The sequence below is a fragment of the Arvicanthis niloticus genome, chromosome 14 (assembly GCF_011762505.2).
Source record: "Arvicanthis niloticus isolate mArvNil1 chromosome 14, mArvNil1.pat.X, whole genome shotgun sequence".
NCBI lineage: Eukaryota > Metazoa > Chordata > Mammalia > Rodentia > Muridae > Arvicanthis > Arvicanthis niloticus.
The window spans coordinates 74,496,035-74,568,123 of NC_047671.1; the positions used below are offsets into that span (position 1 = coordinate 74,496,035).

At 44.7% G+C, this 72,089-nt stretch overlaps 1 long non-coding RNA gene across 1 annotated transcript; it reads right to left on the reverse strand.

Annotated features, from left to right (window-relative positions):
- Nucleotides 1-39,024: 39,024 nt before the first annotated feature.
- Nucleotides 39,025-40,297, reverse strand: LOC143434417 (uncharacterized). Its single transcript, XR_013103891.1, has 3 exons — nucleotides 40,073-40,297; nucleotides 39,637-39,707; nucleotides 39,025-39,105 (listed from the first exon to the last, which is right to left on the reverse strand). It is a non-coding gene; the product is annotated as an uncharacterized LOC143434417 (long non-coding RNA).
- Nucleotides 40,298-72,089: the final 31,792 nt, after the last annotated feature.

The window sequence follows — 72,089 nt, forward strand, 5'->3', positions numbered from 1 at the left end:
ACCAATAATCAAGTTACAATCATAGACTCACAGAGAGTAAGTATAGAGTGAGGACATAGTGCAGTGGGATTAAACCTTTGGAGTCACATATTAGATATCCTGCATATCAGATATTCACCTTATGATTTATAATGATAGCAAAATTATAGTTATGAAGAAGCAATGAAAATAATTTTTGTTTTTTGAGACAAGATTTCTCTGTGTAACCCTGTCTGTCCTGGAACTCACTCTGTAGAGCAGGCTGGCCTCGAACTCAGAAATCTGCCTGCCTCTGCCTCCCAAGTGCTGGGATTAAAGGCGTGCGCCACCACTGCCCAAAGATTTGTTTATTTATTTTTTTTATTTATATGAGTACACTGCAGGTGTCTTCAGACACATACTAGAAGAGTGCAACGAATCATATTACAGATGAAAAATAATTTTATGCTTAGGGTCACCACAACATGAGGAACTGTATTAAAAGGTCAAAGCACTAGGATGATTGAGAACCACTGGACTAAAGAAAGAGTACAGATAAATCTCATTAGAAAAGGGAAACAGAATAGATAATTATGGGTTAGGAGGAGCTGAAATAGAAGAGTCAGCTTGGGAAGGGCTGGGGGTAGGAGAGGGCAGTACAGGAAGAGACAGCTAAAGGTAAGAGGTATTTGAGGGGTTGTATGGAATCCTAAAACAGTAGAAACTTCCTAAAATATACACATATGTGAAGGCAAACTAAATGAAATTGCCAAATAGTAGGGGAGACAAAGTCCTAACTTGCTATCTCTTGTCACCAAATGAAGCATCCAGTTATAGGACTGGGTTACAATTACTTGAGTTATTAGCCACAAGGATCCCATGGGAATTCCCAACAACCCAGGCTGCTGCCTAGACAATAAGTCACTCTCTACAAACTGACAGCAAATTCTCATTGCTAAAGACAATATCCACACAACTCAATGAACATGGAGAGGTTAAGCTGGCACCTACCCTAGAGCCTTCAGGCCTATGTCCCACTCTCTTACAGAAAGGCGTTCTGCATGCTACCAAAAGAGAAAAGTCAACACCACACCAGTCCCAGCCCCTTGGTTTACCACAGCATCCTGCCTGCAAGATCTGCTAGGGCAATGGTGACACATACTTATGGAAGTAACCAACCAATAACTGATTTGACTTAAGGCCAACTCCATGAGATGAAACCCATACTTGGGTGAAGAACCAGACACTAGATAGCCCAGGGACTTAGAGTAAAATAAAATACTATGGGAAAAAAACAAATAAATAAAACAACCCTCCCCCAAAAAACATAGTGATAAAATTACTCTAATGACAGTCTGCTCTATTTAGATCAGTTCCTTGCTCAGCCATCATTAGAGAAGCTTGTCCTGCAGCAGATGGAAACAAATGTAGATCCACAGCCAGGCACTACACAGAGTGGGGGAGACCCTGAAACACTAGGGGGGAATGTCTCCACCAAATCCCTCCACTCAGAGCTCAGGGAGCCCTCAGAAGAAGAGACAGAAAGAGTGTAAGAGCCAGAGGAGATGGAGGACACCAAGTAACCAAAGCCCCCTGAATCCATGCAAGCAAAGCTCGTATGAACTCGGAGACTGAGGCACATGGACAGACAGGGCCACACAGGTCTGCACCAGGCTCTCTGCATTCATGGCTTCTGGGTAGGGGTTTTATGTGAACTAGAGAACCTCTGATTCCTGTGCCTGCTCGTGGGTTCTTTTCCTGCAGTTGGTTTGTCTTGCACAACTTCCATGTGATCGTTTTTACTTTATAATATTTTATCTTGTTATATTTTATTATTATCTCTTAGAATCCTGTTCTCTTCTAATGAGAGACAGAAAGGGAGTGCATAAGATGGGAGGGGAGGTGGGGAGGAACTGGGAGGAGTAAAGGGAGGGGGAATTGTGATCAGAGTATATGTGAGAAAAGAATCAATTTCTCAATAAAAGGAAAAATATAAAATAAAATAATATAAACATATATAAAATAAACACACACATCTAAAATACTATATATATATACATACACATATGTGCATATGTGTTTATATGCATATATATATATATGCTTTGTCTTTGAATATATGTGTGGTCCATAAGCTAACACTGAAACAAAAAAAAAAAAGATTTTTAAGAAAAAAATATATATATTGGTTTTTTGAGACAGGGTTTACTGGCTGGCCTGTAACTCATTAAACCAGGCTAGCCTGGAACTTCCCATGCTGGCCTTAAATGCATCTATTACCACCACACCATGCTATAAAATATTAATATTTTATAATATATATATGTATATATATATATTATTTTTGAGCTGGGTCAGCAAGAAGGCATGCACATGCTTCCAAGTGGGCCTACCTGATTTGTATCTCCAGGACTATAGTAGGAGAAAACCTACTTCCACAAGTTGTCTCTGATGTCCATACCTGTGCTGTACACAAGTACTCACACCCACACCCATCCATATATACACATACACAAACATCCTCACACACATGGAAGATAAATACAATGTGATAAACAGTTAAAAATTCAGGACCTCCAAGTTCTCCTTTGTAATCATTTTCCCCTCAACCTCCCCAAAGCCAGAAACAATCAATGCTACAATTTTTTTTCCTCCAAATAGCTCAGAAATCTGATGGGTAGTGTCTGGTTCAGGGCCATCTATGTCCTCTCTGAGTGTATGATTTTGGTGATGGGAGTGAAAATATTACTGTTGTCTTTGGGGGTCTCTAAACCTTCAAGACTCACCCTCCCCCCCCCTCAGGTTCTCCAGATACAGCCATTGTCGCTCCTACGGAGAAGCCCTGGTGCCCTACATTTCACCAGATCCCTTTTGCCAACTCATGCTGAACAACCTTCACCCACTAAGGTCACTCCCACTGGTCCCCTGGACAAAACCAAACAAGTGAACTATATTCTGCTGTTGACAGTAGCCTTCTCAGAATGTAGTCAAGGAGTTTGACGTGTTCATGCAGGCTGTCACTAATCTGACATGCTAGAGCCCAAGAAGTCTTTCAGATTTGAAAAAAAAATTGTGTAGATAGATAGATAGAAGATGGATAGATAGATAGATGAGCTATCTTGGGAATGGAACTCAAATCTAAACACAAAATTTTTGTCTCCTATATGCTTTAGACACACAGTGTGAGGATACTTTTCTGCAATATTTTTACTGCCCCTAGCCATGCCCAGTGGCACATATCTGTAATCGTAGCTACTCAAGAGACTGAGGCAGGAGGATCAAAAGCTCGAGGCCAGCCAGGACAATTTAGCAAGCCCTTGTCTCAAAACAAAACATGGAATAAGATCTGGGGATGAAGTTCAACAATCTTGCCCTTATACAAAGGCCTAAATAAATTCAATTACTGGCATTGAAGAAAGGTGTTGATTGGGCTAGCGTCGTCGCTGTGACTGATCGCACAAAATCTGGTGCAGACTTTCCCACTGCAGTACTCGATCAGCACTCAAGAAGGATCAGCGTCTTCTTACAACTAAAAAGTAATATTTCCTGACTCAAACTGGTCTCACTCACTATGTAACAGACGATGATCTTGGGCTCCTGATCCTCCTGCCTCTACTTCTCAAGGGCTGGTACTACAAATGTGCACCAGCATGCACATTTATGAAGTGTTTATGAAGTACTAAGGTTTATGAAGTACTAAGGATGGAACCCAGGGCGTCCTGCATGTCAGGGAAGTACTCTCCTGGGTTCTATCCCCTGCTTCAAGTGCAGTGACTTGGATCCATTTCAACCTGAAGACACATCACATGTACACTATAATCAGCCCACTATAGAATATACATCTATAATCTGTTATCTTTACTTAATATCTATCAGCTTTACCTATTTGTTAACTTGCAGAACACATTCAATGGTGACTGAGTGAGTGGACTCATGATTGAAGCCAAAGGAAATTCTCAGTCCATATTGATGTAAATTGACAAGCCATATACCAGCTACAGTTCCAAGAGGTTTTGTTTCCTATCTGCACAACTCTGCAAGTTACATGCTTTTATGAATTCCACTTTACAGAGGATGCAAAGAAACTATGGAAATTGTCTAGGGCCAGTCTCGGTGAGAGACAGCAATCTAAACACAGTGCCTGGTACAGGAGCCCAGACTCTGCCACACTCTCTTTTACTTGTTTTCCTTTAATTTTTCAGACAGGGTTTCACCAAGATGCCAAGATTGGTCTTCAGCTGGCAATCCTCCTGCCTCAGCTTCCTGAGCAGCTGAGATTACAGCTCTCTGGCATGCCTAAATTTAAATTTATATTTTGCTCAGTGCTAGAGATTGAATTCAAGGCCACACATGTACAAAGCAAGCATGCTGAGACATACATGTTCCTCAGCCCTCATCACATAGTTTATGGCTGAGATTCCTCGTCTTGCTACTGTTTTAAGACAAAGCCTCACTTGGCTGGCTGATGTGTAGGTTGATATTATAGACCAGGCTGGCCTCCATTCACAGAAATCTACCTGTCTCTGTCTCCCAAGTGCTGTGATTCAAGGCCTGTGTCACCATACCCAGCCACCTAAGAATTTCAAAGGCCTGCTATAGATTCTCCTATCCCATTAGCAACTAAAGCCAATTCAGAAGTCTTAGTCAAACTATTGGTTAACTCTGGGCATTTTTCACCACTTATGGTAGTAAAAGCCTTTAGTCTCCACCCTCTTAGGCAAAGGCAGGCACGCCTTTGAATTCAAGGCCAATCTGGGCTACACAGTAAATTCCAGGCCAGCAAAGACGACACAGTAAAACTATCACACACACAAAAAAAGAGTAGTCTGGATAGTCTGGGCCTTGTGTGCACAGTGGTAAAGGGGAGAGCCTGTGGAGACCAGGCTTCCACACCAGGACTAGAACACAATCCTCACAGGAACTCTGCTTCAGGATGATTTTACCCTAAGCAGTTTTCTACAAGTACTCTGAATAATTCCAGCACTTGGGAGACTGAGGCAGACTACAAGTGAGAGGTGTTAGCAAGATCCTATAGAAAGAAAAAACTTAATAAAAATAGACAGACAGACAGATAGACAGACAGACAAAACCCTCGCTGGGGAGATGTTATAATAAGTAAAGGTGCCTGCCATTAGGCCAATGGGACCACCAAGTAGGAGAGAGCTGAGTGTCAAAATCTGTCCTATCCTGGAGAAAACCAAATACTACTGCTTTACAAAAGGAACATAGCAGTACAATGATACCCAAAGACATTCTGCTATACTCACAGATCAGTGCCTTGCTCAGCCATCATCAGAGAAGTTTCCTCTCGCATCAGATTGGAACAAATACAGAGACCACGGCCGGACAATATACACAGAGAGAGAGCTTGGAACACTCAGCCCTAAGTAGAAAGTCTTCATCAATCCATCCCTTCATGGCGTGGGGAGGAGCCCGCCAAGGAGGAGGAGCAGGAGGGGGAAACAGGGGAAGGGGAGGGGAGGGAAGAGAAGGGGAGGGGAGGGAGAGAGGGAGGGGGAGGGAGGGAAGGAGGAGGAAAGACTGTGAGAGTCAGAAGGGATGGGACAATAAAAAACAGTCTTCTAAACACAGCAAGAACAACACACATGAAATCAGAGACTGAGGCAGCATGTGCAGGGACTGCATGGGCCTACACAAGATGGGGTCCTAAAGCTGAAAGAAGACTGGACACATGCCCTCACCCCCAACTCAGAAGCTATCTCCAATAGATAACTACTTGCAAAAGAAAAATTAGTTTTCTCCAGGGGAAATCTCACTGGGGCAACAAACTATTCTTCAGGGTAGGCTGCATGCCCAGCAGCATGAAAAGAGGCTCAAGGATGTCTTTAGAGGCCCCCTGTCTCAGAACGTTGTTTTCCTTTCTCTCTTTTTAACCTACAAGTCCTTTGCATCTGTATTATGACTTCCAGTTTTGTGTTTGTTTTTTGTTTGTTGGTTTGTTGTTGTTTGAGACAGGTTCTCTGTAGAGCAGGCTAGCCTTGAACTTAGAGATCTGGCTGCCTCTGCATCTGCAAGTGCTTTAATTAAAGGCCTGTGACACAGTGCCAAGCCAAAATTAAAACAAACAAACAAACAAAAAAACTATTTTCAACAAAAGAAAACAGAAAGAAAGAAAGAAAGAAAGAAAGAAAGAAAGAAAGAAAGAAAGAAAGAAAGAAAGTTATCCTATTGTCTCCCACTCAGGTGCTATGTATACACACTCCTTGTCTTAGGGTCTCTTTTGCTGAGATGAAACACCATGACCAAAAAGGAAGTTGGGGAGGAAAGGGTTTTATTCTGCCTATACTTCCAGATCATGATTCATCATTGGAGGAAGTCAGGACAGGAACTCAAAGAGGACAGGAACCTGGAGGCAGGAGCTGATGCAGAAGGTCATGGAGGGATATTGCTTATTGATTTACTTCTCATGGCTTGCTCAGCCTGCTTTCTTATAGAACCCAGGACCAGGGATAGCACCATCCACAAGGGATTGGTCCTTCCCATTGATCACTAATTGAGAGAATGCCTTACAGCTGGATCTCATAGCATTTCCTCAGCTGGGACTCCTTTCTCTGTAATGACTCCAGTGTATGTCAGTTGACACAGAACCAGTCAGTACACTCCTAAGTTAATTAATTAACTTATATGCACAGTGTTACACATTTATACATACATATATACTGTGCTATACCTTTGACTGGCAAGTTGACTGGATTTGAAATCACTATGGAAACACACCTCTGCACACATCTGCAAGGGTGCTTCCAAAAAGGTTAGGAAGTAGCCAAGCTGCCTTCATCCGTCTGCTTCCTGAATTAGTAAGCATCAGGAGCTACCTCGGGGCACCTCTCCCTCCTGCCACCATGCCTCTCCTCCCTCCTGCCACCATGCCTCTCCTGCTGTAGTGGGTGGTAAACAGGTATTTTGTCATGGAGATGAGAAAAGAAACTATACACTTGTGAATAGTTTACCACTGCTGCCCATGGTAGCTGCATTCTGTCAACTTCCTGAAAACCAGGTTAGCATGAGCTCAGTTTAGAGGAAATAGAAAATTATGTTTGCTTTATTACCTAACCAAGGTTTTAATCTTTTATTGGTATTTAGACAGGAACTCAGGTAGCCTCAGTTGCTGGCTGCCACTGGCCTAGAACTTGCTTAAACTCCTGATCCTTTTCTTCTTCCTCCTCCTCCTCCTCTTCCTTCTCCTCCTCTTCCTCCCATCTTCCTCCTCCTCTTTTTTACATAAGGTCTTACCTAGTTCAGAGAGACATGAAACTCACTATATAGCCAAGGGACAAGTTTGCTTCCTGATCCTCCTGCCTCAGCTTCCCAAGTACAGGGATTATAACCATGTCTCACCATACCTAGAAAAGTTAAGTTTCTTTATAAGTCTCAAACCACAACATTTTTTCCGGTCTTGTTTTACATTTATTTCTCCCAAGTGTTGTAAGGCCCACGATAGTGTTATTGCACTAAGGAGCACCAGACAGCAAGAATCACTAAGACACAGGCACAGGCATATGGCACTGTGGATCCTGGAAAGGACACTGATTTCAGTGTGAAAGTGGAACCCAGAGGCAGCCAGCCTCCACTGTAAAAGTGCATGTCAGCAACTCAACCCTTTTACTGCTCTGCAAATGCCTGGGTGACTGGGAAAGTATTGGGTATGATAGATGTGGGCATGTAGAGAGTTTGCAAATGTGGAATTCACAAATTAGAGGGACCTTAAACAGCACAGTCTCTTTGCCATCTTGAATAATGTTAGCTGAAGTATTGGGTTTGCATTCCATAGTGCAACACTAAACCCTCTGATTTAAGAGCAGGAAAACGGTTTGTTTTCCTTCCAATAGGCTATCTTTACAACAACAAATGTGCCCATAATTATAGACATGAAAATGTTTCCCCAGGTACCAAAGGCAGGAGTGTCTGCCACCCTTGCCATAAACCAAGCTCTTTGCTCTTATCTCAGTGTTTCCCCCCAGTGATCCAGTGAGTTCTGTGAGTTTCATTCTGTTATTATCCAGAGCATCTGAGAAAAAAAAAAAAAATCTGGAGACTACCGAAATTTGGCCAGACGATAGTCAAACTAGTCTTCCAGCGCAAGTCCCAGCCTGGCCAACTCCACAGATAATCCTTTACCATCCTGCCTCTGTTTTATGACTAAAGAGGCAGATGTGGGAGCCCCAAACCTGTCGAGAGTCAATTTACATGCAGGGCAAGTCTCAAAAAGCCACCCTAAATCACCATCGGTGTGTTCATTGGCTCCCACATCTGTGAGATCTGAAAGGCACCCAACATGTCTCATCATCTTTGGGTTCCTAGTGACATGGTATCAGCACACAGATTTCCCTTCCTGCTTGTGGGATAAGTTGATGACTATAGTCATGAGGAAGGTTTTAGATAAGATTCCAAGCTAAAAACAGGAATTCCAGGTTCGGTCATAATACATGACTCAACGCTAGGGACAATGATCTTCATGTACAGCTTCATATATAGATTTTATGATTTATACTTGTTAAGGGCTGGGCTGGAAAGTTGGTTAAGAATAGTTGTTGCTCTTCCAAAGGACATAAATTCAGTTTCCAGCATCCACTTGAGGCAACTTACAATCACCCATAACCCTAGCTCCAGGGGATCTGACACCCTCTTCTGGCATCCATAAACAAAATTAAAGTTTAAAAAAAAGATTTATTACACATCAATAGCACCTCTAAGCCAAGCATAGTAGCTTGTTTGTCACCCAGCACTCAGATGGTGGAGGCAGGCAGACCACTGAGAGTACAATACCAGTGTGGCCTACAGAATGTGCTCCAGGGCCAGCCAGGACTGTATCCCATGTATTTGAAGTATCATCCATTCCTCTGCTAGACATAGAACACAGCCATCTTTTAGCTTCTTAATTTTAAGGAATCTGTCTCAAGAGCAACTTCCTAGCATCCTTAAGCTATATGCACATCCATATAAAATGTGCAATTAAAATCTGAAGCTGTGTTAGGGTTGTTTTCTCTGCAACGTTGTTCATGGAAGGAAACAGCATATGAATATGTGTTCTCCAAAATGATGAATTTATAGGACTAGAGATAATGGATGGTTGAGCTGCTGAGGGGCAGTCAGTTCCCAGCACCCACAGCAGGCATTCATAAACATTTGTAACTCTAGCTTCAGAGGATCTGATGTCTCTGGCCTCTGAAAGTAGCCACGCTTAAGTACACGTGTGCTCACACACAATTAAAAATGAAATCAATCTTAAAAAAAAAATGAGGCCAACTTAGAAATTTCCTAGTTGGGGGGGGGAGAAATTTCACTTTGTCATGGATATAACGTAAAAAAAATGAAATAACGGGACTTCCAAACAAGGCTGAGGTCACACCACAAGAGGAAAAGAGAACGAGGCAGCAAAGGTTGCCCTGAAGAGTTCGTCAAACACAATGTCAACTTTCTTTCGTTTTTGCTGAAGTCAGCTAAGGGCCATTATTGCTTATGTTCCTGTTGTTTTGTTCAGGGTGGTACAGATTTCTCCGTCTGGGAGAAGAGTTCCATGTGAGAACCAGTGACCAGTTAAGGAAAGCCATTCATCATGTGCAGCCACGATCTTCCTTTCCTGGAAGTCCCCCAAATACATGGGAAATAGGGCAGGACCTGCAGAGGAAGCTGGGCTCACACACACTCTTAAACAGAAAGAAACAGGAGCGCATCACAAAATACTGTGGAAACCTAGGCTAGGGCCATGTGCTTTTAATCCAGCACATTGGAGGTGGAGCAGGAGAATCAAAAGTTTGACCTCATCTTTAGCACAATTGAGGTCAGTCTAGAATATATGAGACCCTGTCTCAAAAAAAATGGAAAAAGAGAGAGACAGAGAGACAGATAGACAGACAGACACACACACAAAGAGAGAGAGACAGAGAGAAAGAGAAAGAAAACAAAACAAAGGTGAAGTGAGAGCTGGGGCACTGGGCAGGGTGGCTCACACCTTTAACCCCAGCAGTTGGGAGGCAGAGACAGGCAGATCTCTCTGAGTTCAAGGCCAGCCTGGTCTACATAGTGAGTTACAGGAAATCAGGGCTACATAGAAGCTACTGTTCCAAAACCAAAGGAGTGGGAAAAGAACTCTGTTGGCTTCTTTGGAATCATGATGCACAGAGAAAGCTCTAGGCAAAGCTATGATACAAGACAGCCTGTCTTTGGCTCCCAGCCACCATACTCTACGCTGTGTGGTGACTCGCATCAGATCTTCCTGCTTCCCTGCCCTCCCACCCATCACACACCATGCCGTAGCTGAACCTGAGAGAAGCTGCTTGCTTCTGGGAGGCAGTGGGATGCGGCTTCATTGAACAACACTTACTGGTGACCCATGGGATTTCAGGCTTTGGCAGTCGACTGACAGAGTTTTGGGAGAAAGGCCCTTGTGATATCCAGATTCCTCAAGAGTAAACAAGAGCTGTCATGCTTTTACAGAAACCAGGTTGTGATAAATGATGACTGCCTGCCCCTCCATCTCTGCGACTTGTCTCCCTCCCAATTTGATGGATTATTTCTTCTCCTTCTCCTACTCTTCTTCTTCTTCCTCCTCCTTCTTCTTCCCCCAGAGTCCAGTTAGTGTAGACTATGTACAAATGGATAGATCGCTGGTCTTTTAATGTATAATTTAAAATTTGAACCGAAAGAATTATGAAGTATAGTGGACATTTTTGGTTTCTTTAAAAACACAGAAATAGCCGGGCAATGGTGGCGCACACCTTTAATCCCAGCACTTGGGAGGCAGAGGCAGGCGGATTTCTGAGTTCGAGGCCAGTCTTGTCTACAGAGTGAGTTCCAGGACAGCCAGGACTACACAGAAAAACCCTGTCTCAAACAAAACAAAACAAAACAAAACAAAAAACAAACAAAAACAAAACAAACAAACAAAAAAAACAACCCCCCCCAAAAAAAAACCCCACAGAAATGTTATTTGAATATGTTTTTGTTTTAATCCTAGGTGTGGGATATGGGGCTGCTTCAGACTGTCCACAGAAGCTATGATTTGTCTCATGTACCAGCAGGGGCGTGATATTGCCAGCTGAAAATAGTTTACAGTTGGAATTCTGGAGACTCTTCAGAGGGGATATAAATGCTAGAGCCCCAAGAGAGGTGGCGGCTGCTATTTCTGTTGCTTGTTGGAGAGACCCTGGCCACGAACATCAAATTGCCTCAAGGAACTCAGTGCTCCTAATCAGCGCAGAGTCTGAAGAGACCCAGCCTCCTCCCTCTGTCTTCCTCTCTTTCCTACCTAGTGTTGGGGGCTGGAAGGGGAAGAAGGGTGGTAGAAAAAAGACCCTGTAAAGTAGCAGAAGTCAAGTTACACCAAACAGTTATTTCACTGTTCAAAGCATCTAAAACCAGACATAACCAGACTCATATCTCTTTTCTTAGAAAAAGTCCCTGTGTCATGGCTACAGAGAGAGTTGGAGGCCAGTCTGGACTGAGACCCTGTCTCCAAACAAATAAAAAAGTCCCTGCTTGGTTTAACTCATGTTTGGAGAAGAAAGGCATTACTGTTTGCTTTTGCTATTTGATTCACTCAGATTTCCATAAAATTGACAAACCAGGAAAAACTGAAATTTTAGCAACAAAGTAGACCATGTATACATATTTAGTGACAATGTAAGAATTAAATGCTAGACGTTTCAATATGATTAAGATGATCACAATAAATCCTCAGCTGCTATCAAAATAAGCATGATGCATCTTGCTGAAGGGCCAACAGTCTCTGCATCCGAGGCTATTCAAGGATGTCGCTCCGCTTCATCAGTTTCCCTTTACTTCATACAGTGAACTAGAAGCCAAGAGTCACAAAGTGTACCATCATGAGAACTAATGTTTGGACCTCATTTCCCATGAAAAAGTCAGGTGTCTTGCATGGCTTGACACCTTGACCTGACTGTGTTGTCAACAGAATGAAGAAAGAACAGATACTGAAGAAATGGCAGAGCTGTGCACAGATAAGCTACGGTACAGTGGGTTGTGTGAACTCGGACGGAGCTGTAAAATTATTACACAAAGGGGATGAGTCTCTGTAGATATCTGTAGGGGAGCAATTTTTAAAAGGAAGCTGCAGCTGCTAGTTTTTGCACACACTGGACACTTGCACACTTGACAAAGCCACAGGAAGGCTTTGCCATCCTTAGGAACTTTCCAGATAGAGGCACTTTGCCAAGGGGCTGAGACTTTGGGTCCTTGGCATGGCCATACCCAAGTCAACAACACAATCCTCTAAGGACTTCACTGTACACCTTCACTCAGTCTGCTTCCCTCCCTACATCCCCTAAACACCTAGAACACCTCTGCACTGTGTTCTCAGTGGCAGCCAATGGTTGTCCACACTCGCCTGGAGTATGGATTAAGTGGTTTGTACCTTCAGTGAGCAGTGTGCAAAGGATGCTCGACTCTGCTCAGTAGCAGTGCGCACTGAGGGAGCAAGGCAGGGATCTGGGAGTCTCGTCACTATGCATCACATTCCTTCTAGAAACTCTGGTCTAAGGTCCAGATAAACAACTTAAGAGCCTCAAATTTCCCATAAGCATGTGTTATTAGATGTGAGGCATCTTCGGATTTAACATTTTGTTTTATTATTGTAAAAAGGATTTATTTTATTGTGTGGTGGTGGTGGGGGATGTGTGCATATGCAGGGAGGTGGGCGTGTGAGCCTGTGCCGAGGCTGAGAGAGGGCAGCTGATCCTTGGAGGTGCTCGTCTCTGCCTCCAGTTTTCAGTGCTGAGATGGCTTCTAGTCTTCCGTCACCACATTCATCATAAAAGTATGTTTTGAAGAATATTTAATGACTTTGGAGCAGAAGCAGGTGGAGCTCTGTGAGTTTGAAGCCAGCCTGGTCTCCATACCCTGTCTCAAAAACAACAACAATCAATCAGTAAGAGAGAACGTAAGAATCAGAAATGTTCACGTTAGAACAAGTTCATTTCTGTAGCTAGGGGGATATGGAGAGCTTTATTTTACCTTCTTTTGTTTTTTGTTTCACACACACACACACACACACACACACACACACACATGCACGCACTTGAGCAGTTCTGAAGATTGAACATAGGACCGTCTGCTCCATAAGCAAACACCTGACACTTCGTTTTGTTAATTTTTAATTATTCGTCTGGGGCAGGAGGACAGGTGTCTGTGTCCTTGGTGTGGTGCCCTCAGAGACCAAAGGTGCCTAGATGCCCTGCAACTGCATTTGTAAGTATTGTGAGCTGCCCAGTGTTAGTGCTGGGAACTGATCTCTTCTGGAAGAACATTTTTCTAACCCATGGTTTAATTTTTTTTTGAGACAGAGTCCCACTATGTTACCCAAACTGGCCTCCAGATCCTGATCCTACTGCCCTGGCCTCCCCAGTGCTAGCCACCATACATGCTCTATTTTCTCACATCCACCTGGAACGGCATCCATTCTTTATACTTTCACTCAGTCTCCTCCTCCTCTTCTTCTTCCTCCTCCTTTTTACATAAGGTCTTACCTAGTTCAGAGAGACATGAAACTCACTATATAGCCAAGGGACAAGTTTGCTTCCTGATCCTCCTGCCTCAGCTTCCCAAGTACAGGGATTATAACCATGTATCACCATACCTAGAAAAGTTAAGTTTCTTTATAAGTCTCAAACCACAACATTTTTTCCGGTCTTGTTTTACATTTATTTCTCCCAAGTGTTGTAAGGCCCACGATAGTGTTATTGCACTAAGGAGCACCAGACAGCAAGAATCACTAAGACACAGGCACTGGCGTATGACACTGTGGATCCTGGAAAGGACACTGATTTCAGTGTGAAAGTGGAACCCAGAGGCAGCCAGCCTCCACTGTAAAAGTGCATGTCAGCAACTCAACCCTTTTACTGCTCTGCAAATGCCTGGATGACTGGGAAAGTATTGGGTATGATAAATGTGGGCTCTATTTTCTTTTTGTTTATGTGCTGGGCAGGGGTTATTTGTTTTGTTTGAGAGTCGGGAAGTGTTAGCCATTGAACTGAGAGCCTCACACATGCTGGGCCAGCACTGAGTCACACCTCAGGCCCAGAGATTCCACTTTACAAGTCTCTGTTATGAGCATGTTTTACATTTGAGCTGAGAAAAACAATCCCAGGAATCCAGGAAAGCCTGAGGTGGGCCCCTGTCTTGAGGGGGAAGTCAGTCAGACTACTGAGGGGTCAGCAGGTTATTCAGCAAATATTTATCCAGTATCTACTCTGCATCAAGCAGGGGCTGCAGGCAAATGCTGGCACTGATGACTCTAAAACAGCCACCAGTGGACTGTCACACAGAGGCAAGGTTCCACCTGACTTACCCTATGGTGTGCATGAGTGTAAGACCAAAGCTGGGCATGATCTCAGTACCAGAAAATGGAAGCAGGAAGATGGGGATTCAAGGCCAGCCTATGCTGTATAGTAAATTTGAAGCCAACCTAGGCTATCAGAAACTCTGCCCCCTCCCACTCCTGCTCCCCTTCCCCCTCCCCTGCCCCTGTCCCCGCCCCCAATTGCTACCACCACAAAAACAAAAGAGGGGAAAAAAGACTTGCCTGTGATAGAAATGACTATTGTAAATTATGTCTGCAGGAAGTGTCTTCTGTGGGCAGGTTTGAGGTAGAGAATTTGCTTATCATGAACAAGAACCTGGTTTCCAATTCTTGTACTGAGAAAATAAATAATAAAATATAAACAAGAATCTTTTCACACATCGAATGATCTCTGTGTGTCTTTAGAGAGGTTCCAGACAGGAGCTGAACATTTCTCAACACTATTCACCAGATCGTCACCTCTGAGCCAGATGGAGGGCTCTACAACCTGGGTTTGTTTTGAGACAGGATTGCAGGTAGCTCAGGCTGGCCTTGACCTTGCCAAGAATGACAATGAGCTTTTGAGCCCCTGCCTCTAGCTCCTTAGCACTTGATACAGGTGTGCACCATCACTCTTGGGTTCTATGTGGTGCAGGGGATCAACCCCAGAGTCTCAGGCAAGCTAGGCGAGCACCAACTCAGCTGCTCACAGGCTTGAAGTAACAATAACTATTCCCACATCCCTCTACCGTGATGTTCTGAGGACAAATTATGTTTTAAAATATTACCAAGGGTGAGCACACATTAGAGCATGTCCAGGGCTGGAAGGTTGACACAGAAGGGTCATGATTGGATGCCAGTCTGTGTTGCTTAGCAAAATATTGTCTCAAAAAAACAAAACAAAACAAAATCTGCTCAAGGGTTGACTGAGGGCTCAATGGTTTAAGAGGATGCACTGCTGTGTCAGAGGGTCAGAGCTGTGATCACAGCACCCACAGAGGATGCACTGCTGTGTCAGAGGGTCAGAGCTGTGATCACAGCACCCACAGAGGATGCACTGCTGTGTCAGAGGGTCAGAGCTGTGATCACAGCACCCACAGAGGATGCACTGCTGTATCAGAGGGTCAGAGCTGTGATCACAGCACCCACATGCGTGGCTCACAAACATTGTAACTCCAGCTCCATGGCATCTGATAGCTGCTTCTAGCTTTTGTGAGCACTCACCTCTGCATGCTCCCCTCCCCCTGGGGGGGAGAGAGAGAGAGAGAGAGAGAGAGAGAGAGAGAGAGAGAGAGAGAGAGAGAGAGAATACTTTTTTGCTTGTTTTGGGGTTTGTTTGTTTGTTTGTTTGTTTTTTGAGACAGGGTTTCTCTGTGTAGCCCTGGCTGTCCTGGAACTCTGTAGACCAGGCTGGCCTCGAACTCAGAGATCCACCTCTATCTCCCAAGTGCTGAGATTAAAGATATGTGCCCCCACAGCCCAGGTGAAATAAAGCTTTTAAATTGCATCTGGATTCTTTGGCAGAAAAGATCCAGAATTTCTGCGGAAGGCTTAAAGCATCAGGAGTCAGCGTCGGTGTGTGGAGGCAGATGATCTACCACCTTTGTCTGGGCATCACACCTTCAGAGGTGTTTTGGTAAGAGGGACAGCAGAATAAATGTAGATTAACAGTCTTTTCTTGTGCTTATCCTATGGATCATTGAAGGCTGCCTAGGCTGGCACAAACCACAAAGCCTGTGTAACATATAGTATAGCTGATAAGCAGAATAATGAAATCACCTTCTGGAAAACAGACCAGTAATAATGATTCAGAGAAGACTCACTGATGGTAGCTTAAGTCACAGGCATTGCCATGTGCATCTGTGGTTCCAGCTACGAGCAAGGCTGAGAAAGAAAGAACCTTGAGCCAGAATCTGGAGACCAGTCTAGGCAACAGGAATCCTGGGCAACAGGATGCTCCTGTGTCTAACAAAAAATTCTGCCTCGACTTCTCAAATGCTGGAATTCCTAGTGTGTTCTATATGCTTGGATTGAAAGACATACAAGGTAGATAGAGTTAGTCAGTGTATTAAAGTGGAGATTATTTGCAGAAGGGTGACTCTATTGTGTGCCTCTGGGCAACAATGGCCTGAGGAGGGCCCCATGTCTCTCTGGCAGCAAGAAGGACCTAGGAGAGAATGTGAGACAATAGATGACCATTCCATAAAACAATTGGCCAGGACTTTGCGAGTGTCAGTGTTGTAAATGTCAGAGATTGTCCTAGATGAAAGACCAAGGAGACAGACAGTATGAACAGTGGTTCCCTGCATTCAAGTCTGGAGCCACCTGAATATAGAATAATTGGAAAAAGTCAAATTGAGTTTGAGATTTGACAAGATCATGCATGTGTGCCCCTGCATGTGTATGTGTGTGACTTATTTATTTATTTGAGATTGGGTTTTACTATGTGGCCTGTGCAGGCTCTACTTTAAACTACTGGTTCTCCAGCCTCAGCCTCCTGACTGCTGGCTTTTGTTTTTTTATGGTTTGTTTTTGTTTGGTTTGTTTACTTTTAGACAGGGTCGCATGGTGTAGCCTAGGCTGATGTGAAACATGAGGTCTTTGGCTTAGGCTCCTAAGTGCTGGAATTATGGATGTATACACACCACCTTGCTTGACAGGAGTAATATATCAAAATTTAATTTCCCAGTTTTGATCACTATACTCAGATACTGTCCTATTAGCATTGAAATAAATGCTATTTATCATATTTGTGTGTGTATGTGTGTGTGTGTATGTGTGTGTGTGTACATGTGTGTGTGTGTGTGTACATGTGTGTGTGTCAGAGAGGGGGGAAGAGAACCTATACAAGGTAAGTAAATGGACACAGCTTCTTCTTCTTCTTCTTCTTCTTCTTCTTCTTCTTCTTCTTCTTCTTCTTCTTCTTCTTCTTAAATTTATTTTTATTTTATGTTCATTGGAGCTTTGCTTGTATAAGGGTACTGGATTCCCCTGGAACTGGAGTTATAGACAGATGAGAGTTGTCATGTGGGTACTGGGAATTGAACCTGTGTCCTCTGGAAGAGCAAACTACTTAAAACTACTGAGGCATCTCTCCAGCCCCTGGACAGAGTTTTCTTAAAATTATCTTTTTTGTGTGTATAATTTTGTTGTTGTTGTTTTGGTTTTTCGAGACAGGGTTTCTCTGTGTAGCCCTGGCTGTCCTAGAACTTACTCTGTAGAACAGGCTGGCCTCGAACTCAGAAATCCGCCTGCTTCTGCCTCCCAAGTGCTGGGATTAAAGAGTATGCCGCCATGCCCGACTGATTTTTTGTTTTGTTTTTGTTTTTTTGACCAGAGGAAATCATGGTGATTTCCAAAGCTCCTGTTAAGAGCAACAGAGGGACAGAAGATAATCAGAACAGTGATTTCATCTTCCTTCATCATTCACCACATGTGAGTATAGAATCAATTCTAGAAGGTTCCTTAAAGACAGTTCTGATCAGAAAGAAGCCAGTACGACTTTCTCATTGCTGTGAGACAGGGTCTCACTATGTAGAAGGAAGTAGTCTTGAACTCACGGAGACTCTCGTGAGTGCGGGGATTAGAGATGTCAGTCACCATAGACCAACAACCTACTTGCCAAGAACACACTCCACCACGAGCCACACTCAGCCCTATCTGCAGGTCGATTGCCTAAGATTGATTGTCTCAGATGGTCCCTAAAGACTTGTCGCTTTCCACTGACCCTCAGCACCAAGAGTGTCATGCATGACATCCACGGGTCTTGTGTATATTATAATATTGGACGCTGTTTGGGAAAGAAGACCTTCATCATTTTTCCGCCTATTTCCCCCACAGAGTCTAAGGCTTTAGTCTCAGACACGGATTGAGTATTGAGATGGCCTAAACTCAAGATCTGTGCTGTGTTTTAAAGTGTGTCCAAGAAGTTCTGAGACTACTAAACATAGCTAAAAATCATTCAAGTTTATTGTACTGTTTGTTTATGCTAATCATCCATTCATGCATTGTTTGTTTTGGGCTTTTGAGATAGGCCTCATTGTGTAACCCAGGCTAACCTCAAGTTTGTAATTCTTTAGCCTCATGCCCACCCCACCCCCAGGGCTAGGATTACTGAAATTCTGATCTACCACGCCCCAAAAGATCATTCAAATTTAAATGTTCATACTCCACTCCCAACTGATGGCCCAAACCAAACAAAACCCAAGGACTGAACCCTTTAATTCACATTCCTGCTAGGAATCCTCACCGCTGGCAGACTATTCTCTGAAACAAGTAACAGGAATATCATTTTTCTTTAATTTGTACATAAAAGAGCAGTGCCAGCCTGTTCAAGGAACTGCAAAGTCAGAGTTAGGGAAGAAAGATATCTGGGGAGGAGCTGTCTGTCTTGTCTAGTCTGCATGTCTTAAGGAGGGGTAAACCTCTGTCACTCAGGAGCCCAGCAGCAGGTTAGGAGATTTTCTAGAACCAATCCCAGGATTCAAAAGCTAAGTCCCTCTCTGAGGGTGTGATCATGGCAGCTAACCAATAAACTCACTCTGCTCTGCTGTGCCTTCCTAGTTTAGGATGTGCGGCTGAAGTGAAATGCCTCGCCCCCAACTTTATTTGCACATTAGTGAGGTAGGGAAAAGTTACTTTACCGAGGTCTGTCCAGAAAGAGTGAGGGTTCACCCACACCCCTGCCTGGTCTCTGCCACCCTCCACAGTGAGACTAGCTAGCTTTATCTGAAGGACCGAGGGTAGAGCGACCATAGCTGTGACCCAGGAGTGCTGAGGTGTAGTCAAGGTCTCAGTCCTCTCTCTTCTAACTACATTTGCTTTAACATCTCCACGTAAACTTTAGGAAAGTAACCAAAAAGGACAAACAGCTGTGATGGCCGCAACCTTAAACATGTCGCATGTCCTCCGGAATATAAGTCCTATAATCTCTTCAGAAGAAGGGCTGGTTCAGTTGCTTGCCTTGTTTAAACATGCTGTAGGCCTTTTCTATTGGAAGGGGAAATGGATTCTGATTTCTATTTCTTTCCCCCTTCCCTCCCTCCCTCCCTTCCTCCCTCCCTCCTTCCTTTCCTCTCTCCATCCCTCCTTCCCTTCCCCCCTCCCTCCCTCCTTCCCTTCTCCCGTCCCTCCTCCTTCCCTTCTTCCCTCCCTCCTTCCTTTTCTCTTTGGAGACAGGGTTTCTCTATGTAGCTCTGACTGTATAGAACTCACTATGTAGACCAGGTTGGCCTCCAATGTACAGAGATCCATCCACCCCTTCTACCTTGTAAGTACTGTGACAGACGGTGTGTACCACCGTGCCCTGATTTCTTAATTTTATTTTTACTTTTGAGACAGGACCACACTATATGGCTCTGAGTGATCTCTAGTTGACAGCAGTTCTCCTGCCTCAGCCTCCAGGAAGCTGGGGTAAATCACAGGCATGAGCCACGGTAACCTACTTGAGTCTTACATTCTCTATCCTATCTTCCTAACATTTGGACTTCCTGTTCTTGAAGGACCTTAGGCAGAGCTGTTACTAATGTCACCCAAGATCCTCTAGAGCCAACATTCCTTACTGTCACTGTGGCTTAGCCTGTGCGGTCACATGCTCCTGCTGAACAACTGTGAGGCCCTAGAAAGAGTAGGAAACTGTACCAGGTCCTTCTGAATCATTTTCTTGTAAGTTGCCATTCTCCAGATTTAACAGGCCTGGTCAGATCTTCAGACATTCACCTGTTCTGTTAGCTTTGTTCAAAATCCACTTTCTTGGTGCCCTGAGGTAGATATTCTCTGTTGTCCAGACAGAAAGTGACTCACGTCCTCTGCTTGCTCCCACAGAACTGTCTGTAATAAAAGTGTCAGGCTATATTAATTTTTTTTGTTTGTTTGTTTGTTTTTGTTTTTTCGAGACAGGGTTTCTCTGTGTAGCCCTGGCTGTCCTGGAACTCACTCTGTAGACCAGGCTGGCCTCGAACTCAGAAATCCACCTGCCTCTGCCTCCCAAGTGCTGGGATTAAAGGTGTGCGCCACCAATGCCCGGCGTCAGGCTATATTATTATAGGTTTGTTTTTGTGGAGTTTGTTGGTGGTGGTTTGATGGTCTTTGCTTTCCCATAAGCCACGAGTAGTTTAAGCCCAGGAACTAGGACTCGCTCGGCCTTTTCTGTACCTTCAAAGGTGATCTTGGTGTTCAGAGGAGTGAGGACTAAAGACATGTACATTGAGGACCAGTGAGGTGGCTGAACAGGTAAAGGCCCAGCCTCTGAGCCTGACAGTCTGAGCTCAGTCCCCTTAATTCAGATGGTAGAAAGAGAAAACGGACTCCCATACATGTGCTGTGTCACATGTGTGTGCCCTCCTAACAAACACACGGTGGGAAAGAAAAATTAAACAAGTTGGTGACAGAGCCCAGTACTAACATGCTTGAGAGTGTTTGTTTTGGACTTGTTGGTGTTGTGTGGGTGCGGGGGGATCCCGAGGACATTCGAAGATATATCGATATATATATATCTTCACACACACATATAAAATTATCAACAAATAAACACAGTATTTACTTATCTATTTATTTATACCATTAAGGCATCTCCATACCCCAGTCTTTTGATTGTTTCTATTGTTAGTAATAATAATCACAAGAAAGTATTGGTGAGCCAGGTGTGATGGTGAACACCTTAAATCACAGTTCTTACGAGGCAGAGGTAAGCAGTTCTTTCAGAGCTGCAGGTTAACCTGGTCTACATGGCTCCAGCCATGCCAATAAGGAGAGACCTTGTCTCACACACGAAAAAAGCTGACACATGCCTGTAATCTAAGCCCTCTGAAGGATGAAAGGCTGAGGCAGGAGAATTGCCACAAATTGGAGGGTAGCCTGGGCTACATAAGAAGTCCTAGGTAAACCTGCAGAGTAGAATTCTTTATAAAAAAATAGCCAAAATAATTCACATGTACATCTACTTTCAAGTTTCTTCTGGGAGGAATTCAGTGACCTGATTTTGAGCAGAAAGCTGGAAGAGAAGGAGGTGCCACCGGGTCCCCTGGCAGTGACACTTACTGATGACCTCCCTTGTGTCCCTTCATGCTCAGGCACTAGGCAAAGCGTCTCATCAGTGTTCTTCAAAATACAATTGTTTGGTTCAGACACAGTTCTTTCCCTACACTCCTCTATAACTCCAGAACCATATCCTCGACCCAGAGAAGCAGGAAAATGTAACAGTACAGGGGGAGGTTTAGAAAGGGCTGGGAAACTGAGGACTAGGAGAATCCTGCTCTGCTTTGTTTTGCCCTCGAAACATTCAGAGTTCTAAGTTTTTTTGTTTTTTTGTTTTTTTTTTTTTTCTCTCCCTACTCTGAGGCTAAAGAGTTTCTACCCTGGGTGTCAGGACACTTCAGAATAATAAAAGCAATAATAACATAGCTAGTACTTATTTGTTTTAGATGATTTTTTTTTTTTTGAGACAGGGTTTCTCTGTGTAGCCCTGGCTGTCCTGGAACTCACTCTGTAGACCAAGCTGGCCTCGAACTCAGAAATCCGCCTGCCTCTGCCTCCCAAGTGCTGGGATTAAAGGCTGCGCCACCACTGCCTGGCCTAAGGATTTTCTTATTTAGTATTTTTCAACTGTCTAGAGATTCCAAAGTTTCAACAATGGTAACTGAAGCCAAGTCCTGGGGCATTGGAGGTAGAGTTCGGCCTCTGCTTTTGTCTGTTTCTCGATTCCTTCCTTCCTTCCTTCCTTCCTTCCTTTCTCCCTTCCTTCCTTCTTCCCTCCCTCCCTCCCTCCTTCCCTCCTTCCCTCTCTCTCTCTTTTTCTTTTTATCTTTATTTCTTTTTTTGGGTGGGTGGCGTCCTAGACAGGGTTTATCTATGTAGCCCTGGCTGTTGTTGTTCTGGAATTCCCTCTTTAGACCAGGCTAGCCTCGAAATCACAGAGATCTGCTTCCCAAGTGCTGGGATTAAAGCCTTTTTCTTTGTTCTGTTAGGTTTTTTTTTTTTTTTTTTAAAGGCTGGGTCTAGCCCAGGCTGGCTTTGAACTCCTTGCCTCCGCATCCCAAATGCTGAGATTAGATTGTGACATCAGGCCCATCTTAATCTACTTCTAAGTCTCCAAGTTTAAAAGACTAAAGCAAGCCAGCTGAAAGTGTGCACACCTAGTATCCCAACACACTAGAGTCTAAGGCAGGAGGATTACCATCCTGCCATGGAGTGAATTCAAGGCCAGCCCAGGCTATTTAGTAAGATCCTATCTCAGAAAAAAAGATGAAAGAAGCCTGGGGACAGAACTTGGTTAAGGAGTACATAGCATGTTTAAGACCCTGTGTTGTTTCCCCAGTTCTACACACACACACACACACACACACACACACACATATACACTCATGGGAAGAGAAGAAGGCAGGGAGAGAGGGAGGGGGCAGGAGAGGAGAGGGAAGCAAGGCTGGGGTCCAGTTCTGTGGTAGAGAAGTGTATTAAGTACCAGCACAAAGATTTAATTTCCCCAACCCAAAGATATGAAGGTGTCTTTAAATGTGTTTTGTTTGTTTTCTTTTTCTGAGGTGCAGAAGATGAGACCTGTGTATGCTAGAGTCTGCATCCTTAAGCTTCCTCATCCCTAATAGTATTCAGCCTCTTCACTGGGTAGCTCTGTCTGACCTGGGACTCTATGTAGACCAGGCTGGTGTAGAAACAATAGAGATGTGCCTGCCTCTCCCGCTGTATGCTGGGATTAATATTAAAGGTCAGAGGACTGTCCTCTTGAAGCACCTGGACAGTGTCTACTTGGAGGTGTTAGTCATCCTCCTGTTAACAACATCAGGTTCCAGGACATTGCTGAGTCTCTGGCCCTTTTCAGCTACTGGGCATCTAGAAGCTGCCACAGACACTGTCCAAATTCAACAGTGAAAATTACACACAGGCCTTTTGTTCTCATTACAGCGTAAGGCAGAGGCAGGCTGAACTTTATGAGTTCAAGGCCAGCCTGAGGTACACAGTCCCACTGTGTAAAATAAATAGATACTCTGTTCCTGCATCTGAACCTGCATTTGTCTCTGCCCCTACTCAGAGCTTCAACTCTGCCCTGGCCTCTGCACTTTCCCTCACCCCATTCCTCTCCTTTTCTCTACCCTGACCAAGCCCTTCCTTCCTAGTAAATATGTACAAAGCACAGACTTCCTAGGGTCCAAACTCACGTGGACTTAGGGCCTCTGTTACTCGTTATACAGTAGAAAGCCCCCTCTAACATGTTTTGTCTTTTAACTTAAAACCAAGACCAGTATCTCAGCCATACTTAGTGGCCTTTTCTCTAATCCCAGCACTCCAAAGGCTGAGGAAGATGAGCCACTGGAAATTCAAGGCCAGCCTGCTTTACATAACAAGTTCTAGGCCAGCCTGAGCTATCAGTGTCATTCATCCCCACATCCACATCCACATCCCTCCTTCTCCCATTCCCCTCCCCATCCCACCAAAAATGGGGGGGGGGCAAGGAGGAAGGGGAGGAGAATTGAAATGAACAATATCTTTGTAACTTGTTGAAAGGTCAAATCTTGTCAGAAATCCCACTGTGCACTAGAGGACAAGGTGTATCCTATGCTCCTAAAGACTTTAACTGAGACTTTCCCAACGGATTGACTTAAACTAATGTGAACTCAGGCAGCAACCACCCCGGGCAGTCTGTCCAGTCTGGTTTCTTCTACAGCATTACCACAGGAACAGCTACAAGCTACATCTACTTAGAGAACAGCAACAGCTATGGTCTTGGTATGACTGAAACACACCGAAGCCTACCCCAGAGAGAGTGTCCTGTGCACGTCTTCTCTCTGTGCATCTCATGTATTCTCATGTATTTATTCTCTCCGTGTCTATCATGCATTCCTGTGTATTTATCATGTATTCCTGAGTATTTATTCTCTCTGTGTCTATCATGTATTCCCATGTATTTATCATATATTCCTGTGTATTTATTCTTTCTGTGTTTATCATGTATTCCTGTGCACTTATCCTGCCCCAGGCAGCTAAAGACCCACTGCAAGGGAGCAGCTCAAAAAGCAGAGATGTGATCTGGGGCTGAATCCCTGCCTCCCTTTTATGGAGCAGCAGTAAAGGAAATGACCTGAAAAGCAGCAGCAACAGAGTCTGCACCAGGACTCTGGCTTTCTCAGGACCTAGGTCCTCTAATGCTCTTTGTTATGTTTTCTGGAGAAAAGCAAATCTTCACAAACATTAAACTCTAAAACCATGCATGCATGCATGCATGCAGCTGTAATCCCAGCACTTGGGAGGCTAGAGCAGGAGGATCCCATTGGTTTGAGGCCAGCCTGGCTACATAATGAGAGTTTATCTCAAAACAAACAAAATTAAAATGATAAAAGGGGGATTAGGCTGAAGAGTTGGTTCAGTGGTTAAGAGTGGAAAGGACCTGGGTTCAATTCCCAGCATCCATATGGAGGCTTCCTACCTTCTCAGGCACCAAAATGCAGGTGGTTCACCAACATGCAACCCAAACACTCACACACAATAAATAAATAAGTATATAAGTACATAAATAAATACACAAACATATAAACAAACACATAAATAAGCAATCCAAAAGGTCACATGCCTTTAATCTCAGCACTCAGGAGGCACAGGCAGGGGGAAATTTTTGTAAGTTTGAGGCCAGCCTGGTCTACAGAGTGAATGAACTCCAACAAGCCAAGGTTACAGAAAGAAACCCTGTCCCAAAACCAAAGAAAGAAAGAAAAAAAAGAAATTAAGAAAGAGGAGGGAGCAAAGGAGGGAGGGAGAGGGGAGAGGGGAGAGGGGGAGAGGGGAGAGGGGAGAGGGGAGAGGGGAGAGGGGAGGAGAGGGGAGAGGGGAGGAGAGGGGAGAGGGGAGGAGAGGGGAGAGGGGAGGAGAGGGGAGGAGAGGGGAGAGGGGAGAGGGGAGAGGGGAGAGGGGAGAGGGGAGAGGGGAGAGGGGAGAGGGGAGAGGGGAGAGGGGAGAGGGGAGAGGGGAGAGGGGAGAGGGGAGGAGGGGGAGAGGGGAGAGGGGAGAGGGGAGGAGGGGGAAAGGGGAGAGGGGAGAGGGGAGAGGGGAGAGGGGAGGAGGGGGAGAGGGGAGAGGGGAGAGGGGAGAGGGGAGAGGGGAGAGGGGAGAGGGGAGGAGAAGGGAGAGGGGAGAGGGGAGAGGGGAGAGGGGGAGAGGGGAGAGGGGAGAGGGGAGAGGGGAGAGAGGGGAGAGGGGAGAGGGGAGAGGGGAGAGGGGAGAGGGGAGAGGGGAGAGGGGAGAGGGGAGAGGGGAGAGGGGAGAGGGGAGAGGGGAGAGGGGAGAGGGGAGAGGGGAGAGGGGAGAGGGGAGAGGGGAGAGGGGAGAGGGGAGAGGGGAGAGGGGAGAGGGGAGAGGGGAGGAGGGGGAGAGGGGAGGAGGGGGAGAGGGGAGAGGGGAGAGGGGAGAGGGGAGGAGGGGGAGAGGGGAGAGGGGAGAGGGGAGAGGGGAGAGGGGAGAGGGGAGAGGGGAGGAGGGGAGAGGGGAGAGGGGAGAGGGGAGAGGGGAGAGGGGAGAGGGGAGAGGGGAGGAGAGGGAGAGGGGAGGAGAGGGGAGAGGGGAGGAGAGGGGAGGAGAGGGGAGAGGGGAGAGGGGAGAGGGGAGAGGGGAGAGGGGAGGAGAGGGGAGAGGGGAGAGGGGAGAGGGGAGGAGAGGGGAGAGGGGAGAGGGGAGAGGGGAGAGGGAAAGGGGAGAGGGGGAAAGAGAGGAGGAGAGGGAGAGGGGAGAGGAGAGAAGGGAGAGAGGGGAGAGGGGAGAGGGGAGAGGGGAGAGGGAGAGGGAAATGGAGGAGAGGGGAGAGAGAGGGGAGAGAGGAGAGAGAGGAGAGAGAGGGGAGAGAGGGGAGAGAGGGGAGAGAGGAGAGAGGGAGAGGGCAGAGGGGAGGAGGGGAGAGGGGAGAGGGGAGAGGGGAGAGGGGAGAGGGGAGAGGGGAGAGGGGAGAGGGGAGAGGGGAGAGGGGAGAGGGGAGGAGGGGGAGAGGGGAGAGGGGAGAGGGGAGGAGGGGAGAGGGGAGAGGGGAGAGGGGAGAGGGGAGAGGGGAGAGGGGAGAGGGGAGAGGGAGAGGGGAGAGGGGAGAGGGGAGAGGGGAGAGGGGAGAGGGGAGAGGGGAGAGGGGAGAGGGGAGAGGGGAGGAGAGGGGAGAGGGGAGGAGAGGGGAGAGGGGAGAGGGGAGAGGGGAGAGGGGAGAGGGAGAGGGGAGGAGAGGGGAGGAGAGGGGAGAGGGGAGAGGGGAGAGGGGAGAGGGGAGAGGGGAGGAGAGGGGAGGAGAGGGGAGAGGGGAGAGGGGAGAGGGGAGAGGGGAGAGGGGAGAGGGGAGAGGGGAGAGGGGAGAGGGGAGAGGGGAGAGGGGAGAGGGAGAGGGAGAGGGAGAGGGGAGAGGGGAGAGGGGAGAGGGGAGAGGGGAGAGGGGAGAGGGGAGAGGGGAGAGGGGAGAGGGGAGAGGGGAGAGGGGAGAGGGGAAGAGGGGAGGAGGGGAGAGGGGAGAGGGGAGAGGGGAGAGGGGAGAGGGGAGAGGGGAGGAGAAGGGAGAGGGGAGAGGGGAGAGGGGAGAGGGGAGAGGGGAGAGGGGAGAGGGGAGAGGGGAGAGGGGAGAGGGGAGAGGGGAGAGGGGAGAGGGGAGAGGGGAGAGGGGAGAGGGGAGAGGGGAGAGGGGAGAGGGGAGAGGGGAGAGGGGAGAGGGGAGAGGGAGAGGGGAGAGGGGAGAGGGGAGAGGGGAGAGGGGAGAGGGGAGAGGGGAGAGGGGAGAGGGGAGAGGGGAGAGGGAGAGGGAGGAGGGGAGAGGGGAGGAGGGGGAGAGGGGAGAGGGGAGAGGGGAGAGGGGAGAGGGGAGGAGAGGGGAGAGGGGAGAGGGGAGGAGAGGGGAGGAGAAGGGAGAGGGGAGAGGGGAGAGGGGAGAGGGGAGGGGAGGGGAGAGGGGAGAGGGGAGAGGTGAGAGGGGAGAGGGGAGAGGGGAGAGGGGAGGAGAGGGGAGAGGGGAGAGGGGAGGAGAGGGGAGAGGGGAGGAGAAGGGAGAGGGGAGAGGGGAGGAGAGGGGAGAGGGGAGAGGGGAGAGGGGAGGGGAGGGGAGAGGGGAGAGGGGAGAGGGGAGAGGGGAGAGGGGGGAGGAGAAGGGAGAGGGGAGAGGGGAGAGGGGAGAGGGGAGAGGGGAGAAGGGAGAAGGGAGAGGGGGGGAGAGGGGAGGAGGGAGAGAGGGGAGAGGGGGGGAGAGGGGAGGAGAAGGGAGAGGGGAGAGGGGAGGAGAGGGGAGAGCATTTGCTGCTCTTTCAAAAATTTTTGGGGTTTAGATCCCCACACTTAGGGGTGGTTCACATCTGACTGTAACTTCAGCTTCAGGGGATCTGATGCCCATTTTGGCTTCTGAGGTTGTACACACACACACACACACACACACACACCCGTAAAACATAAAACAAGTCCCCCAGCTCTCTGCTCATCCATCCTAAAGTCTCCTTCTCAGCCTGGTGCGGTGGTGCTGGAACTTCCTCACTGAGAACAGCATGGTCCTCCCCACTGTAGTAATCAAGGCTTCCATCTGCTGTTAATTGTCCTTGTGCTAAGCAGCAGGGGAGAGGGGAGAGGGGGGAGAGGGGAGAGGGGAGAGGGGAGAGGGGAGAGGGGAGTGGATGCCATCACACTTCAGCCAAGAAGGAGAATTGTACAAAAGAAGTTACTGCTTCCCTTCCCCTGATTCTTTCTACGGATGTGACAGAGAGCAACTGTACAGCAAGGACAGGGATGGGTTTAAGATGCCATCTCCAGGACTCTGGTTAAGAGTTCCCCAGCTCCCGGGGCTTCATGGTATGGACCTCTAATCCCCGAATGTATGTCTTTTCTCTTCTCCTTCTCCTTCTCCGTCTCCTTCTCCTTCTCCTTCTCCTTCTCCTTCTCCTTCTCCTTCTCCTTCTCCTTCTCCTTCTCCTTCTCCTTCTCCTTCTTCTTCTTCTTCTTCTGCCTGGCTAATGTAATTTAAATTTTGAGACAGGATCTGATTCTATAGCCTAGGAACTCATTATATAGCCCAAGGTGGCTTTAAATTCTCCGCAATCCTCCCACCTCAGCCTCCTGAGTGCTGGGATAACAGTCATACACACCATTCCTGGCAGCAAATCATACATTAGTGGAAACACCTGTTAAGGACACCACGGCCGAGAGCATCAGAAGCCACTGGCCTTTCACAGAAAAGCCTGGATTGATGCTCCTTTGATGCTGCTGGCTGTGGCTCCTCTACCCTCACCAGCATTCTGTGCCCGGAGTATGGCGCCCAAAAGCCAGCTGCTTTCCTCTCAACTCTTTTGACTGTCTAGGGATTTCCATGCGTGGCCTCAGTCCAATGGACTCACACACTTATATTATTGTTTATTCTTCATGATCTCTAACTTCTGAGGAAGGGTATGTATGTGGGCATGTGTGAGAGAGTGCACACATGCTCCTACATGCATGACTGCCTGCGCGTGTGCCTGTGTGTGAAAGCTAAGTTAGTTGAGGAAGTTGAATTTCTAGACAGAGCTAAAACAGCTTGTATTTCAGCACCACTGGGGTAGTGGGCAAGGCCACTTTTATTCCCAAGACTCAGTAGTAGGTCGCCTTCAAGTCTTCTTCCCTGGATAACTAGCATAAAGTGGGCAAGCTTCTTCCCGTAGGACCACAAACCCGAAGCTAAGGCCTGATATCTATAGAACTGTATAATGATCTGCTCCGGCCACATAGTAGAAAGTGGGGTTGGGGGGGGGGGGGCTGTGACTCAGAAGCCCTGCTCCCGGGGAGTTCCTGTCTGACCCAGATCATTAAGGCTTCTGCTGCAAAAGTTCATAATAGCTGGCTGGGCCTGTTGGCTCCCACCTGGACTCCCAGTTGGGACGCTGAAGCTGGAGGATTGCCACAAGCTTGAGGGCTATGCAGCAGGACCTTGACTAAAAACAAAACAAAGCAAAACAAACAAAAGTTAATAGCTTAAAAACTGAAGGCATATTTTTAAGGGGTTGGGGGATTTGAAGGCATATTTTTAAGGGGTTGGGGGATTTGAAGGCATATTCCTTCCTTCCTTCCTTCCTTCCTTCCTTCCTTCCTTCCTTCCTTCTTTCTTTCTTTTCTCCCCTGAGACAGAGTTTCTCTGTGTAGCCCAGGCTGTCCTGGAACTTATTCTGTAGACCAGGCTGGCCTCAAACTCAAAGATCCCCTTGCCTCTGCCTCCCAAATGCTGGGATCAATGGCATGTGCAAGACAAGGACTTCTAATATAGCCTTAGCTGGTCTAGAACTCACTATGTAGACCAGGTTAGCCTCAAATTTATAGAGATCCACCTGCCTCTGTCTCCCTGGTAATGGGATTGAATGCACATGGCACTTTGTCCAGCTAATAATTTTTAACTATATGAGGTAGAGAGAGTAGAGAGAGTAAGGAGAGGAGGAAGGGAAACAGATGATACACACACACAGAGAGAGAGAGAGAGAGAGAGAGAGAGAGAGAGAGAGAGAGAGAGAGAGAGAGAGAGAGAAGCACAGAGTCTGGCCTTAAACATACTGTGCAGCTTAGGCTAATCTGGAACTTATGATCCCTCTGCCTCAGCCTGCTCAGTCCTTGGATTACAGGCTACAGTGCCTACTTTGTTATGATTATGGTTAATAGGATAGCACAAGAGTGCCTCATTGCTTTCTTTAAGGCCACTAAAGCAATTGTCCTGAAACACCACAGTCATTCTACCAACTCTCAGTGGTTCACTATTGCTTAGAGACAAAAGAGGCCAAACTCTTTGGCACTGCACACACCTCAGCCAAAGGTGTGTTTTTTTTTGTGTGTGTTTTGGTTTTTGTTTTCTCCCTAACCCTGAACACACTCTTCCCTAGAATCCTACTCTTTCCTCTTCATACTCCTGAAGTCTCATCCCTCAGGAGTCTGTTCACATCTTGTCTCCTTTCTGATAACCTGCCATCCCGGAATGAGAGCCACTGTGCTCTCTGATGTAGCCTGCTTAACTGATCACCTCCATCTATGAGCCTTGGGAGGCATTTAATGATGTGTTTGCCTGTCTCTGTTATCCCCTTCAGATCTTAAAATCCAGAAGCTTGCTACTGACTTGTGGTTATCTCCAGAACCGAGCCAGCAGGCCACAAGCTTTGTCTGTCTCTCACTTTTCTAAAAAATAGAAAGCATGGGGAATGAAATTAAAAAAAAAAAAGGACTACTCCTCGAGTTATTGATGACATTCTTGTCATATGAATAGAGTCAGAGTATGCAGACATAGCCCAGAGTATGCACTGACCCACTAGTAGCACCCACATCATGAGTTTTTAAGTGAATTTTAGTGTCTCTCTGGATTTGCATCCCCCAGACATGTGGTGTATGTAGGGTTAACTTGTGCAAAGCTGAGAAGGAAGAGAAGCTGTTGGGAGGCAGTGCCATGGATGAGTTCTGGAATGCCTGGGCCCCTGGTCCTGACTCACTCAGCAGTTTGTGGCTTACCTTCCATAAGTCACCTGGGAACAGTCATCATCAGCCCGGCCCACAGGTAATCAGGTCCAGGAGAGCTGCTGATAACATTCTTGGAGCTCAGTCAGAAACTCCCAGGACTCTCCAGGAGGCAAGAACAATGGTGAATGGGAAACAAATCAGCCGTTTTCCTGGCTTTTGAAGATCTCAAATTTGACATGGGCAGCAGACACGTGTAGGAGGCACAATGACACAGCTAGAACCAAAGGACATCACAGCGCGAGGACAGGCAAGCACATCTACTCAGGGAGAGACCAAAGCCTGGATCTGGGCGGCCGGGAGACAAGGGCTCAGGAGGACTCTGTGCTCCTCCCGGGCCACATGTGTTACATGGGTTATCTTATATCAACCTTCTAATAGTAGCGCAAAAGAAGGAGTTTTAGACCAGATGCTGAAGAGCGGCTCAGTCAGTATAGTGCTTGCCACATAAGTGTGATGGCCTGAGTTGAATCCCCTACACTCACATTTAAAATATAAAATAAAACAAAATAAAAGCCAGGCATAGTGGTGCACATCGGTACTCCTAGAACAAGGGAAATGGAGACAGGATGATCCTTGGGGCTTACCCATCACCAAATCTAAACACACACGCGCACACACACACACACACACACACACACACACACACACACACCCACACATGCACGAATGCTTTAGCCCAAATCTAAACACACACACACACACCACACATGCATGCACGCACGCTTTAGCCCACATCAGTTGAGCACTGTAAGGCTCAGTGGAGCTGGACCAATATAACATTGGGTTTTCATTCCCAGGTTAGCTGAGATGCCCTCGGGGAAACAGTAAGCAAAGAAGAGAGGGCTGGGCATTGCAGGAGGAGGGGGGCATGAACAAAAGACACTGTGAGCCTGCTTTTAGTGCCAGCACTCAGGAGGCTAAGGTAGGCAGATCTATATGAGTTCCAAAGACAGCCAGAGCTACACAGAGAAACTCTGTGTCAAACAAATCAGAAGAAAACAAAACAAAGGCTGTTAGACTAGGGTTAGCTCAGAATACAATGAAAACCCCACCCCCCAGTGCCTATGAGGAATTGGTTTGGTTTGAAGACCCCCAAGGATATCAGAATTCTCAAGGGTTTTTTTTTCTATAAAATGGCATTATATGTGCTTACTCCTAGGCACAACCTCTAGAATACTATAAACCAACTCTAGATTAGTCACAATACCTAACACAACAGAGTGACAGGGAAAAGTGTGTACATGCCTAGTACATAGAAAAATGTTTCATTCTATCTATCTATCTATCTATCTATCTATCTATCTATCTATCTACCTTCGTGTGTGTGTGTGTGTGTGTGTGTGTGTGTGTGTGTTTCTGTGTGTCTCTGTGCCAGAGTGTGTGTTGTAGAGGTCAGAGAGCACCTTGTGAGAGCCTGTTCTGTCTTACTGTGTGGGTTTCAGAGCTGAACTTGGGTCATTAGGTTTGACTGCAAGTGCCTTTACCTGCTGAGTCATCTAACCAGCTTCAAATAAATAATTTTTCCAAATATTTTCAATCCACAGAGAGATGAATCTTCAAAAATAAAACCTGTAAACCTTGAGGATTGACTGCCCTTTGTGTTTCAGCCCTAAAATATCATAAATTTTTAAATAATAGTAATATTATACTAATCACACTAATTCATGATTATCAGAATGCATTATTGGGTAATTATAACTTCATGGCAGATAAAAGTTTGTATAAGAATAACAATGAAAGCCAGGCAGTGGCAGCATGCACCTTTAGTCCAAGCACTCTGGAGGAAGTTGGGGCTTCACAGGGAATCCCTGTCTCAAAAAAAAAAAACCAAAATAAGTCAATAACTTATGTCTTGATATTTTTCAAAAATGATCACTGCAATCAAAACTAATGAACATGTTCTAGCCTCACTTTTTGTTGTGTTTTGTTTTATGAAGGAAAATCCATACTCTCCCCTCTTAGAGTGAAGTGTTAGTAATTAGTCACCATATTGTACATCTCACCTTGAGAACTCATCCATTGGGCCGGGCAGTGGTGGCACACGCCTTTAATCCCAGCACTTGGGAGGCAGAGGCAGGCGGATTTCTGAGTTCGAGGCCAGCCTGGTCTACAGAGTGAGTTCCAGGACAGCCAAGGCTATACAGAGAAACCCTGTCTCAAAAAAAAAAAAAAAAAAAAACAAAAAACCAAAAAACCAAAAAACCAAAAAATGAGAACTCATCCATTGCCTAACTGAAACTTAGTGCCTTTTACCCTGTCAATCACAGTTCTACTGTCCACTGTCTGATTGTGCAAGCACACTGTTTTTTAGATTCTACATGTAAGTGAAGTCATGCTGAATTTGTCTTTCTGTGTCTGGCTTATTTCACTTAACATGATGTCCTTCAGAATCAATGGTGCCTAGCAGTTCCTTTCCTTTCTTTACTTTTCCTTTCTTTTCTCTCCTCTCCTCTCCTCTCCTCTCCTCTCCTCTCCTCTCCTCTCCTCTCCTCTCCTCTCCTCTCCTCTCCTCTCCTCTCTTCTCCTCTCCTCTCTTTTCCTCTTCTTTCTTTCTTTCAGACTTATCTATTTCTATGTGTGTGGGCATCTTGCTTGTGTGTATATCTATGTATCACATGTGTGCCTAGTACTTTCGGAGGCCAGAAAGGGGGTTGGATCCCCTGGAACTAGAGTTACAGATTCTCGTGAGCCAACATGTGGGTGCTGGGAATTGAACCTGAGTCCTCTGCAAGAGCAGCAAGTACTCTTAACCACAGAGCCATCTCCTCAACCCAATAATATCTTTTTTTTATCCAGCTTAAAGCATTAAAGCATCAAATTTCCTCAGGCATTTCTCCCATTTATGAGTCAAAAAACCTTGGCTAAGAGATTGTTTCAGTAACACGTGCAAAGTCCTAACAGAGGAGTGTCTTCAGCGAGTGATGCCTACAATCTCCGGGTCTCCAGAGAGGATGGAAAGGATATGAGGCTTGAGCCTCCATTTCCTCATCTCTGTAAGATGGACTTGATATCTCCTGGATTGTTTCAAAAGACTCCTGCAACCTTACCAGATAGCATGCCGGTAGGATGCTTTGTGGGCAAGATAAGCAAATGTTTTCTGTAACCCAGGAAATCTCTTTAGGGCCCTCGGGAAGAGGGGTCTAAGGTTCAGAGAGTTTACTTAGAAGACAGACATCTACAATTCAAAGAGCTGGGTTCTGGGGCGGAAACCAACACCTTTTGCACATCTGAACCACTAACAATGACTTGCAGCTGAATTGGCCCTTTGCTTCTAGGAAGGATGCTTTGTCAAAGAGGAAATTGGTTTTTAGTGCAATGAGGTCTCTATGAGTTCAAGATCCTGCTTTCGGATGTTCTTACAAGATGCACAGTTGGCACTGACATACAGAAAATATTTCACTGGACTCAGAAGGTGCTGGCTCTGACAGCCGGCCCTGGTTTATGTTGTCTACAAATATGTTCCCACTGCAATAAGTTTAGTATGTGAGCAACAGCCACTCGTTTATTTACTTCTGCCACCAATGAGTGAAACCAAAACACACTCCACTGTGCTTCCCTGTCCAGTTTGTGCCGAGTTGGGAGAAGAAAGGGGGTGCCACCTTGGAAAGAGGATTCCTCGTGGGTTAGACAGGGCTGGTGATGAGCTCCGTGACATATTTATGAGCCCAGCATGGGTTGCTCATGCTGATAAGCACTGGTCATTGAGGGAAGGACAAGTCACCTTTGTGTATATAAAATATACAAGACTCTCTGTCTAAAAAGGCTGAGCAGGAAAGCATTGGGTAAATAAAGGATATCCCTTCAGTTATAATGTGAAAATTAAGTTGCTGCAGGAAGGTAGTTGTTTCCCACTGAGTGAAGCGCTCTCTAAGTTGAGATCAAGATCAACAGTCTTTGGGGGTTCGATTCTCTCTAGGAAGCTGGAACAAAGAAACTCTTCCCTCTGAGAAGCTCTTAAGACCCTGCATGGTAGAATCATCTGTTCTATGGCATTAAGTCTTGTTGCCATCTTGCTTTAGGCCATTGGTTTTCCTAGAGCTTTATAATCATCCTGAGTGCCAAGATTTCCCCAATATTCTCAAAGAACTTAACTATAGCTGGCTGTGGTGGTACAGGCCTCTCCTTCTGGCACTTGAGAGGCAGAAGCATCCAGCTGGACTTGTACATAATGAGTTCTAGGTCCTGGGCTACAGAGAAAGGCTGTCTCAAAAACACAAGAACAAGTAAGCTGTGGGGTAAGTCTTCCAAAACCAGTAACACAAATTGTGCCTGATGGTACTTGCCTATGATTTTAGCACTCAGAAGACTGAGACAGGAGTTGTGAGTTCAGGGATACAGAATGAGATCTTACCTCATAAAAGTAAACCAAAAAGAAAACAGGCAGGAGTGGTGGCTCAGCAGTTATGAACACTTTGCTCTTGAAGAGGAGCTGAATGGAATTCCCAGCACCATATGGCAGCTCACGGTCTATAGCAACTCCAATTCCAGGAGATCTCATACCTTCTTCTGACCCTCTGGGCACTAGGCACACATGTGGTAACTTATATAATATAGGCAAAACACTAATGCATACACATAAAAAATAAGTAAAGCCAAAAAGAAACACAGTAAACATGTCCAGGTCTCACTCCAGAGTACCTTGGTAGTAGGATTGTGTGTGGCCAAAGACCATTCCCTGGAGATTCTATCAAGATTAAGTTCCCTTGTTTTTGAGCTATCTTGATCCATGGTGATGGTCTCCCTCCCAACACAATTGACCACCTGCCTTGGCTTCTAGAATCTTCAAGTCTGTCTCACTATGGCCCTTGGATTGGGCCTCCATCCCCCACTCGTTAGTCTCCACTTCCTCTGGATGCAGGAGATTGCTCCTTGATAAGTCTATCTCCTTTGGGAGCAAGGTTTGCATATCTCAGGGCCCACCCTTGGAATATTCAACCACCAAGCACCTGCCTCTACTCCAGAACAATGGCAAGTTTCTGGGCATTGCAGTTCTGTAGCAAATGTTCTTCCCTCAGGCTCCCTTAGAAGAGATTTTCACCGGAAGAAAGCTGGGAGGAAAGGGCCTTATCTTTGTAGACTTTTCTATGGAGCAGGATAAACTACAGACAATTGCATCCAGCAAGTTCCCCATTCTTGGATTCTACAGTTTAGAGATTAAAGACTTGTACAGACTTGTTTCCTTGTCTGGAGACTGTTTAGGACAGAGTTGACATTGCACTTGCTATTGTAAGACATTCCAGGTGACTTAGTGCACTGGGGAAGGCAGACAATTTCCTGTAATCCCAAGACTGGGGAGGAAGAGGTGGGAAAACTGGGACAAATTAGAGGCTGGCCTAGGCTATCTTGTAAGTTCTAGTTCATTCAGGTGAGATCCTACCTAAAAAGCAAAACAAAAATCAAATAAACAAAAGCAACAAAGTCTTTCAATAAAGTACGGAAAAGGATGTCAGGGCTGGTTAGATGGCTCAGTGGATAAAGGTACATGCCAAAACTCGTAGCCTGGAGTTCAGTCCCTAGGACCACTCAGTGGAAGGAAAGAAGCTGTTCGTGTTGTTCTATAACTGCCACATACACATTGTATGAAAATAAATAAATTCTACCACCTTCACAAAATAATAACAGTAAAAAATTTAAACACTACAGGAGGATATGTGTTCATTACATCTAAGTATGTGTTCTCCTGTTGCTCAGTACTCTGTGGCCACACTTGAGATTCCTGACAAGTACAACTTCACTTGGCATATTGTCACTTCAGGCATTGGCATATTGTTCCATCTCCCTGGGTTTCTTCTCCTAGAAGGCTCTGTGACTCAGCTTCTTCAGTCATAACCATGAGTCATAATCTCTCAGCTTTTGAGAGGCAAGAGATCAGGGGTTTTGTTTGTTGTCTGTCTGTTATTATTGATGGTGGTTTGGTTTCTTGAGACAGAGCCATGCTATGTAGCCTAGGCTAGCTTCAAACTTCTCCTTTCTGCACTGCAACACCAGGCCTTGTCCGTCTTACTAGCGAGGCCTCTCTAACTGCCGCCCATCCACACATCTATGCTCATCTTCCCACTCTATCACATGCTAACATGAATGGTGATGTGTTCCGTTTATTTTATGTCTTCTCTAGAATGAGGCTGCATGAGGACAAATATCATGTCTATTCATTCAATGGTCTCCAGTGCTGGGAACAATCCCAGCTGCCCAGCACTTACTAGATGTTCATATCATAGCCAGGCTCCACAGGGAAGGAGTAAGATGAATACCTTTCATTCCAAATCAGGACCACAATTCTCTGGAGTGAGAGTGGGAGTCATATCATGCTACTCTTGAATCTACCTTCCAGCTTTTACTAGCTTTGTGACCCTGAGCAGGACACCCCTTCCCCTGGGGACCTTAAATTGTTATCACTGAAATAAGAATGACATTGTGTGCTTTTGACTAAGTCATTGGCACAATTCTATCCAGTGCTTCAGTGGGTGCTAGATTCAACCCTGATAGCACAGACCTACCATCCTAGCTCCTTGGAAAGCTGAGCCAGTAAATCACAAGGCCTGGGATACAGAGCAAGTTCAAAAGCAAACCAAACAGAGTAACTTAGTTATCTCAGCCTCAAAATAAAAGCTTAGAAGGGCTGGAGGTGTAACTCAGTTGCTAGACTGCTACCCTATCACAGATGAAGCCCTGAGTTTGATTCCCAACACACATAAACCAGGTGTGGTAGCACACTTCTGCAACCCCAGCAAGTGGGAGATAGGGGCAGGAGGATCAAAATTCAAGGGCATTCTTGGCTACATAGGGTGTTCTAGAATAGCCTGGGCTACTTGCTACATGAAATAGTGAGGAAGGAGGAGGAGGAAGGGGAAGAAAAAAAAGCAAAAAAAAAAGATAGAAAGGAAGAAAAACAAAAAGAGAGAAAAGAAAAAAGGAAAAGAAAAGAAAGAAAGCAGAGAAAAGAAGTGTGAAGTCTGAGCCCAGAACGTTGGTGTACACTCAAACCTGCAACTTTGAGGCCAACTGGAGCAACAAAGAAAAATTCTGTCTCAAAAATCATCTAGTTGGGCAGTGGTGGTACACGCCTTTAATCCCAGCACTTGGGAGGCAGAGGCAGGCGGATTTCTGAGTTCGAGGCCAGCCTGGTCTACAGAGTGAGTTCCAGGACAGCCAGGGCTACACAGAGAAACCCTGTCTCGAAAAAAAAAAAATCATCTAAAACAAATAAGTATGTTATTATTGCTTTTATTATTCTGAAGTGTCCTGACACCCAGGGTAGAAACTCTTTAGCCTCAGAGTAGGGAGAGAGAAAAAAAAAAAAACCCTTTCCATCAACAGCTGCCTCATAGAAGAGTGACTGTGCTCTGGGATCACGAGGGCCTCTTCTGTCTTGTGAGGCATGGCTACTCACAGTCGTAGTCCCAATGCCTGGGACTACTGAGATAGGATTTCCTGGAGTTTGAAGCTAACCTAGGCTACATCGTGAATTCCAGGCCAACTTGGGCTGTCTTAAACAAGCAAGTAAACAAACAGAATTCAGGGTGAGGTAGTGTATGCCTGTAATACCAATACTTGGAGGTAGAGACTAAAAGAACGGGAGTTCAAAGTCATCCTGAGCTACCTATCAATTCTGAGGCCAACTTGAGCAAAACCATGTTTAAAAAAATAATAGTAATAACAAAATAAAATCAGGCAACTTTTCATTGTCCTGATGGTAAAGAATAACTTCCTTAGAGGAGCAATAATTCCAGCACTCAGGAGACTGAGGCAGGAGGATTACCAGACTGAGCTAGAGACACCCTGTGCCAAAGATACACACACACAGAGGGACGTTCATAGCTGAAAGTAGAAAACTGCTTTCTTTCATTCCTTTTGACTTTTTCTTCCTTCCTTCCTTCCTTCCTTCCTTCCTTCCTTCCTTTCTTCTTATTTTGTTAATCAAATTTGTAAAATAACATTGTGTGTGTGTGTGTGTGTGTGTACACGAGTACAGGAATTAATTATCTCTATCTACCATGTAGGTCCTGGCTTTGTTGTTGTTTATTTGTTTTAAATAGAGTATCCTGTAGCCCCAGCTTGCTTCAAATTCACCATATACACAAAGATTATCTTGAACTCCTGCTCCTCCTGACCCAGCCTCCCAGGTACTGGATTACAAGCATTTGCCAACACATCCAACATGAAAACTGTGTTTCCAACCACTGAACGTTACAAAATCACCTTCTTGCTTTAATGAAACGTTTTCTTCTTCCAGTGGGTTATCTTAGGAACACAAAAGAAACAGAGCAAACTCCACTGAATTCATGAAAAGATGTGTATTCTTGCCATGTTTATTTGACTTGAACTATATCCTGCAGGTCTCACATCAAACATCCATGTCCCTGTTTATTTAAGAGAGAGAGAGAGAGAGAGAGAGAGAGAGAGAGAGAGAGAGAGAGAGAGTGTATGTTCATTCAGACCAGTCTGTTACATGGTTCAGGCATAGAAATCAGAGGACAACTCTCAGGAGGTGGCTCTCTCCTGCACTTCAGAGTGAACCCTACTTTGCCTCTTTTGATGTTATTATTGTTTAAGATGATCCGGTGCATGTTTTGTGCCATGTGTTGAAAGGATAAATGTTACAGCAAAGTGCAAAGCATTCTCTAATGCTGATGGTTGGATGGCAGTCAACAGATAAGACAGACAGACTGACAGAAACATAAATGACAGATTTCTAGGGACACTGTCACTAATGTACTGAAGACTGTGAAGTCTTCTTAACTGTGACTCTGAAAACTTGCAGAATTCTGTGTCTCATCAGCTCAAAGAACTTCCACTGTTAGAAAGCTAATTCTAGAGCTGGAGAGATGGCACCATGGTTAAGAGCACTTGTTATTCTTGCAGAGGGCCTCCGTTCAGTTCCCAACACTTACATGACTGCTCACAAGTATCCAAAACTCTAGCTCCAGGAGGTCCAACATCCTTCCCAGATGCTGCAGCACCTCTGTGGCACATAGACACACATGCAGGCAAAACACCCATGAAATTAAAAAAAATTCAAATCTCAAAAAAATTAAAAATAAAAGTTAATTTTTTAATAGTTAAATATCTACCCAGATGTGTGTGAAGGCTCCACACGCCCAAGTGTAAACACTCACTCAGGACCCACAGCCACACCCCCAGAAACCCTTCCATCATCACCCAGGAGGCAGGTGAGATTTCAGTGCTACTGATCTCAGCCTGAAATCCTCAGGAGATCACCCCAGTTATGCCCCCTGGTTTATTAATTCCAGAATACTTGAGATGGGCTCTTTTTTTCTAAGTTTCATCATTAAATCATACATTTCAAAACAAAACAAAAACCCTTACCTTGTTCTTCCCCCGAAACTCACGCTGTGTGGATCAGAGACAGCAGAACAAAAGACACCCCCTCCCTGAAAGGAAACACAGAGAGGATTATCCCTTTTCAAAGGTGCAATAATGAAATACTTTCCTTCCCCTGGACAAGCAATTTCATCAGGGTTCATGCAAGGGGAACAAGACACCATTGTCTTGACTTAATTGGCATAATATCTCCCCCTCCTGCCAATGATCACTCAGAGGCTGCTGAGTGCCTTCTACCTGCAGATGCAATGCCTTTTAAATGCTGAACCTCTCACCTGGCAGACACCCAAGCCCTTCACGAGGCCCCACAAGGAAGAGCTCTTGCTTCGGCCTGGCACAGGCTCTTCTATGGGATCACAATTCCTGTCTCATAGGGCTTGGGAACCATTTCTGGCCCAACTGTCTATATCTCTCCTCCTAGCACAGAATGGGTACCAAACTGGCCAACAAAGCAAGGTGGTCCTTTCCTCTCTGGAAAATGCAGTTTTTGAAAACCACAGGGAGTCTGTGCTGCAGCCCCCTACAGAGACCCCACAGCTATTGTGAGGAGACCTGCAGGCAGGTACCCACTGAAGGAGAACTCTGTAACAAAACCCTGACCTTTTTGTCCCTTGGACTAGACGAAGAGGAAGCGTTGAGCAATCAATCACTGAAGGAGTCCTGCTGGCCAGAGCATGCATGACCTGCTTGATCCACCTCTGCGGTCCCTCTTCCTTATTGTTCTTGCCAGACACTGGCCAGCTGTGTCCCCTCAGCCAACAAAGTCTGCACGGCTCCACCAAGACTCCACCAGGGCAGGGCTGGGCAGGTGGCCACAGCTCTTATCTCTACCACCTTCTGATTAAGAGAATGTAGAGGCAAGCTGTCCAGCCAGGATAACTCCTGCTGGCCCCTCTTGGGGGGCTAATTTTCAGGAAAATTTAGAACAAAGAAAAGCAAAAGGCAGAGGGGCTGTGTGAGAAGGTCCACATGACAGCTGGAACAATAGATGCCCCGTTTTGAGGGACAAACAGCAAGAGACACTTACACAGTGGTATGTCTTATTCCCTTCCCAAATCATAGCTGGATCTGAACAGACACCCCACCCCACCTACCCCAAATCATTTTATTGAATAAGACCTAGCTCTCCTCCTAGAATGTCAGCCTTGTGCATGTGCATTAAATTCCAAAGGTCAAGTTAACCAACTGTGAGATCACCACTGTTTATCAATTTACCTCTTCCCCAATCCATCCGCCCCCTTCCACACAAGAACTCACAGCTCTAGAACCTTCTTCCCCAGATCCAGACCTCCTCTAATCCCACTTGCCTACAACTATGCTTCGGCTGGCTTCTGTGTCTCTTCCACAGCTCACTCCTGGCTTACTAAAAAAGGCAGAGGAAATCAAGCCTCTGGGTCAGGTTGCTGCATCCCAAAACAAATTGCCTACGAGTTCAGCAGACTTAAATGATAAGAAAGGAGAGGTTCGTAGTGTGTTCTTATGGTGTTTAGTTTGGAGTTGAAAAATGAAAATAGGTCTTCATCATGAGGCACAGACCCTCTTTCTATCCATCCATCTATCATCTATCTGTCTGTCTATCTCATCTATCTATCTATCTCATCTATCTATCATCTATCTATCTATCTATCTATCTATCTATCTATCTATCTATCTCTATCTACCTATCTATCTATCTATCTTTTTATCTGTCTCTTATTTATTTATTTATTTATTTATTTATTTATTTGGTTTTTTAAGACAGTTTTTTTTTTTTCATATAGCCCTGGCTGTCCTGGAACTCACTTTGTAGACCAGGCTGGCCTTGAACTCAGAAATCTGCCTGCCTCCCAAGTGCTGGGATTAAAGGCGTGCACCCCCACTGCCCAGCATTTATTTATTTTTCAACACAGAATTTTCTGTGTAGCCTTGGCTGTCCTAAAACTCACTCTGAAGACAAAATTGACCTCAAACTCACAGAGATCCACCTGTCTCTGCTTCTGGAGTGCTGGGATTAAGGGCATGCACCATCACTGATGGATTTCATTTTGACTTTTTTTTTTTTTTTTTTTTTGTCATTTTATTTTGTTTTAAACAGGATGTGACTTTAGGTCCAACCTGAACTGCATCTCACTGTGAATCTCAGGTTGGTCTCATATTGGCAAAAATCTTGCCTTATCTACACACATTCTGGGATTACAGGACTGTACTACCACTGTTCCTGGCTCCATCGTCCCCTGAAAGTTCATTTCATAGCCTTGCCTTCAAAGGATGCTATAAAGAGATGCCTCTCCAAAGCAACTATGAATATACAAAGTACAGCTATTTTATCCAACATCCAAGTGCAACTGCGGAACAAAGACCTGATCGATAAGGTGAGTCCCCAGACCATCCAGTTCATCACGATCACACTACCCATTCCCCAGGCTGAGAGATCAAGCTGCTCCCACCAACAAGCAAACACACTCAGCCACTCTAGAAAACCACTTGTTTATGACCCATCAGAGATGGGGATACCTTGGACTTCTGTCCCCAAGACTGAACATATGTGGACATTTTGTTTATTTGTTTTAAGAGAAGATCTTGCTTTGTAGTTCCAGCTGGTCTGAAATTTAAAGCAAATTATCTGCCATCAGCTCCTGGAGGGTTGGAGTCCCAGGCACAAGCCACTACTTTGTATAGAGCTGTTTATTACCACTTTTTATTACCAAGCAAACAAAACCTTGAGCTACCACTAGCAATGCTATAGATAGTAACACTATAGGTGACTGTCCCAGAGTGTTCCACACTAACACGAGCCCACAAGTGGAACATTCCACCCCATGAAAATATTTCACGTACAAAACGGTGTAAAATGCTGTATGAAATTACCTTCAGAGAAAGTACAAGGGGTGTGTAAAGCATACATTTTGAATTTACAGTGGGATTCTTTCCCAGAATATCCTAATACATATGGCAAGTCTTTTTTGAGAAATCCAAACACCAGGTCACTTGGCCCACATGCTCTGGCTAAGGGTTGCTCATCCTATACTGAGAGTCACTTCACAGGCAGGCGTGGCTAGCTCGCTCCAGCTGGCCCAGCTTCCAGGAAGTTGAGGCTGGTAGATTCACTGCAGCTCTGAGGCCAGCCTGGACTACACAGTGAACTCAAAGCCAAATTGTACTGCAGTAAAGTGAGACTATTCTCTAAAAACAAAAAATAAGAACAAACAAAATTAAATAAGTTAGGAGAAGCCTGACTTCTGTACTTCCTCCCTTTTCCTGCCCACCTCCGCTGGCTTGTCTGGCCAACTCTTCTGTGTTAAGTTCTGGCTTCTCTGCTCCTGTGGGAGGGAGGGCACAGCCACCCTTCACTCTTTGGTGGCTTTTCCTTAGAATAAGGATGTTTTAATCCCCTTTTGTAAGAACCTAGGACCATTGTTGTCTGCTTTTGTTATGAGGCTTCCAGGCTTTGGTTTTTCCCCCTTTTTCTTTTAAATCTATTTATTTTGAGTGAATGGGTATTTTACCTGCATGTGTATTTTTGCACCAGGAGGTATGCAGTGCCCTTGGAGGCCAGATTAGGGAATAGGATCCCTTGGCATTGGAATTACAGACTGTTGTGAACCACAGAGATGGGTGCTGGGAATTGAACCTGGGTCCTCTGGGAAAGGAGCCAAAACCATCATCTCTCTAGCCTCACCATGTTTGATCTTTAAAGAATTCTCCATAAAGAAAACTGAGTTACTAATCATGGTCATCCTATTCCTGGTATTTATGGGTTTTGTTTTGTTTTGATGCTGAGGGAATAGTAGGTCATAGGAGGACGTGTGATATCTAAGCTGGTATTGAGTATCCATTAGAATAGGCAAGAGTTCCATCCCCAAGCTGTCCTTGGAGCTGCATTCTCAGCCTAAAAAAAGTAAAAAAGAAAAAGTCTTAAAAAAAAAAAAAAAAGAAATGTGCTCAAGAAAGGCTGAGCAGTAACTGCTGCTAATGCTTCTGACTCCTCTTTCCCTGTCCCTGTCCTTGTCCCTCTCCCTCTCTCTCTACTTATTTATTCATTTTATGTATGTGAGTACACTGTCTCTGTCTTCAGACACACCAGAAGGGGACATCAGATCCCGTTACATATGGTTGTGAGCCATCATGTGGTTGCTGGGAATTGAACTCAGGACCTCTGGAAGAGCAGTCAATGCTCTTAACTGCTGAGCCATCTCTCCAGCCCCTTTGATTCACTCTTAATTAGAAAATGTATAACTAATCAATTGAATCAGGGGTTTACACTTGCACATTACTCTGACTTATTCTTTAAAAAAGAGACAATGCCAGGCATTGGTGATACACAGGTGTGATCCCAGCACTTGAGAGGTAGAAACAGGATCAGGAGTTCAAGGTTATCATTGGCTACATAGTGAGAACAGCTACACGAAACTCTGTATCAAAACAAAGACAGGGGCTGGAGGGATGGCTCAGCAGTTAGAAGCAATTGCTGCTCTTCCAGAGGACCTGGGCTCAATTCTCAGCACCTATATGGAGCTAATAGCCTCCCATAACTCCAGTTTCAGGCATCTGACACCCTCTCCTGGCCCCCAACGGCACACTGTACACATGGTACACAGACATACATCCAGGAAAAACACCAATACCAGTAAATCAAAATATATAAATCTTTAAAAAAAATAAAAACAAAGACAGTGTAGTAGGGGCGATGAAGACACCCAAGGTCCAGCCTCTGGTTTCAATTCCATGAATCATGGTGGGCAAACGTTTTCTTAGAAGGTCTCTGATTTTTTTGTTAATTAAAAACTGGACTTTTTTCTTTAATAAAAACATAATATGCATTTATTTACGTTTGCATTATTGAGAATGTGTGCATATATGTGTATGTGCGTGTAGAGGCCAGAGGATAACTTTCTGGAGTTGAGTCTCTCTACCATGAGTTCTAAGGATCAAACTCAGGTCCCACTGAGCCATCTCAACACCCTACTCTACTGGGGCCTTTCTGTCTACTTACAAAGTAAGGCCATAACTAAGTAGCTCACACACAGACACAGATCCTCCCCAACAGGGACACTGCGATGAATGTGACCTATGGTCTTGGCCCATCTAGCTGTGCCATCAAATGGCTCAGTCAGGTCAGAATAATACACAGGGACATGTAGGAAGGACGACACGGAGCCAGTTTCTCAAATGACTACAGCAATGAAGTCAGGTTCTGCTAGTCAGCAAAGATTCTTTAAAAGGCTCCGATCTCTGCTGTTGCGAAGATTGTGCTTACCATCAATCAATAATTATCAAAAAAGAAGTTATTATGATCTAAATTATGATGATTTAAAATGGGTGCTATGTCCTGAGAGGTGGCTGTTCTGATGTTCCTGACAGGCACCTTTGTGAATGAATTGACAGAAAACAGGCTGCCAGCTCTCTGCCTAGACCCAGCCTATTAGATGGTATGGAATATAAAACTGTATAATTGAGAAGGATTTGATTATGAGAGGACAGTGCAATGCTTACCCCAAATTGTGAAGAGCTGTGGAAGAAAGTTGTTTTTTCAGGGCCAGCAAGATGGCTCAGCAGACATTGGTGGTGCTGTCACTGAAATGTCACTGTCTTGCTACTATAAGGCCATCCCTCCCTCCCTTTTCCACTGCTTGCATGTTAAAAACAATGTTGTTTGGAAGCAATTTACTAACCATGGCCTACATTCAACACAGGGATGAACTTTGCTTCACGTGTAGCCGAGGGGAGCATCCATATAAATGACTTGGCATTCTATAAGAAAGATTGCTCTCTGTGGCTCACAAGATGGCTCAGTGAGTAAAGACTCCTCCTGCCAAGCCCGATGATCTGGGTTCAATCCCTGGGCCCCACATGGAGGTTGTCCTCTGACATCTATGCATGCTGTGCCATGTGCAAGCACACCACACGCACACACGCACACACACACACACACACAGAGAGAGACAGAGAGAGAGACAGAGACAGAGACAGAGAGAAAGAGAGAGACAGAGACAGAGAGAAAGAGAGAGACAGAGAGAGAGACAGAGACAGAGACAGAGACAGAGAGAAAGAGAGAGACAGAGACAGAGAGAAAGAGAGAGACAGAGACAGAGAAAGAGAGAGACAGAGAGACAGAGAGAGAGAGAGAGAGAGAGAGAGAGAGAGAGAGAGAGAGAGAGGATGTAGGTACGTTGCTTAAATACAGGAGTGAAGTAGCAGTGCAGGGGTGGCACACATCTTTAATCCCAGCACTTGGGAGGCAGAGGGGCAAGGGGAGCTCTGTGAGTTCAAGGCCAGCCTGGTCTACAGAGCAAATTCCAGGACAGCTACACAAAGAAACCTTACCTTAAAAACAAAAACAAACAAATGAAAAACAACACCCCCAAAAGAATAAAGAAGGGATGAATAATAACATTGGCAAATGAAGGAGAATAAAGAATGCCCTGTCTCTCCCCTTGTACGAGAATTGTCTCCTTCCCTTGAGGGTCTTCTCAAAATCGCAGGCATATAAACTCTACATGAAGAAGTTTCACACAATTTCCAAATGTTTGAGTCTTTAATCACATTTAATCTCCATTCAAGTCACTTGCCAGGTAAAAACTTGAAGTCTAGGATAGTAAAGTGACTATATTTACAAAGCCTGTGTGCAAGAGCAGAGCTGAGTCTTATGGTTCTAAGTTCACACCCCTTGCCCGACTGTGCGCATAACTACAGCCTCCCCGACAAGCCATGCCCTCTGCAGGGACGAAACCTCTGGCTCACATATATTTCTAGCTTTCAAAATTACATTTATTATTTTGTTATTATGTTAATGCTCATTAATAATTAGATTCTTGTTCATTTATTGTGTACATGTGTGCCCACGCTTGATCAAGCATGGGCACAGGCACATAGGACTCAGAGGACAGTCTCTGAGAGTTGTTCTCTCTTTCCACCATGTGGCTTCCAGGGAATGCACCAGAAACTTAACAGCTACTAATTAAATGAAAAAATCCACATATTAAAAGTGAAGTGTCACAGTCTATGAATTTTCTCCTGGGGTTCATGGGAAGGGTACCTCTGCAGCATTGCATTTTTTTTCTGGTTTTATATTAATTTTTACCTTTGCCAACTTTAGAGGTTAAAAACAACAATAACAAAGACATGCTATTTATTATTTATTTATTTCCTTTTTATTGGATATTTTATTTATTTACAGTACAGATGTCATCCCCTTTCCACATTTCCCCTCCCTAGAGCCCTCTATCCTATAGCTCTTCTTCCTTTATGCTTTTATACCATTTTGATTACGTGCATGTAATAAGGTCAGTTCTAGGTTGAGAATCTAGCAATACAATAGATGCAAATAGTCAAGGAACAAACAATACAATAAACACAAATAATCAAAGAAAAAGCAAGGCATTAAACCCAGTCACATGAACACTCCCGTGATCACTGTTTCTAAAGGCTTATCAGAATGACAATGTATCTGAGCCTACTTCCCTATCCTAGCCCAAAGCTCATTTTCATGTCTGAAGCCTACTTCCTTGTTCTAGTCTAAAATTTAGAATCCTCTCTGAAATTGCTTTTTTGTTCTGGCCTAATATTTAGATTCCTGCTTGAGATTATTTCTTTGTTGTAGCCTATGATTTAGATTCCTATCTGAAATTACTTCTTTGTTCTAGTCTAATGTCAGATTCCTACTTGAAGCCTACTTCCTTGTCCTTGGCCCATGTCAGCTTCTTGCCAAGCAGCCCCAAAGGCTCTCCACCTCTCTCCTTTTTTATTTCGTTAACAAGACCGAGCCTGTCTTAGGTCATTCTGACAAGAATGCCTTCCTTACCCATCATGGAATATGCATTATCAAAGGCAATGCACTTATGTCTTAGGTTGGTAAGGCTCTGTGCAGAATCTTACCCATCTTGGCTTGCCAGCCTGTTAATTTAATAACTTTGTCTGGGGGTCCATTTTCAGGTTTAAGCCATGTACTTTGGCTGCCAACATGTTGATGTTGTTAAAAGATAAGCTTTAACACGATGGGCAGGAATAAAAGTATTCCTAGGACAAGAAGGGCTAACCTCATCAAGCTATATGTGCCATTCCTGAGGTTTGTCCAAAATGGAAATACTGAGCTCAGGCCATGGATCATTTTATTGGGATTATGTGAAGCATCAAAGGTCAACAGAGCAGCATTTTTAAATTCATAAACTCAATATGCAAAGTTAACACACCCAGAGAGGTGTTAGGATTATGCCAAATATCCTACAGGGGTCTTTAAACTTTTTTCTAATTATAATGACAATCATTGTGAATTTCAAAAGTAACACTATTCCAATGATATTTGTCATGACACTTGGGATGGCTCCTAACTCTTGAACCCTGAACCTTCTTCAGATAATTTGAATGGGTTACAGAGCATCATTCATTGTTCCAGATACCTATATAAATCCTTTTGTATACTCAATACATTAGTAATATTTTTTGCTAGATGGTTAACAAAAATAGTTGTCTTAACTCCTTGTGTCAATGCTATTGCAGAAGCAGTGGTGGTGGCAATTATTGAAATTAAAGCTGTTATGCCAGCAATAATCAACACTGCTACCCTCTTGCTTCTATGTAAAGCCTAACTCACTTCTTCCAGCACTTTCAAGCTTTTTTTCAGAAAATCAAGGTTTTCTAATACTCAGGGCAGTGAGACAAAAGCTGGTTGATAGACCCCCGTAACAGACATGCCAGGTTTCAACACATTAACATAATTGGAAATTATACAGTCAATGCACCTTACAATAAATGCTGTAGAAGAGACAAAACCAATTTTAGCTTGACAAATAAAAGAGCCTTAAAACGTGCACTAACCCTTGTTTGAAATCCAGATTCTGTCCCAGCATTATCTCTTGCTATCCTAACATCATATTGAGCTACAGCTAGCTTCCAGATATGTTCCTGACAAAGTCCAGATCCAGTCTTCCAAAATTAGACTGTTATTTTCCATATTGGATTGATTTCTAGACCAGTACATGATTGAGTCTTAATAGCTGGGCACCTTTAAGATGAATACAAGAGACATAGTTTCTCTTTTCGATTCTCTATCCCACAAAGTCTAAAAACTTGAGGCAAGGCAGCTTGTCCCATCTGGGATATAGTCAAGCAAAGGTGGGTCAGGAATATATGTCCAATACAGCTCCCAGTCAACCTTGTCAGGGCACTCAGCAAGCTCACAGGTTGACATTATTCTTTGTCTCAGCAACACTATATCTCACCAATGTTTTTAAAGTTCCATGGGACTCTTCCACAATACCTTATCCTTGAGGATTATATTAAATCCCCTTAATAAATTGTTGACAAAAAGTCTTGACTGCTCAACTACAATTGCCAGACCCATTAACTGTTTTTTTTTTAAATTGGATATTTTATTTATTTACCTTTCAATGTTATCTCCTCTCCCATTTCCCCCCAAAACCTCTTACCCCACCCCCTCCTCCTATTTCCATGAGGGTGTGCTCCCACCATCCCCCCATTCCTGTCTCCCTGCTCTCAAATTTCCCAACACTAGGGAATCCAAACTTTCAGGCACCAAGGCCATCCACTTCCACTGATGCCAGGCAAGGCCACCCTCAATTACCTATACAGGTGGAGCCATGAGTCCTCCCTTTGTGTTCTTGGGCTGTAGATTTTAGAGTGGCTACTCCAGCTTGTTTCTTAGGACCATTTGCTTGAAAAATTGTTTTCCAGCCTTTTATTCTAAGGTAGTGTTTGTCTTTGTCACTGAGGTGGGTTTCCTGTATGCAGCAAAATGCTGGGTCCTGTTTACGTATCCAGTCAGTTAACCTATGTCTTTTCATTGGGGAATTGAGTCCATTAATGTTAAGAGATATTAAGGCACAGTGATTGTTGCTTCCTGTTATTTTTGTTATTAGAGGTAAAATTATCTTTGTGTGGCTATCTTCTTTTGGATTTGTTGGAAGAGGATTACTTTCTTGCTCTTTCTAGGGTATAATTTCCCTCCTTGTATTGGAGCTTTCCTGCTATTATCCTTTGTAGTGCTGGGTTTGTGGAAAGATATTGTGTAAATTTGGTTTTGTCGTGGAATATCTTGGTTTCTCCATCTATGGTAATTGAGAGTTTTGCTGGGTATAGTAGCCTGGGCTGGCATTTTTGTTCTCTTAGGGACTGTATGACATCTGTCCAGGATCTTCTGGCTTTTATAGTATCTGGTGAGAAGTCTGGTGTAATTCTGATAGGTCTGCCTTTATATGTTACTTGGCCTTTCTCCCTTACTGCATTTAATATTCTTTCTTTGTTTTGTGAATTTGGTGTTTTGATTATTATGTGACGGGAGGTATTTCTTTTCTGGTCTAGTCTATTTGGCATTCTATAGGCTTCTTGTATGTTTATGGGCATCTCGTTCTTTAAATTAGGGAAGTTTTCTTCTATGATTTTGTTGAAGATATTTATTGGCCCTTTAAGTTAGGAATCTTCACTCTCATCTATACCTATTATCCTTAGGTTTGGCCTTCTCATTGTGTCCTGGATTTCTTGGATGTTTTGGGTTAAGAACTTTTTGTATTTTGCATTTTCTTTGAGAGTTGTGTCAATATTTATTTATTTCCAATGATGAGTATTAAATCCTAGGCCTCCCAAATGCTAGCTGAGAGCATTAACGATCTGTCATCATGGTATGTAACTATGCTCATAACACTCAGCATATTGACGTAAGATGATGAGGAATTCAAGATAAGTCTGGGATAATAACAAGACTCTATCCCCCCAAACAGAAATAATAACAGAATTACTAATGAAATTGGAGAATTTTATTTCCCTGTCAATTTTTATATTAGAATTTTCATATGAAAAATTTAAACTCACACAAAAAAACCACAGACCCTTTGTCTTTCTTCTACAAATACTAATTTTTCCAGAATTTAACACTTATTGTTTATTGTTGTTGTTGTTATTATCAATATCTCACTATGCAGCTCTGGCTGACATGGAACTGATTATGTAGATCAGGCTAGACTCAAACTCATAGAGGTCTATTTATGTCATAGTCAGGGTTTCTATTTCTGTGAAAAAAAAACACCATGAGCAAATAGCAAGTTGGGGAGAAAAGGGTTTTTTGGCTTACACTTCCATATTGTAGTTCATCACCAAGAGACATAGGACAAGAACTCACACAGGGCAGGAACCTGGCAGCAGGAGCTGATGCACAGGCCATGGAGGGGTACTGCTTACCGGCTTGCTTCCCATGGTTTCCTACCCCATCAACCACTAATTTAAAAAATTGCTCTATATTAATCCTGCCAATCCACGAGCATGGGAGATCTGTCCATCTTTTGAGATCTTCTTCAATTTCTTTCTTCAGAGACTTGAAGTTCTTGTCGTATAGATCTTTCACTTCTTTGGTTAGATTCACACCAGGGTATTTTATATTATTTGTGACTATTGTGAAGGGTGTCATTTCCCTAATTTCTTTCTCAGCCTGTTTATCTTTCGAGTAGAGGAAGGCTACTGATTTGTTTGAGTTAATTTTATAACCAGCCACTTTACTAAAGTTTTTTTTTTTTTTTTTTTTTTTTTTTTTTTTTTTTTGCAGGTTTAAGAGTTCTCTGGTGGAAGTTTTGGGGTCACTGAAGTATACTATCATATCATCTGCAAATAGTGAAATTTTGACTTCTTCCTTTCCTATTTGTATCCCTTTGACTTCCTTTCGTTGTCTAATGGCTCTGGCTAGGACTTCCAGTACTATATTGAATAGGTAGGGTGAGAGTGGGCAGCCTTGTCTAGTCCCTGATCTTAGTGGAATTGCTTCAAGTTTCTCTTCATTTAGTTTGATGTTGGCTACTGGCTTGCTGTATATTGCTTTTACTATGTTTAGGTATGGGCCTTGAATTCTTGATCTTTCCAAGACTTTTACCATGAAGCAATGTTGAATTTTATCAAATGGTTTCTCAGCATCTAGTGATATGATCAGGTGGTTTTTTTTCTTTGAGCTTGTTTATATTGTGGATTACATCTCATACCAGTAAGAATGGCTAAGATCAAAAACTCAGGTGATAGTAGATGCTGGTGAGGATGTGGAGAAAGAGGAACACTCCTCCATTGTTGGTGAGATTGCAAGCTGGTACAACCACTCTGGAAATCAGTCTGGTGGTTGCTCAGAAACCACTCCTGGGCATATACCCAGAAGATTCCCAACATATAACAAGGACATATGCTCCATTATGTTCATTGCATCCTTCCTTATAATAGCCAGAAGCTAGAAAGAACCCAGATGTCCTTCAACAGAGGAATGGATACAAAAAATGTGGTACATTTACACAATGGAGTATTACTCAGCTATTAAAAACAATGAATTCATGAAATCCTTAGGTAAATGGATGGAAGTAGAAAATAACATCCAGAGTGAGGTAACCCAATCACAAAAGGACACACATGGTATTCACTTACTGATAATTGGATATTAGCCCAGAAACTTGAAATACCCAAGATGCAACTCACAGACCACATGAAGCTCATGAGGAAGGAAGACCAAGTGTGGGTACTTCGGTCCTTCTTAGATGGAATAACAAAATACTCAAGGGAGCAAATATGGAAACAAAGTGTGGGACAGAAACTGAAGGAGGGACCGTCTGGAAATCATTCCACCTGGGTATCCATCCCATGTGCAGTCACCAAAGGTAGACACTGATGTGGATGTCAGGAAGTGCATGCTGACAGGAGCCTGATATAGCTGTCTCCTTAGAGGTCTGCCAGAGTCTGACATAGTCAGAGGTGGATGCTCACAGCTAACCATTGAGCTGATCAAGGGGTTGCCAATGGAGGAGTTAGAGAGAAGACTGAAGGAGCTGAAAGGGTTTGCAGCCCCATGAGGAGAGCAACAATATCAACCAACCAGAGCTCCCAGGGTCTAAACCACCAGCCTGGGAGCACATAGGGAGGGACCTATGGCTCCAGCTGTATATGTAGGGGAGGATGGCCTTGTCGGGCATAGGTGGGAGAGGAGATCCTTGGTCCCATGAAGGCTGGATGCCCAGTGGGGGTGGAATTCGAGGGTGGGGATGTGGGAGTGGGGATATAGGTGGGGGCACGTCCTCATAGAAGCAAGAAGAGGGGGGATGAAATGGGGTTCCTGGGCAGGGAGGGGGAATGGGGTAAGGGGATAACATCTGAAATGTAAATAAAATATCCAATAAATTTAAAAAAAAAAAAAAGAAAAGAAAAGAAAGAAAGAAAATGTTCTATAGGTTGGCCCACAGCATTTTTTTTTTTTTTTTTTTTTTTTTTGAGACAGGATTTCCCTGTTTAAGAGTCCTGACTGTCCTAGAACTTGCTCTATAGACCAGGCTAGCCTAAAACTCATAGAGATCTATATCCCTTGAGGTAAGATTAAAGGTGTGTACCAACTTGTCAACTTGTCTGGCTGCTGAGTCTGATCTTGTGGAAGTATTTTCTTAACTAAGTCTCCTCTCAGATGACTGTATTTTGTGCAGAGTTAACGTAGGTCTAGCCAGCACAGCCTGCTTCTGCCTCCTGAATGCTAGAATTAAAAGTGTGGGCCAGTTTTAATGCCATGTTCTTTAACATTTTTAAACTTCATTAATCTTTTTAGAGAATTGGCTCTATATTTATGGGGCCTGGGCTGCGTACGAATGTTCTATAATATAGACTAGCTGACTACAATCCAGTGCAACCGTCTACCAGGCTGTTGTAACAAACCTTTTAAAAGTACAATACTTTTAAAAATAAGCTGCATTAAAAGGTATATAGCTATATATAAAAGCCTTCCTTATAGTCATTTTTAAAATCAAAGGTACATTTACAGTTATTAAGCTGAGTACTGTGATGCCCAGTTACAATCCCAGTGTTCCAGAGACCAAGGCCTTCCTGATCTAGTTTAGGCTCCATCATGAGAACTAGTCTCAAACAAGGAAATAAAAATTTACAAAATGACTAGTGATGATGCTTTTGGAGTTATAGAGGGTTTCTGCCACCATTCTCAACCTTTTCCTTTCCTTGGGTTTTTGAGAGAGGGTATCACACTATATTCCCAGCCTGCCCTAAACTTGTGTTGTCTTCTGTCCATGCTCTTTAGTGCTGGGGTTATGAATATCTCAATATGTTTTTTCCTTCCTTAAATATTGTGATAATGAAGGGTCCTGGTAGATGCCTGTTGTCACAGCAGCACTTGGAGAGGCAGAGGCAGGAGGATCAGGAGTTCCAGGACTGCCTTGACTACATAGAAGGTTTGAGGTCAGCCTAGGCTATATAAGACCCTGTCTAAATAAAAAGTAACAAATAATGATAATAATAACAACAAGAAGAAAAAGAAGAATAAGATTAAGAATATTATTTAAAAATTTTTTTCTCAGATGAACATATATTTATGAATAAGAACAAAAGTTTTATTGTTAAACAGCATAATTTCTGTTTGCTAGAGACTCTTGGCCCAGGGACACAAAGCATCTCTCCCAAGGTGACCCAGAAGGCTCAGTTTATAACCCTGCCTTCCAGATCATTATTTGGCCACCGGTGGCTCTAGCCCACACTGTCAGAAAAGTATACTCTCACACTTCCCCGGAGATAAGACAAAAGGCAAAGTCTACAAACCTGCATTAACAGAATCATACAACAATCATGGACTAGACAGCAAAATATCATAATCAAGTAAGTCCTCACATCCCAGCATCCCCACGATGCAGAATTACCATCTTTGAACCAGACAATGTCTCTTAGTTATCAACATCTCTCAGTGACCAGTGAGGGAATTAATAATACCCAGAACATTTTTAGAAATAGCATTTGCTGAAGCCAACAGTCCCAAGAACAGAAAAGTGGGCCATAGTCACTGGTAAGGGACTCCAAAAGTTATTAGGGATAAATGTTTCCATGGGAACATCAGAGCCTGGGAGCAATCCCTTCAGGGAGGATACCTCTGTCTGTCCTGCCACAGGCTTACTTCTCACCTCTTTTCCTTATTGGATGCTGCCTTGCCCCTCCCTCTTCCTGCTCACTTTTCAGAGAATGAGGATACCCTAAGCAAACATCCCACTGCAGGGACCAGATGCCCCTGCTCCTGTCTGCTGTGTCTCTGGGACAGGTAACAGAGCTAGCTATCTAAAAGGCTGCTGCCTTGCCGGGCAGTGGTGGCACAGGCCTTTAATCCCAGCACTTGGGAGGCAGAGGCAGAGGCAGGTGGATTTCTGAGTTCGAGGCCAGCCTGGTCTACAGAGTGAGTCCAGGACAGCCAGGACTACACAGAGAAATCCTGTCTCAAAAAAAAAAAAAAAAAAAAAAAAAAAAAAAAAAAAAAAAAAAAGGCTGCTGCCTAGAACCATGCTACAGCTTCTATATGATCTAGCAATGGCCAGCAAAAGTCCCTCTGTGGGGGCTGGGAAACTGGAGGAGAACCCTCTCCCTCCCTCACATCTCCTCCAAGATGGAACCACAGTGGTTCTGCCTCTACTGGATGGCCTCAGCTCCCAGTGTCAAGTAATACTGTCTTCCCTTCTAGCCTGGAGTGAGGAGTGACAGTCCCACAGCACCACATATACCAGGCATACCCCTTAAGTGCCAATCTTAAGAAGATACAGACAGAAGGATCAGAAGTTTAAGGTCACTCTCAGATACACAAGTGCAGGGTTAGCCTGGGCTACACAAAACACTGTCTTAAAAAACAAAAAACAAACAAACAAACAAAAAAGAGGGATAACTTGAGTCTGATCCCCAGAACCAGATAAAAGTAGGAAAACGAATCCCATAAAAATTGTCTTCTGACTGTCATCTACATGCCACATGATATATGTTCCTCCCTAATCTCTTTTGTTCTCTCTCTCTCTCTCTCTCTCTCTCTCTCTCTCTCTCTCTCTCTCTCACACACACACACACACACAGAGAGAGAGAGAGAGAGAGACAGACAGACAGACAGACAGACAGACAGACAGACACACAAGAAACTCTAGAAAAGTCAGTTATGTGGCCACTAACTGGAGATCTGAATAGAAGGTCAATGCCGTATTTTTATCCTTCCTCAAAAATGCCCTCCTAGAAACATCATTTCTGGCACCTTCCCAAAAAGCTGTCAGAGGTTGGCCAGAAAAGGACGCCACAGAGGAAGAAGAAAGGCAGAGGACATCAAGGATCATTTCTGATGGGCTCTGGAACTCAAAATCCTGGAATCCAGACTGAGGAGCTAGGCCACCACAGGGAAGCAGAGGAGGGCTTTCTGCAAGCGCAGATCCTCCCTCTGCAATGGGAGCAGCAAGTGCAAGATCAAGTGAATTTCAGGTCAAGTGAAGGGCTCTGCCTACTGAAGATGTTTGAAGCCAAGGCCCCCAGGGCACATTTGTCAAGCTCTCAAAAACTAGAGACTAGGATCAAAGCAAAAGCACTTTCCAAATATAAACATTTGTCACCTACATTTACTTTTGATGTGCCCCACTTTGAATGCATTTCTCCTTTATAAAAAGGACAGCTTAATCTTTTCATGCACACACTCTGGGTCCTTCAAACAGAGCCTGAGGACAACTTGGACTAGGTGGGGGAATGAGAAAGGAAGTTGCAGCCAGACAAAATAAAAGAGAGGAGGAGAAAGGAGCTTTCCAGAAGAGTGAAGCAGGAAGCCAGAGAGGAAGCCAGCGTTGCACAGCTCCCTCACTTTGGGTATTAATTCACATTTCCCTGCAGATTAACTGCAAAGGGGCATCGTTATTCCTGATTTGAAAAGCATTTGGAGTCAGTTACATATGCAGACCAGGAAGAGTTGATCAGAATTTTCTTAGAATGTCCAAGTCTGAACTAACTATGGATCTTCTCATAAGGTACCTCAGAGAAGGTGCATGAGTGCAGATGAGTAGAACATTGTATTGGATGTTCAGAGTCCGCTCATGCCCACATCTGCAGAAGGATGCTCCAAGTCCACATCTGTGGAAAGCACCAGGCATTTGAAGCCTGGCAGCATCCAGATGGTTCTTTCATTCTGCAGCTACCCGAGTTCTGCTGCCAGACTCCAGGAGCTTTTGACACCACCCAGCTCTGTCATAGGATCCTACAAAGTGGCACAAAGGACCAGCTCCTGCCAAGTGAGCATGTACGTGCGTTGGGTTGTTTCTCTTACCTCTAACATCCTATTCTTGTGAGTCACAACTTTAACCCCTCTCAGAGGCTCAAAGATCATAAAGCCTTTTGAAAGACGTGAGCACTCATGTTCACCTTTCAACTTCTGTTGTCTCATGAACTTGGGCCTCTCAGCCACAGCCCTCATGTATGTTCTGTGTTATAAGCAATCTAAAGATGGCTTAAAATATACAGGCAGCTGCAGCTAAGCCTGCTTAGCAGCATGAGAGGCCGCATCAGGGAGTACAATCCTCAGTACTACAAATAATAATAATAATAATAATAATAATAATAATAATAATAATAATAATAATAAAAAACAATAATAATAATATCAAAGGATATGTGTAGGTCACAGGCGAAAACTGTGGCCTTATTTCTTTGTTGGTTTTTAGGTCTAGGAATGGTTCCCATGGGTTTGTGCATGCCAGGCAAACTCTGTACTGCTGAGCTACACACCCCTAGGCCCATGGCATTTTATTTACTTTAAGAATTATTAATATATATATATATATATATATATATATATATATAGCATATATATTGTTTCATTATAACATTCTATACTTGCATGTGATGTATTTTGATGGTATCTATCAGTCATTTCCTTTTCTTGTCCCCTTCCCAAATGCTACCAATCCCTCCCTCTCCCTATAGCTCCCCACCAGCTTTTAGCACACATACACACACATGTATGTGTGCCTGAGACAATGAGGGGATTGTCTGAATTTCCACAGGGGCTTGGTTACTTACCAGTGGCTACATTATTGAAGAAAATCTCTCTCCCTTGCTAGCAAATATATATATATATATATATATATATATATATATATATATATATATATACTCAGAGAGGATAGGGTGTCATGAGTGCCCCCACTCTGCGACAGCATGTCAGCAGGCCCAGTCTTATTCAGGTAATCCCAGCTGCTGGGAGTTCCAGACTGTGTCATTTGTGTCATACCCAGAAGCAGTGTCCACTACACTCTAGCCACCCTTTCTTTCTTATATCTTCCTGTCCTCTCTTCTGTTCTGCTCTCTGAGCCTGGGAAGGGTGGTACCTACATCATTTTATATGGGCCTTGAGTGTCCACAGATTTTGATATTGACAGGGGTACTGGAACCCACTCCCACTGATGCAAAGGTTAGATAGAGTGTATGCTTTAACCAGGCCTTAAATAGCCTGAAGTGCTTCAAGCAGAAGGAATGCATTTCAGCCAGGGACATTGCCCTTCAGGACTGGACTGTATGCTTGGAAACTGGGCTGCTGTTGAAGGACTGAGGACACTCTTAAGTTCAGAGCGCTCATACTCACAAGTGACTGGCCAAGAGATGAAGACAGCTGAGTTTGGCCCCAACTCATGAACCCAACAGCTTCACTTTAAAAAAAAAAAAAAGGAGAGACAAGGAGTCAGGAATACGGAGAAGGAAACTTCTCCCAGCCCACCCCTCTGACTGGGCCCCAGCCTGGTTCCTGCTTCCCCAAATGAAAAAATAAAATAAAATAAAAACCAGCCCCAAACTTATTTTTGCTTCCACAGACCTAGGAATCAACATTCATATTCATGTAAGATCACCCGTAGAGATTCACTGTCTCCATGACAGATTCCTTGTGATAAAATTTTAAGATATGTCATTACATCCAGGGCTCAGATTTAATCTAGGAATTCTGGTTATTGATGAGCACAGGAAATCACCATCTAAGCTCTCAGAGTCTTCATGGCAAGGTCCACCCCCCTGGAATGAGTTGTGCCCTGGAACCTGTGGCTAGGTCCTTGGCAGAGTTTCAAAGCCATCAGGTTACAGTAGGTGAGACAGAGTTGCTTACAGCTACTGGGATTTATGGGAACATTGGCACCCAGGAGACATGTTGGATAATCTTTAACAGAGGAAGTCTAGCTGGTGCCTTCTCTTTGTTTCAACCCCACTTTCATATTTGAGAACCCTTGTGATAGACCTGCTATTTACAGCAGGATTTCAGGCCATCGATAGGCCATCACTGGCAGGGCTAGTGGATGCTGTGAAAACATGAGAGTGGCTCATGACTCACTCTCCCTCATTGAGACACAGCAAAACTTGGCCAGATTGTGTTCTCACTTGGTGATGGTTACTAAAGGCTGTAAGGAGCATATTTTAAAAACATATCTTATGGGTTTTGTTTAAAAATAACTTCTCCTGCCTCAGCCTCCCAAATGCTGTGACTGTGGATGAGGAGTCATTGTCAGTTCCTTGAAGAGAGTTAAGAAGGAAGAACTGGGGAGATGGGGAGATGTCTCATGATCAAAAGAAGCCTTTGAATATCAGCCATCGGGAGGCTGAGGCAGGAGGAGTGAGAGTCACAGGCCAGGCAGGGCTGTGTAGTATAACACTGTTCAAAAGAAAGAACAAGAAACAGGAATCGTAGGGGCAGGGAGAGGAAAGGAAAGAAGAAAGGAAGGTAAGGCTAGTGAACATCTATAATCCTAGCATTCTAATACTTAGGAGGTAGAGGCTGGAGAACCAGGAGTTTAAGGTTAACCTTGTCTACATGGTGGTCTACTGGCTTGAGTTCAAGGCCAGTTTGAGTTATGAGATCCAGTTTTACTTAAAAAAGAAAAAAAAAAAAAAAAGCCCACTACCTTCACCCAAACCTAAACTAAACGAAGGAAAAGAGGGAAGAGGAAAGGAGGTAGGGAGAGATGGGAGGGAGAGAGGGGGCTCTGGGAAATTTCCTAGGACACAAACATGTTCCATGTGAAATCTCTGTTTTCCTGCCCTGTCGTGGAAGAGGCTTTGAGATGTATGGAATAGACATACATATTTTCACTTACACTTTACCTAATCCAAGCTTTACATTATAATGGCAACAAGAACATTAAAAAATGGTTTTGATGGGTTATCTTTCTCCTAATGCCTCATCTGAGGAGGATGAGGGTCTAGTTCACATCATAAGGCCACTGTTAGCAGTATGTTTCATGTGTGTGTGTGTGTGTGTGTGTGTGTGTGTGTAACAATTTTCCCATTTTCTTTTGTTGTCTTGATTAATTGCAAGTCTTCTAGAACTGAGTCTTCTGTTTCTGCCATTGCTCTGGTGCCTGCATGTAGGATCAGATTCATGTTCTCTGCTAGAAATGCCCGAAATGAGAGACAGGCTTCACTTGGTGTAGATTTTTCCTACCTCAAATGAAATATCACTTCATACAGTGGCATCTATGTATTGCCCACTTGGGGTTAAACACAAGGCTTAAACACAAGGTTAAAGAGAGACACGGTCACTGCCTTTAAAGGGCTCTCTGGGGAAAGGCATATCAGGAAGCAGTTATGAAAGAATGGCTTTGTGCTGTCCAGGCCAGGAATAGGAGAGTGGCAGGGCTGCCTCTCCCGAGAGGAGAGCATGGCCCAAGAATCCACCAGGAGGCTTCTGGGCCTTTGGTGCTTACTCTTCTCACAGAACAAACCCCACGAGTGTTAACCACCAAGGCCCAGGATCGTGCCAGAAAGGAGAGCCAGAGGCTTGTCAATAGTTGCAGAGCCAAGTGGAGAGGAAGTCAGGTCAGTTCACCAGCCTGAGCTCTTAGCCCTGGGCTCTGGGCACCAAGCAAGCCTGAAACAGTGGCACGGCCATCAGGATCTGCAATGGTGACCCCTTGATGACACTCATCCCCAATACTCTGCACTTCAAACCTGAAACCTTACAATGGATTAAGTGATTCTGCCCTTTTTCTGTTGTACGTTGAAATCTTAGTCCCCAAAGTGGCAACATTAAGAAGTGGGGCTTTTGGAACTAAATCAGGTCATGGGGGTGAAGTCTTCATGGATAGAATTAGTGTTCTTTCTTTTATTTTAGATACAGTCTCACTATGGAGCTTTGGCTGACCATGAACTCAACATATAGACTGGCCTCACACACGGAGACATCTGCCAACTTCTGCTTCCTCCGCACTGGGACTAAAGGCATGTTTTGCTAAATCTGGCAAGAATTAGTATTTTTATAAAAGAGACTCCAGGGATCTGACATCTTTGTCTAGCCTTCTTTAGCCTCTCTCTCTCTCTCTCTCTCTCTCTCTCTCTCTCTCTCTCTCTCTCTCTCCCTCTCTCTCTAGACAGGGTTTCTCTGTGTAGCCCTGGCTGTCCTGGAACTCACTCTGTAGACCAGGCTGGCCTTGAACTCAGAAATCTGCCTGCTTCTGCCTCCCAAGTGTTGGGATTAAAGGCGTGTGCCACCACCGCCCCCCGGCTTGTCTAGCCTTCATGAGCACTGTGCATGTGTGGAATAGGAAGATAAAATGCTCATAGAGAGAATGTTGAAGGGGAGGGGTCTCAGAGAGCTCGCCAGTCTGCTCCCAGTGCAAGGACACCAGACCAAAGCTGGAGATAGGTGGCAGGGGCTAGGGAGCAAAATCTAAATGCCCAGAAAATGCAAAAGGGTCAAAAGGAGAATGAGACCCAACAGCACAAAATTCACTGAGCAGCAAACTGGATGCCCAAGGCAACGCTGACTTTCCCTGGAAAAGTTCTGACTTCCATACCAACAGGAATGAAGATCACTGCAGAAGTAAATTAATGACTACGTTTCTTTTCCTGAGACAGGGCGTCTCATGTCAAATCACCATGTTACTTCGTACAAGATCCAGACTGGCCTCAAATCTGAGGTTCTCCCGCCTCTACCACCCACTACCTTTACAGGCAGGAGCCACCAGGCCAGCAGTTTCCCCTTCTTCCCTAGTGTGGTGTAGTGTTATCCCAGCACTCAGGAGGCTGAGGCAGGAAGACTATTATGAGTCTGAGACCATACTAGGCTGCAGAAACTCTGTCTCAAAGCAAAACCCAGAATAGAGAGAGGGCTGGGACTTGCCTTTAGGCACTTGCCTAATGTGCACAACAAAGTCCTGGGTTCAATCTTTTGCATAAGAACCAGGCATTTGGTACCCAACTGTAATCCCAGCACTTTTTAAAGAACACTTTCCTTTTATTAAGAGTACATTGTAGCTGTCCTCAGACATACCAGATGAGGGCATCAGATCTCATTACAGATGGTTGTGAGCCACCATGTGGTTGCTGGGAATTGAACTCAGGACCTCTGGAAGGGCAATCAGTGCTCTTAACCACTGAGCCACCTCTCCAGCCCAATCACGGCCCTTTCTATTTTAGCTACATAGGGAGTTTGAGGCCAACCTGGACATGAGTCTCTGCCTCAAAACAAACAGACAAACAAACAAACAAACAAACAATACACTTGAGGATTTCTTTCCAAAAGTTTTTCCCCATTAAACTATCAGCTCTGTAGAACATTTTGTGTATCTCTATGTATCACAAAGAATATTGTCTGGGAGGGAAACTCCACAAGATGAGGCTTTGTGTTTCTCCAAACTGCACCCCTGCCTAGGAGCCATACCATCAGGTATGAAAGGAAACCTGGCCCCCAGGATGTCTGAGGCCTCACGTGTTCCCACTGGCTTCCCTGGCCTAGCACACGTCTCTCTGTCAGCAAGCCCTGCACTGGCTTTTCATTCAGTCACTGTTTGTCCTCTTTGCCAAAGGGCCTCTCTCAAAGAAAGGAAATTAATAAGGAAAGAAAACTAGGGGGGGGGGGGAATTAGTCGAGCTTTGTGTAAAGCCATTTTTCTGTTGTATTTAGATTACAATCACCCTGTAAAAGACACGCTATCAGCCTGTTCCTGCTTGGGGACCTTTGTCCCCAATATTAGAAAAGCTATAAATACCACACAAGAATGTTTACATTTTACAAATCCATTTTCCTTGATCATTAGTTGAGACAGAAAAAATCCCCAAACTAATACACTCATTCATCTCTACTTTGCAAAAACTGTTTTCTCATAGAAATTACATTTTGCACAAAGCCGCCTTCCACTCAATGTCCATTCAGAGACAGTTCAAGGGCAATGTGAGCTCAGTGAGAAACGTGTCTTAAGATAAAAAGAATAAAAACGGCAGAGTGCCTGCCCAGCAATCAATCTCAGGATCCCCCCCACACATGGTGGACTACACGCCCTTTACTTCTGAACAGCCCTTGCAAGGAAAGGCTGTAGAAAGAGATTTCATCTGGTTTAAGCAAAAGGAGAGGTGGTGTGAACCCCAGAAGGACTGGGAAGACTAGTGTCCAAAGCTCCTCTTTCCTGCCCTGGTTTGCCCCAGCCAGCATTTGGCAGAGCCCATGTGCTCTCTTTTGAGTGACCTTCCTTGGCCTGCCCTCAAAATCATGGACAGACCCCCAAATTATGTGCAGAGGCTTGTGTTGGGGTAGCTCAGGGTCATGCTGATCTGCACAGGACAGACATCTGAGCTAGACCACGTGTGGCTTTCCTTCCAGGCAGAGGAGACACCAGGGACCCAGGCAAGTCAGACTTGGCTGAAGATGGGGTAGGGAGCAGTTTGAGGCTCAAGTGGCAGTTTAGTTAAGAAGGCAGAACCTGGAGTTCCAGGAGTGAGATGGGGCTCAGGGGTACACTGCTTGCCCTGCATAGAGGACGCCCTGAATTTACTGTGAGAGAGCAAGAAATAGCAGAAGACAGTGAGAGAAGGGAAGGAAAGAGAAGGGGGCCAAAAAGAAAGGAAAGGGGAGGGGAAAGGAAAGGAAAGGAAAGGAAGAAAGGAAGAAAGGAAGAAAGGAAGAAAGGAAGAAAGGAAGAACAGTGAGAAACATCTCGGAGGATCCCTGTCTGGTGCAACTGAGGACGTGGCTTTACACTGAGTTCGGAAGCTGGTTTGACAGCATAGGGGCGGGTGGTAGCCATTGGCCATAGTGAACTGCTGTAGTCAAGTGAAAGTACAGAGGAGGGGCCAGGAGGCAATGGGGGGTGGGGCATTGCCTGGGAGGCAGGCAGGTGCCATATGGGCAGAGTCCAGCTATACCATGTTGAATGGAGGGAAAGGACTGGAAATTACTCCACCTTGTAGGGGAAGAGAATCCTGGGAGCTGAGGACTATGAAGAGAACCATCTGAGTAACAGCTAGGTAGCCAGAAAATAAAGAATCACCGACTCCAAGGAGGCCATAGGGACAAGAGGAAAGCAGGAAACCCAGCACATCTAAAGACCAAGGGAAGAACGTACACATGTTGAAATAGGCAAGACAGAACTTCAGGGTCCACTACTGGATTTTACCCCAAGCCAACTATAGGTGACCTTGCCCAGAGCAGACCCAACAGAGTGGTAGGTCTAAACCAGATTCCAGCAGTTTGAGGTATAAATGGAAGTGAGGAAGTAAAGATCTGCATGTAAGCAACTTTTGCCTGAAGCTGGCAGTTAAAGGGAGCTGAGGTAGCTCGGAGGCTTGTTGTGAGGGTCAACTGAGATAATGAGTGTGGATGGGGTGGTAACCGTGCTCATGGTATTAGAGCATGAGGCCCACATTGCCAAGAGCCTCCTCCCCATGTGCCAAGTAGGGCTCCGTGCCTCGCACACACCACTTCCTTTATTCTTCACCACAGCTCTGTGAGATTGGAATCATGAGTCCAGCTCAGTGTTGACAAGGAGAGGCTGAGAGAGGCAGCAGCTCTTGGCCAGTACCAAGTTTGAATCAGCAAATTAAACCAGGTGTCTTCATTGTGTTCTGCATTTATCTTCCCTCAGATGTCCCCCAGAAGGTCTTCCCCGAAGTCCCAGGAGACAGAGGCTACATTCATTAGGCTCTGTTTATTCATGCTATACCCTGACACTGCTGGAAGATTGGCTGCATGTCAGGAAGCACAAATACAATGTAAGTTTAATTGGACCTGGGTTCAAATTATGAACTCATTACATACCCAGGAGCTCTCATTTCTTCTCAGTAGTATAATAAATTTCCAAGCCACACAAGGCCACATAACAAGATCTCGTCTCAAGAGAGGAGGAGAAGTGGGATGGAAGGGAAGGGAAGAAAAGGGGAGGGGAGGGGAGGGGAGAGGAGGGGAGGGGAGGGGAGGGGAGAGGGAGAGGGAGAGGGAGGGGAAGGGGAAGGGGGAGGGAAGGGAAGGGAGAAAAAAAATCTATTCTGGTGGTACACACCTGTAGTCCCACCCTAGAGAGCTGAAGCAGGAGGAGTGAGTTCAGGGCCAACCTTGGCTATATAGTAAGATCATCTTAAAAAACAAAAGCTGCCAGGGACGTCAGTTGGTAGAGTAGTTGCCTAGACTCTATAAGCCCTGGGTTTAGTTCCCAGAATCAACCAGCATTTTGAGACATGGAAGCAAGAAGATCAGATGGTTAAGGTCATTCTCAGCTAGATAAAGACTAGGGCTATGTTGGAAGTTGAATGCCAGCCTGGGCTTGAGACTTTGCCTTGAAATAAATAAATAAATAAATAAATAAATAAATAAGAACAAAAGAAAGAAAGAAAGAAAGAATCAGATGTGGTGGTATATATTTACAATCCCAGCACTTGGGAAATAAAGTCACCAGGATCAAGAATATCCTCATCCACGAGTGAGTTCAAGGCCCTATTGAGTCTTTGAAATCTAAAGACTACACAGAAAAAAAAATCAAAGCATGAGACTACATGGAGGGTTCCTTAAGACTCCCCTCAGTGCTGATATAATAAGCACTCAGCAAACAGTAATCACAGGCTTTATTCTGTTCCTGAACCCCCTACCCACCACACTCCTGCCTGTGAACCTGAGCCCAGGCCTTTTCCCCAACAGCATAACTAAACAGAACAAAGCACGTTTTCAAGGTCCTCCATGCTCCAATACTGGTCATCTGAACTGGACTCATACAGGCAGCCCTCTCCTGAATAGTTTCCAAGAAGTCAAATCCACGGACTAAGGTCCCCTTCTTCTTCTCCTTCTTCTTCTCCTTCTTCTTCTTCTTCTTCTTCTTCTTCTTCTTCTTCTTCTTCTTCTTCTTCTTCTTCTTCTTCTTCTTCTTGTTTGTTTTTCGAGACAGGGTTTCTCTGTGTAGCCCTGGCTGTCCTGGAACTCACTCTGTAGACCAGGCTGGCCTCCAACTCAGAAATCCGCCTGCCTCTACCTCCCAAGTGCTGGGATTAAAGGCGTGCGCCACCACCGCCCAGCAGACAACAAAAATTTTAAGCAATAAGATACAATAAAAATAACAAAATAAATATTTTTTAATGCAAGAAGGGGCAGGCAGCAGCCTAACATGCACAGAGCTATGGATTCTGTCCCCAGCAGCACGCATGTCTGGAACGGACACACATACGGACACACATACTTTCAATCCCAGCACTTGACCGGTACAGGTGGGAGGACCAGAAGTCCAAGGTCATCCTCTAATAAATAATGAGTTTGAGGTTAGCCTAGGAAAAATGCTCATCTTAAAAATGAAAAAAAAAAAAAAATGCAGTTGCCAAGTTTAGTACCTCAGGCCTATCACCCCACCTACTTGAGAGGCAAAGGCAGAAAGGTTTCAAGGCCGGCAGAGTGTCTGCAAGGCCAGACTCGGTATATTAGCCAGACTTTGTCAAGAAAGAAAGAAAGAAAGAAAGAGAGAGAGAGAGAGAGAGAGAGAGAGAGAGAGAGAGAGAGAGAGAGAAAGAAAGGGAGAAAGAAAGAAAGAAAGAAAGAAAGAAAGAAAGAAAGAAAGGAGAAAGAAAAAAGAAAAGTGAGAGAGAAAGAAAGAAAGAAAGAGAGAGAGAGAAAGAGAGAAAACAGAGTTGCCAGTGATATGGCATTTGCCTTAGGTTCAGTCCCCAGGACATGTTCTGCAAGTCCTGTCTCCCGAGCATGAGAGCACAGAGAGCCCCAAACCCACAGCTTCCTGGGTTTCCAGTAACCTGGCTGCATTTTTTCTGCAGTAGCAATGGCCCAGTTCTTTGGACCAACAACTCCAATATTTTCTGAAACACTGCAGGTTGGTGAGATGCAGGTTGGAATCTTTTGGTTCAGTTTGTTCTTAAAAGCTGGAAGTTAATACAAAATTGCCTTTGGGTTGGGTGTGGTATAGACATGTGCCTATAGTCCAGCACCCACAAGGCAAGAGAATCACTGGGCAAGTCTGAGCAAGTAAGATCAGGTCTCAAAAAACAAAAACAAACCAACAAAACATACAAAACAAAAACAGTCCTTGAGCAAGAGTTCCTTCTTTCCCATATCGGACTCTCAGTCTTCACTTGGATAGTAACATTGTCCCATTCAAGAAAGCAACTAAGCAAGACTCCAAGTGCTTACATTTTGTTGAGATCAATTTGAAAAAGTACTTACAGCGTATTTAGTGAGATTAAAGACTTAAAAAGACTCAGCAAATAATTACTGATAACAGTGGTCTGCCTGTGGTCTGCCACCACTGTGTGCTACTAGGGACAGAAAAAAATAAACAAAACACCAGATTGTTGGTATCCACAATCTGGAAGACTGGGAAGAGACTAGTGGGGGGGGGGGGGGGCTAGGGGCCAGGGGACATCCTGGTCAGCTGGGAGAAATTGGTTGCTAGGGAGAAAAGAGCCTAGAAGTTAAGATGCCACATGATAGGATGGCATGCAGATCTGGATTGTTTCTGTCTGTCTGTCTATCTATCTATCTCCCTATCTATCTCCCTATCTATCTATCTATCTAAATGTGCATTGGTGTTTTGCCTGCATGTATATCTGTTTGAGAGGCATCAGATCCCCTAGAGCTGGAGTCACACACAGTTGTGAGCTGCCATGTGGGTGCTGGAAATTGAACCTGGGTCCTCTGGAAAAGCAGCGAGTGATCTTAAGTGCTGAGCCAACCCTCCAAGCCCTAGATTTGGATTTTTAGGAAATTCACTGTGGGGCTGAGGTGTAGCTTGGCAGCGGAATGGTGCTTGCCAGGTAGAAAATGGGTTGATAATAGCCCATTAGCTAATGAGGAAGGAGACAGTGTTTTAGAGTCCTGCAGAAAGCTTTCAAGGCAAAAGAACAGCACAATCATTGTGTCTTATTCCCCTGGGAGGTGGGGCTTGAGGGGTAGAGTTATAAAGGTTAACAGGTTTCTTGAAGGTCATTGGGAGCTTTTCAGATTTCATGTTTTTGTTTTTGTTTTTTTTAATATACTGATGACTAGGCAAGCATAAGTTGTAGATCCCTCAGAATGAGAAAAGCCTTGGGGATGAGGATAGTCCTTGAAAGAATACAGAAGGGGTCTACAAGGAGCTGGCCTTGGGCTCTGAAGGACCTTCCGGACACAGGACTCTATCTCCCAGTCTCACAAAGGGTCTATTCTGTGCTTTGTGATCCCCTTAGCCCGGGGGGGGGGTGGGGTGGGGGGACAAATTTGTACCAAAATGTTACCTAAAGCAGGTCATGTTAGTACATGTCTGCAATTTTATTACCAGGGATCCAGAGGCTCTCACATATAAGGCTAACCTGAGTGAGTTCAAGGCCATGCTGAACTACGGAGCAAATAAAATACCTCCTTCCCCTTAAAAAAGAAATAAAACAAATAGCAAAACAAAAGTCAGCTGCCATGGGACACACCTGCAATTCCATCGAAGGAAGTTCTTTGGGAATTCAAGGTCAGTCTCCCCTGTGTAAGGAGTTAGAAGGTAGTTTCAGCTATGTGGCACTACATTTCAAACGCTAAGCAAACAAAGTTAAAGTTCTTCAACAGGACCCAGGCATGGTGATGTAAGGCTGTAATCCCAACACTTGACTGCTGGGGGCAGGAAGATGTGAAGTTCAAGGCCATTTTTGGCTACAGGGCAAACTGGAGACTAAGCCTAAAACCTTGTCTAAACAAAACAAAACATTTTTCAAGAAACCATGACTGTGACATATTTAAAACAATTTTTGGGAAAACCTCTATAATAAGCTCCCAAATATGTCTTTTTCACATATATTTTGAGTGACACCCAGACTCTCAGATTTCCCAAGGACCTAACTTGGGGAGTACGCTCAGCCCATTCCCAAAAAACAATAGACTTCTTAAAAAAGCCTTAAGTTTCTCTCCGCCCCCAACATAGTGAGAAACTTGTTTTCTGAGAGCTAGAAATCACTCTGCAGGGTAATTCTGTATTACCCCAACCAAGATGCATCTCAGGACACCCTCCAGCGTTGGCTAAGTGCTCCCAACAAACTCCAGAGATTAACAGAGGCCAGCATTGTCATCCCCATCCCCCAAATGAATCAATACGGGCCAGTTGGTGTAAACAGATCCTCCTCTGCTTCAGTGAAGCCACACAGGAACATCTAAGGGGAGTTAACAACGCCACTTTGTGAGGCTGCTGGCATGACGCCATCTTACTCCCCAGACAGCAGTGAACAGCTCGGGCTGCCTGCTGTGCAGAAGGCTCACTACACATTTGGGAGACTACCATGAGCCATTAGAATAGATCTCTGGGGCTACAGGTCACCCCAGGCAGAGAGGAAGACCCTGGATAGCAGTGCATGTGTTTTATCCTGTACTTCTGATGTAGGTAGACAAGGGCCTGGTCTCAAATGAATGAAGCGAAGCAAAAACACATGTGTCAGGGGGACCTGAGTGGCATCCTGTGTTCATTTCCCCTACTTACCTTGAGCTTCACACAAAGACCCTTCTTCAGGCAGCCAGTCTGAGCCAAGTCGGCTCTGTTTTCACACCTCTACCCAGAGATAAGAGGCAACGCTTGGGAATCACATAACCTAGTTGCGAAATTAACCTGATCAGCTAAAATTGACCATTTTGAGTGCCAAAGTAGGAGCTAGCATGGTAGGAACTCAGTGAGTTTCCTGTTTTCCTACCTCCGCACCCTTCTGTCGGCCACTCATTGGCTGGGCCGTTGGCTAGGTTTGAGAGTCGCTAGGGCCTCATGCTCAGTCAAGTGCACCAACTTTGACTCGGTGCCTTTAGGAAAGTGTTGGTTAGTTGACACCAGGAAGCTGCCTCTGACCCTCCCGGCAGCACAGGTAACTGCTCTGTTTGGCAGGCAGCATCTGTCAAGAGCTCCAATTCCCAGACACTGGGAGTTTCAGGGGATGAAGTCTAAGTGTTGACAGGCCCTTGGATTTTAGTCTGCTAAGTACAATTCCTGGGATTCTAACGGCCTAGAAAAGGCAGATAAGAACACTGTGTGCTTTCTGCTCCACCTTCCATCTACTTCCTAAATATGATGGGCTTCACCTGTGCCCACCTGTAGGGGCAGAAGCTATAGGGGAGCATACTCCTTGGAAAGACAAGTGTCTTAGACTAATCTTGTCCATTCTGCTGCTTCCTTTTCTTCCTTCCTTCCTTCTTTTCTTCTGTCCTTCATTTTTTATAATTCAGTTTATATCCCCATCACCATCCCTCATCCCATCCCTCCACTCCTCCCAGTCCCACCCTTGTAAATCCTTCCCCCCATGACCCTCTTCCTTTCTTTTCAGAGAAGGGGAAGTCTCCCTTGGGTGCCACCCCACCCTGGGACATTTAGTAGCAATAGGACTAAACACATCCTCTCCCACTGATGGCCAAAGAGCCAGGCCAGTTAGGGGAACGGGATCCAATGGCAGGCAACAGAGTCAGAGACAAGCTCTGCTCCAATTGTTATGGGACGAGCAGGAACATTCATTCATTTTTGAGGCAAGGTGTCACATAGCTCAGGGTGGACTCAAACTCTGTATAAAGCTAAGGATGACCTTGAACTTCAGATCCTCCTTCTTTAACGCCCCCCCCCCCACACACACACATGTGTTACCACACTGGGTTTGTGAGGTAGTCAATGACACCCAGGGTTTTGTGCATACTGAACAAGCAATTTACCAAAAGAGCTACAGTCTCAGCCTTATTTATTTTTAAGACAATCTTACTGTTTATTCCAGGCTAGATTTAAACTGATAATCCTCCTGCCTCAGTTTCTTGCGTGCTGGGACTGCAAGCATGTACCACAAGGTCTGGCCCAACCTGTTTCTGTGGTCTAGGTTTGGTTCTGTGGTCTAGGTTTGGTTTTCTTTATTGTTTATTTTATTTGCCTAGGTTCTACCTTCTTTGAACATCACAGCTCCCTGCTCTCTCCTCTCTGACTGCTCTCCCAGACCATAGGTTAGCTTCCAGACAATCAGTCCCAAGCTGCCTAACTACAGATCATCATTGAAACTGTTACAGAATCAGAATCATCATCGAATCAATGTTGCTGAGGATTGGCTCAGTTTAGTACTGTTTAGTACCTGGATTTGTAGGCATCTTCACAGAGCATGCACAGCCAAAGAAATCCTAAACAGAAAGAACACCACTAGAGAGATCACAATACCTGATTTCAAATTACACTACAGAGCCTTGGTAACACGATAGTACTTACACAAAGACAGACACGAGGGCAAGTGGAGCAGACTGGCCTTGAACTTACAATCCTCCTTTCTCTGCCACACTTTTTCTGTCTTATTTGACACAACCTGTCAATAGACATTTGCAACAGTGGAACATGGGACTTCTGTCTTTACCACTGTAAGCTGAGTATTATTTCATGGACTTCATGTACTAAAAGATTATGTCTATCAATTAAGCTGTACTTAATATATATATATATATTAATATATAATATATATAATATAATAATATATATTATATATATATTAATATATATATTGGAGGGTCTATTAAGCAAACTGAATTTATTACTAGTGATGCATTTAATTTGGGAGAGGAAAAGAATGGTGGGTTTGCACATATGTGTGCAGATGCGTGGGCCATATGCAGGATGTTATGTGTCTTTTTCTATCAATTTCTACCTTCTGTGACAGAGTTGCACTTTATAGCCTCCACTAGTCTGGTCTGGCTGGCCTCCAACTCACAGAGATTTGCCCGCCTCAGCCTCTGCCTTCTGATTGCTGAGTGCCACTTCTAGCCACTCTATGGTTGAGTTTTTGTTGTTTGGTTTTATTTGTTTGTTTAGTTTGTTTGGTTGGAGTTATAGATAGTTGTGAACCTCCATGTGAATGCTGGGAATCGAACCCATATCTTCTACAAGAACAAGTACTCTTACCACCCAAACATCTCTCCACCCCACCCCAACCCATACTCTGATTTTTGGACACAGGTTGTCACAATGTAGCACTGGCTGGTTTTAAGTCTGGGCTGTTCCTTCCTCTGCCCCCTGAGTGCTAG